Raw genomic sequence first — 72,089 nt, 5'->3', positions numbered from 1 at the left:
GCAGGAGTTGCGAGCGTTCATTGACAAGAACCTGAAGAGAGGCTTCATCAGAGAGTCCAAGGCAGCGGGGGGTAGCCCAGTGTTTTTTGTGGATAAAAAAAACACGGACAAGCCGAGGCTGGTATGTGACTTTCGGGCCCTAAATGCAGTGACAGAGCCGGCGGCTTTTCCTATGCCCAGGATTGATGATATTTTGACCAGGGTGCGAAAAGGAAAGATTTTTACAAAGCTGGACCTAAGGGGGGCGTACAACCTGATACGTATAAGGAAAGGGGATGAATGGAAGACCACCATGTTCACCCCTTTGGGGGCATTTGAATACCTCGTTATGCCTTTTGGATTACAAACAGGCTCCGCGTGTTTTCAAGCCTTTATGAACCATGTACTGGGGCCTTTGCTCTACAAGAATTGCGTGGCCTTCTTAGATGACGTGTTGGTGTATTCGGAGAATGAGGAGCAACATGTGAGAGACGTCAGAGAAGTGTTGAGCAGGCTGCAAGCCAACAGACTGTGGGTGAAACTGGAAAAGTGTCAGTTTCATACCAAGGAGGTGGAATTCCTGGGGTATCGCTTGTCAGACAAGGGGTTGGCCATGGACCCCGGCAAGGTTCAAGCGGTGCTGGAATGGAAAACACCCAAGACCAAGAAGGATGTGCAGAGGTTCCTAGGGTTTGGAAACTTTTATCGTAAGTTCATCCGAAACTTCGCCCACCTGACGGCGCCCATCACGGACTGTCTCAGCAGCAAAAAGAAGTTTGTTTGGACGGGGGAGGCGGAGCGAGCGTTTGAGGAACTGAAAAGGGCCTTCGCCTCTGACGAACAACTTCTACATGTGGATTTACAAAAAAAGCTGAGGGTCGAAACAGACGCTTCTGACAGAGCCATAGGGGCGGTGCTTCTTCTGCAGCCGGGGAAGGAGGGGTCAGAGTGGCGACCGTGTGCCTTCTTTTCGCGAAAGCTGAACAAATCTGAGAGAAACTACACGGTGCACGACCGGGAACTTCTTGCGATTTATGAGGCCTTCCGGAGATGGAGGCACCTACTAATTGGTGCACAACAGAAGGTGCAAGTGTGCACGGACCATAAGAATCTAGAGTATTGGAGAACTGCGCGAGTGCTCAACCAAAGGCAGTTGAGATGGGCCCAGGAGTTCTCCAAATTTAACTTTGAGATTTGTTACGTACCAGGCCCGGAGAACGTTAGGGCGGACGCTCTCTCACGCAAACCTGAATATTTGGAGGGAGAGGGTGCACCCGAAGAGACCCATGTTATTCCCGAGGACCGCTGGGTGTGTGGGGCGGCTTTGGTGGGGCAAAGGGAACTGGTAGAGGGAACGGTGCAGGATGAATACGCCCAGGACAAACTCAGGGGTCTCAGGAGGGAGGGAGACAAACCCGGGGGTTTTGAGGAGAGAAACGGGGCGTTGTACTACAAGGGAGCGTTATACATACCTGAAGGGGAATTGAGGGAAAAGGTACTCAAGCAACTGCACGATAGCCCCACAGCAGGGCATTTTGGGCAACACAAAACCATGTGGCTGGTTACCAGGGAATTCTGGTGGCCCAAGGTCAGGGAAGATGTGCGTGAATATGTGAGAGGGTGTGACCGATGTCAACGAGCCAAGGGGGAGAGGCGGGCACCGGCAGGTTTATTAGAACCACTACCCACGCCGGAAAGACCATGGGAGGCAGTGGCAATAGATTTCATGACTGATCTGCCCAGGTCCAAAGGGAAGACAGCCATTATGGTTGTGGTAGACCTGTTAACCAAGATGGCCCACTTTATAGCCTGCTCACATGCGGTCACAGCAGAAGAAACCGCTAAATTGTTTGTGGAAAATGTGTTTAGGTTGCATGGTGCCCCCTTGAGGGTGGTTTCGGACCGAGGGAAACAATTTACTTCCAGGTTCTGGAGGAAGCTCATGAGCTTATTGCATGTAGAGGTGAATTTTTCCACTGCCCGTCATCCAGAAACCAATGGGCAGGCGGAAAGAGCTAATGGTGTCCTCCAGCAATATTTGAGGTGTTATGTGAATGACAGAGAGAATGATTGGGTGGAGAAGCTGGCGTTGGCAGAATTTGCCTATAACAATGCAGAGAACGTGTCCACGGGGATGAGCCCTTTTTTGGCCAATCACGGGTGTCATCCCCGAGCCTTCCCAGGGGGGGAGGGGGAGAACTGGAGCGTTCCTGCCGCAGAACAGTTCGTTGAAGAAATGGAAGCGATCCATCGCCAGCTCCAACTTAATTTAAACAGGGCGAAGGAGGAATATAAGAGGCAGGCAGACAAAACCAGAAGGGAAGGGGAAAGCATTAGGGTGGGGGACCAGGTGTGGCTGTCCACCCAAGGGTTACCATTTAAAGGAGGTTGTAAGAAGTTAAGACCCAAAAGACTGGGCCCATTTGAAGTCACGCAACAGGTCAACCCAGTGGCTTTCAGACTCCGGTTACCGAACCACATGAAGTTGCACCCAGTGTTCCACAGATCATTGCTGTCACCGTATATAGGGGACAGAGAGGGGAGGGTCAATAAGGGGCCAGCTATGGAGGAAAAAGAACACAGCTACCATGTAGCGGAGATTCTCGATTCCAGGTGGAGGGGAGAGCAAGTAGAGTATTTGGTAATGTGGGAAGGGGAGCCGGAGTCGGAAAACACCTGGGTCAGGGCAGAGGATGTAGATGACGAGGTTTTGATTGAAACTTTTCATCAGAGATTCCCTAGAAAACCCCAGCCAGTGGCGAGGTTCCGGAGGGAATACTTCGCCACCACCGACGACGAAGAAGAGTTGGAGGGGTTCGCTGATTCCGAGGTGGAGGAGGATTCAGCGAGTCGGAACGAAGACCGATGGAGGGAATTGTTCGAGACGTCTGAAGATGAAGAGGATTCTTTTAGGGGTTTCAGCTCCTCACCGCCCAGAGGAGAAAGTAGGGGCGGGGGAGAGGGGGGCCCTGGAGGGGAGGTGGATGTCAGGGAACTGACATCGGAGGAAAGGGAAGTGGTAAGGCTCCCAGAGACTGGGAGAGAGTCAACAGCCAAAGCAGGGACCAGCAGGGGGAGCGCGGGGTCTCTGGAGGAGGATCTCAGTAATGCTGAGAGAGACGCAGCAGCCCAGGCAGGAAGCAGCAGGGGAGAGAAAGGGGTGAGAGACACTTCGAGCGAAAATAGCGGGGAGGTGTCAGAAGCAACTGCAGGGAGACCCATGCTTCGCCGGAAGCTGCCACGTCGTGAGTCCAGGAGACGCGTTTCCGTTAAGGAACTTCTTTGCTGGAAGCGCTTCCGCAGACAGCCACTGTCAGACTCTACTAGTGACTAGAGCAGACATGTCTGAGGAGCTCTGTCACACACAGAGGTTTGTGGGGTCGCACAAACTCTGAAGGGGCACAATTTTAAGCACAAGCAGCTAACCATCCCCTGACAGCTGAGGACAATAAGGGTAGAGTTTTAATTGTTCTGGTTGAAAGAAGGATGTATTTTTCTATGCAGGAAAGGAATATTGCAGGTTATGAGATCATTTCATGTCTTTTGAATTTGGGGACATATTATAGAATAGGTTTCAGATGGAAAAACTGCCAAAGAGTTTCAGACTTGGTGTAAATTGTATTAGTTTCTCGTTTGGATCAGTTTCTCATTTTTCCAATCCTAAATTCAGTTCTCCACATTGCCAGAGCAGCTTGTGGGTTGTTTCTTTAAATAAATTAATTTTTAAAACCTTCATGAAAATTTCTTAGCATTTCAACATGAATTCATTCTAATATACACATTATTGTATGCATGCTTAACTAATATGCACATTTTGCAAGCAATTTCCCCTAATATAATGCATTTCGTATGTCATTTTCACCAATACATGCCATTTTATGCACATTTTTCCCCTTCCCCAACACATGCATTTTTTTACACTGTTTGGCTGGACAACTGCATAGCAAAAACTGAAAATGTCACAAAAACTGCAAATTTCAAGGAAAATTGTGTTTCTGATGACATATCTGTCTGAGAAGTGTGATTTTGGTAGTTTCTCGTGAAAACAAAGCAAACAAAACCAAATTCCTCCCCATCCCTAATTGACATACACTTGACTAAAAAAAAACCCTCTGTCTTGAAAATGCATATTTCAACAAAAAAATTTAGATCAGCACTACTCAGAAAAAAGTCCCACTAATCTTACTCTCCTATTAAAGATATCACTTGTTTATATCTTCCTCGGAATGTGGGATGAAGAGAGAGGGAAGGGGTGGGATTTGCCTGCACAGTGCTGCTATCCTGCACCCCCTTGCCCACATTTGGTGGAAGGTGTGAAATAGCCTGTGTGCATGATAACTGCAGACATGTATTCTCCAACGCTATGAACAGAACCCATTCCTCAGGCTAAGAGTACAAACAGAGCCTTTGCATGTTCAGATTGTACACACTTTTCGATCACACATGTGTGTGTGTGTGAGAGAGAGAGGGAGTGGATACAATCCCACCTCTGTTGGCATGTTTAGAGAAATGTGTGAAAAGAGCTTAAGCGTACACAGGAGTGCAGATGTCCAAAGTGACAATAACCGCTAGGATGTGATGACTTGGAAAAAGCTGCATCTCTCCTAGTGGAAGATATACGCCAAGGAATCAATGGAAAGGAGGTATTCTTTTCAAAATAAAATGCTCATATTAGTTGGTCCCCCTGTGTCAAGGTCACACGTTTGCCCAAGGCTGCACAGGTAAGGCCAGAAGGACTAGATTATCAGATCAAGTTTCATGTCTGCAGGACTAAATGCATTCAATATTTAACTTTCCTTTCTATTCATAGCCTCCTAAATCCTCAGAGGATTTAGAAATCACTCAAGTCTCCTTCTTAAGTCCTTTCTGAATCTCTCTAAGAAACAGAAAAGGCCTTTAAAAAAAAAAAACCCTCTTCAATCTTATGTTTCCGTTTCTACAGAATAATAATAATAAGGAATATCAGCAGAAATGTTTAAGGAGGCAAAGATCTTCTGCTCTCTTTGCCAAGTAACGAGTAACAACCCTTGGCGCAGTAAACCTAAGGAAGCATCCACATAATCGTCTGGGATTTACAAATGTTGTGAATGTGAATGTCCTGTCCTGAAGACACTTTCCATATTGCATCTTCATGTAAAGTCTTGACAGCAAATGAGGGTCAAACTAGATGTTACATTAATTGCATCATTGCATCTAATATGTAGGGTCGCTCTGGCTTTCTTTTCTTTTTAAATAGCTTCAGCTAGGAGGATGTTTAATGACAGGGATTGCAGCAATGTGGAGGGGACAAATTTAACCGCTTCCTCCTCTGCTGCAGCCTTTCAGAAAATCCCTCATTTGTTTTGGTGTCGATGTAGGTAGCACCTTCAAATGAGTGGTTTTCATCAGGATGCAAGCAGAGTAGGAAATGGATTAATTCCAATAACTGCAACCACCCTCCCTCTGAATGCTATGTCCTCCCCCCCCCAAAAAAAAACACCCCTGCTTATTAAATGTAAAGATGCACTTAGCATCATGTCTAATTTGGCTCTGTCAACTATTCTATACATCAGAGCCTCTCAGTAGCACCTCTGAAATTTGTTTTTGTTTTTTGGTCATTTGACACAAGGGATGAGGGACTTTGTGTCCACCAGATGTTGTTGGACTCCAACTCCTATAAGCCCCAGCTAACAGGGCTAACTGTCAGGGATGATGAGAGGCCTAGTTCAGCGACCACAGGCAAGACCAACCCAAGACATTTTGGCACCTGAGGCAAGCCACAAAATGGCACTCACACACCCCACCCAGGAACGAGTGAAGCTCTATATTGGGAACAAGGATGTTCATGTGAGGGGGGCATCAAATCAACCTCATAGTTTTTATTAAAGGATTTTCTGAGTTAACAAGGACATGTACAACATCTCTGTTTTCAATTCATAGAGTCCTTTTGACAGGTCAGTTGAAGTGGGAATGACAGGCTGTCATGGGGGGCTGCTCGGAATCACACCAGGCAAATGCAGACCCCCCAGGGCCCAACCATTTCCTCCCTAAGGGTGGGAAGAGAACAGCAGCACCTGTAGAGTCAGCATTGTGGGGGACTGCCAAGGAGGCAGTAGATCTGTCCCCCAAGGATCGCTCTGTAACCATTGCTGTCACCGCGGCAACAGGCGATGCATCCCTTGGAGGTCGGATCAGCTACCCTGGAGATCCTACCACCTGAAGTGATCACCTCATGGGTGGGCAGGACCTGAAAATGTGTCCTCACTCTTATTTTACATGCATTTGTAATACCACCACTCTAATTGGAACCAGAGAAAGCATAAGTCCTTATATTAGTCATATGTAAAACCAGAATAAGTTTATATGAGCCAATAAGAGATAGCTTTGACATAGACAGTTATTAGCTTGTCCAAACCTAAGCTGTAGCATTGGTCTTGGCTATTCTTTCATCAGGGCTACGGCTTCAGGTTCTTGTCCCAAGGAGCAGGTGCTCTAGCCTAACCTAACTTAAAATATTGGAAAGCTACAGAATGAACTCCATCTCTGGATGAGCTTCCCTGGCTAATTATTAGCGACCATAAACTCTGGTTTTTTTATGTTGGATGAAGGGCCAACACATATACAGGAAACTGAGATCACATCCATGCTACCCAGAATGAGAAAGTACACCACAGCAAAGTGTCTACTGACATATACTCCCAGATTACTCAGATAAGTGAGCCAAGCCACACCCTGAGGGTTTTCATCTACATATAATCTACATATTATCACAAAATTTGACTAGAAGACAGCTAAAAACTAAAGAAAAGGTCCAACTTGCCCTCTTGGACATAACAGCTATGAGTTTTCCTTAATTATGAATATAATAATAATGGATTGTTTTGTGACGGTCCTTTCAGATCTGCATGGAGATGAGGCCTGTATCAAAAAACAAAGCAAAACCCCACACGGATGTTAAAGGTGCACCTACCTGTTCCGTACAGAAACAGAATTTGGCCATGCTGGGCTGTCAATCTGTTACTTTACCGTCCCTTCCATGCGCCCTGCAGACACTTCAGAGAATAAACTATTTGAAACAGAAGGTGAGTCCTTAAATATTAAACATGGAGGGGGAGAAATCATGTGGAGAAAGCTGTCTGCAACTTTGTTGAAGCTATACTGCATGCTACTTTAAAGGAGAGGGTAGGGAGAGTCTTGCTGGGACGCAGCAAGAGTCTTGCCGGGACGCGGGTGGCGCTGTGGGTAAAACCTCAGCGCCTAGGACTTGCCGATCGTATGGTCGGTGGTTCGAATCCCCGCGGCGGGGTGAGCTCCCGTCGTTTGGTCCCAGCTCCTGCCCACCTAGCAGTTCGAAAGCACCCTTAAGTGCAAGTAGATAAATAGGGACCGCTTACTAGCGGGAAGGTAAACGGCGTTTCCGTGTGCTGCGCTGGTGCAAGCTCACCAAAGCAGCTTTGTCACGCTGGCCACGTGACCCGGAAGTGTCTTCGGACAGCGCTGGCCCCCGGCCTCTTAAGCGAGATGGGCGCGCAACCCCAGAGTCGGTCACGACTGGCCCGTACGGGCGGGGGTACCTTTACCTTTACCTTAGGGAGAGTCTCATTGGAAGCAACTTTCCCTGTGCATGGAATATGTTTGAAGAATCTTGAAATCTTGATAGTGTAGGCTAAGCTTGTGATTTTCATTCTCTCTCTCCCTCTCTTTTTTAAAAAAAGAATGCAAGTGTCCAACATTGACATAAGGAGAACTGACCCATAAAGTAATTAGAGGAAGAATTTGCCCTTTCCTCCACCTTTCCATCTCAAAGCCAGAAGAGAATGAAAGGTGAGCTTTGTTTACTTCCTGATCTATCTAATTTCTGTAACAAGGACCATCCCAGACTCCCCAGTTTTGCCGCAGCTGCTAGAAGCCCAACTCAGGAGACTGCCCCAGGCACCGCAGCACCTTCTCAGGACGGCTTGGCCCTAATGGATTAGCTTTTCCCTGCACAGGTGGCGGACTAAACTTTTTACACTTATTACGAGGGCACTGGTGTCAGAAGCAGTGGGAACAGAGGCCAGTTCTCCCTTCTCGCATTTCTTTCCACATGGATGTTTTGGTAGCTGCCTCATTTAGTCTTGCTGCAGTTAGAAACACAGACCTATGCTAGTCCTCAGGAAGGATGTCAGGAGCATTGGAAGCTGCCATTGGTCCATTTTGCTCAGTATAGTATTGTCTACACAGACTGGTAGCAGCTCTCCAGGGGTTCAGGGAGGAAACTCCTAGCTGGGAGATGCTGGGAAGTGAGCATGGGACCTTCTTCATGCAAAGTAGATAATCTACCACTATTTTCTTCTCTATTCGGAGTTTGATACTTCAATAGATCATTCTTCAAGGAGGCAGTGATGACCGTGAAGTTGTTCTTAATTACTCAAAGTCCTCAGAATAAGGCGGAATGTCAGTCAAAATAAATTTACAGTGAGGGCCTATAACTTAGCTGTAGAGTATATGATTTGTTTGCAAGTGGTTTGAGGTTCAACCTTTGGCAATCCTAAAAGGATTCAGTAGTGGGGGGAAGCTTCTGATGTCAAACAAAATAGATGGATAAACAGCCTGGGCTGGTATAAGGCAGTTTCTTCTATTCCTAAATCTCCACACCTCCATGAGTTGATCTTCCAGTTCATGGATAGAACTGAGGAGTCACCCCTACACTGACGTCACCAAATGCTTCCATAGTTAGCTAGGGATGTAACCAGCATCACTTCTTGGCCTGTCCCATGTTTGTCGCATGCAGCACTGTTTCCATTGTGCTGCAGTTTGTCTTCCTTTAAAAATAACATGATTTGTCTAGCTCTCCACTGTGGAGAAAATACATAGCTTATGTAATTTATGCCACTAATTGACTACATTACACTGTCATTTATTCTCTGCCTTGTGTGACATCTTAGGAGGTTTAGGAGTAAACCCTACACAAATCCGGAGTGGAGTCCCTAAGACATCTTGTACACCTTCTTCCAGCAACTCCTGCAGCCAAGCTGGCGCCCAATGCATTGCTCTGCTTTCCTTTGGTCCACATCAGTGAGGCTGAGAGTGGGGTCTTGTCATTTGGGCAGCCCAATATCTCCATGCCTGGAGAGGTCACGTTGGTGCTGCTAATGCAGCAAAAGCAACACAGATGGCAGCAGTTACAAGTTACCAGTCTCTGCAGCCACAACAGGCGCTGTGATTCTCCAGCCGTTTGACTTCACCCACCAGAGGCACACTCCAATGTCTCTCGAGACAGATGGATGCCAGCAACAACATCACTGTGTTTTTCTGCCTCATTCATTTCAATGTGAAGGAAACGCAATGCAAATGGGGGAGTATTGTTTGTGGAATGAAAGCAAGGAAAACTGTGCATACTGATCACATTCAGTGGATCGGGATGAATAAGCGAATATTCACAATTTCTTCTCCTGTTTCCATCTTCACTAGAACTCTCTGACATGCTTGTCATTAGCTGTAGCAGTTGAATACAGTGTCAGGTGTGTCACTTTGGTTCTATTGTTTTTCTATTTCTATAGTGAAATGATTCATGGAATCAGAGGACACTAAGTTCTCAAAGAAGTCATAGTATTGAATACATATTGACCCACGATTTTGTCAGTAATTAACAGATTTTGTACCCGTGCGGTGCTTTCTGGCTTCATCATGCTTACTTGTGCTTTAAACTGAGGCAGAAATATAGGAACAAGTAAGATAAATCCAATTATCCAGATAATGTAGTTTCATATTAAGGCAATCCAAAATAAACACCCCTCCTATTCATATGCATATCAGATTATTCCAGTGTTCACCAAGCCACTCTAATACATAAAGTTTTGCTATTAAAATGAAAACCATGAAGCTTTCTGAATCTCCCTGGCTAAACTTGTCCCATAAACTAATTAAAGCCTTGCTTCCATCTGTACACTTCATGTTGTATGTTCCCTTATGACAGATATTTGCAATATCTTTCCTATTAACATTCAAAAATATTCATCTTCAATAATTAAAGTATAAATTAAAAATAATTCCTCATCTTGCTTAACTATGCAGAGGGTAATAAAGCAGAATGTCCAATTCACAGGCCTTTTTTTCTTATTTATACTTTATTAAAGTTTTTCTTTACATGTAATTTAATGATTGCTGATTTAGCCCTTATTAACGCAGAGCAGTGCATTATGGGCCCCTTATGGTGAGAATGACAAGCTACAGGAAAGTCTAAGCAGGAAAGCTGTCTTTTCCAGGTCAGAGGATGAAATTAAGGAGACCACCACAGGCAGAGCCACCAAGAGGGGGTCACTGCTGCATCAGGCCCAGAGCCAACAGGGGGCTCAGACTCTGAGTTTCCATTTTTAAAAAAGTAAGTCTCCAACATTTTTGGAATGAAAGCTATGAAACAAAATGTGGAGGCAAACTTCAAATCAATTGCTTTCTGAGATATATGACCCTGCTTCCAACTTTCAGAGATTTTAGCCAATGAATGGGCAGAGCTGTGATCAATGAGAAATTTAGAGTTGCATAAGACCAAATGAAGAAATATAAATGACCCATAAATTGGAGGTGAAACTTTCTGGTTCATCGTGAAGCTGGTTTTCTTCTTGGTGTCTGTGTCACTCTTCATTTCCCCCCAGATTCAGACAATGAAGAGGGATTGCCTGGTCCATTTTGAAGCTGTTTTTAGTCTTCCTAATACAGAGGCTATTGTTGCCCAGACAAAATAGTGAAAAAACTTGGAGCCGTATTCAACTACATTGTTGCTCTAGAAGACACTGCAACAATGCTCTCTAGCACAATGGGTCTATTCTCCTCTCCCCACTGCAAACCTCCTGCCCCCTCTCCAAATCTGCTTTGCAGGGTCAGGAGAACCCCCAGAACAGCACACAAGGGGAGGAGAGGGGAGATTTTTTCCTTCAGGAAAGCAGCAAAGCTTGCGCTGACAGAACAATCTCCTTAGTGCTACATCTCTGGAGGAGAACCTGTGGCCCTCCAGATGTGACTGGACTTCAGGTCCCACACATCTCTGATCCCTGACCATGTCAGTGTACCAAGTTTTGTACCAAGTGTACTTTTTGACTCCATAACTGTATAATGGTTAGAGCATGGTGCTGCTAACGCCAAGGTTGCGTGTTCGATCCCCTATGGGACAGCTGCATATTCCTGCATTGCAGGGGGTTGGACTAGATGGCTCTCATGGTCCCTACAAAAAAGCTGCAAATTAGCTTGGTTCTTTAAAAATGTGGATCGAGTAAAATTCTCCTTCAGGCTCAAATGGGATGGCTTTCATTCCCAATGCAGTAAAAAGAGAGCCTTCAAAGAAACAAGAAGTCTGGTGTTATTTCATCAGTGAATCCATAGTTGCAGAAAGTGTGTGTTCTCCTCAGCATGTGGAAACTCTCCCATCATATCAGAGGAAAAAATCCTGAATATTTCCTTCTAACATTTCCTGACTTATAGCATGCAAACAAATAAAGTATTTGCTGGTAATTCTCAAAATGTAGTTCTACATGGTAAAAGAATGCCCAACTTTTTGATCTACAGTAGAGATGCTTGACACATCAGGACTGATGCTGAGTTAGTAATATAGAGATACAGCATTGGAAAATTAGACGCTGAAGCGTATTTCAGAACAATCTAAAATACAGTAATGGGTTTATTTAAATGTAGCCTCTGTCATTTTTGATTTTACATTACATTGTTATTGTAAATTGTTCTGTGAATGGAAATGAATCAAAATATAATTATGGAAAAGAGAAAAGGCAATCTCTGTTCATCTTGCGAAAGATGTCGTGAGTCTGACATAAGTTGTTTAGAACTCACAACAGCTGCACCTAGATCACTCATCTGCCCTGTCTGAGTTACTAATGCAAGGCTGAACTGAGTCAGATTTCTGCAAATAGCAGAAATGAGCTTGATCCAAAAGCCAGTGGAACATCTCCCTTTCTTTTTATTAGCTTTTGGGCAGGGCCTTATTGCGATGCAAATGTACAGATATATATTTTTTACTACATCTCATAGTCTGTTCCGCCAAGTGTGTGGCAATACGCTCCTTCCACGTTTAGCATATTCTATTGTCCATAGCAAATGAAAACAAAACGATACCTTGAGGATTAAAATTATGCACTACACTTTCCTGGAGCGGTGTGATACTTACCGTAACTTGCGCAATCTACTGCGATGTTTTTGAGTTTCATGCTACTTTGCTGATTTTGTACACCAGGGGTGGGAAACCTTTGGGGATTGAGGGGGCAGTACTGATGCTGATGAGAAGCTGTTGGGAAATTCCAGTAGCGGGAAGCGGCAGACCATAAAGTGGGTGAGGCCAGACTGGCACACAATCATATATCCATGACACAAACATGCATATGCATGCAGACACAAAGCCTTTTCATGTGGCAATACAGGCCTATCTTTAATTCTTAATAATGACACTCAATTGTCACCTTCCATTTTCTTCATGGGATTTTTTTTCCTTGGCAAAGCACACTCCTTTATCTCTGGAAAAATAGAAGTACAGTTGTATGTTGGATCCCAAACGCCTTAGTACTTGGACGTTTTGGCTCCTGAACACCGCAAAGTGATTGTTCCAGTTTGCAAACATTCTCTGGAACCTGAACATCCGATGGAGCTTCCGCGGCTTCCGATTGGCTGCAGGAGCTTCCTGCAGCCAATCAGAAGGCCCGCTTTGGTTTCTGAACATTTTGGAAGTTGAACGGACTTCTAGAACAGATTCCCTTCGACTTCCAAGGTACAACTGTAGTTTCTCCTGAGCTTTTTCCTGCAGGAAGGGTATTCCTGACTAAAACAGGTTGCATGCATATACAGGTGTGGCTATAAATGCACCCTAAGTTTTCTTTTTATTCACATGTAACATTTCTGCTTATGTTAATTTTGTTCGTCTAAAGAACTTTCAAAAAAGTAACTGTGCTTGGTATACATTTGCTTGAGTAAACTTGCTGCAGCTGGGAGCCTATTTGAAATTCAAAGCCACATGCATTCATTGACTCAGATTGCCATATTTCCCATGCTATTGTTATCTACTTTGGCACTGCGGTATGTCAATTTCTAGTCAATTTGTTGTCATTGTCACGAGAGCTTGAAGGTTTCAGTGACATCTCCAAAGCTGATTAATTGATCTTCATCAGGTGGAAGCTTAAATGAACACTGTTCTCATTAGAAGTGGATTGCTGTTTCTTTTTCAGTGTCACCCACAAGTAGAAAAGCCTATGGAGAGGGGCTCGCAGGGGTTTTGTTTGTGTGTCAATACCCACTGTCCTCTTCTAGCTCCTAGGCTTCACAGCTGAGGCCACATCTACACCGAACATTTAAAGCGCCCTTGTACCATTTTAACAGCCTTAACACCATTTTTAGGTGAACCCTGTTCCCTGGGAATTGAACTTGATTGTTTAACCACTCTGAGAAGTGTAGCTCTGTAAGAGGAATAGGGGTCTCCTAATAACTCTCAGTGCCCTTAACAAACTACAGTTCCCAGGATTCTTTGCAGGAAGCCATGACTATTTGAAGTGGTATAATGCTGCGTAGTGCAGATGGGGTCTGGAACATTTGTGTGGTGAGGAAAATTGCCCCTGTCTCATTTCTGTTTGTTATGCAGCTCTTAATCGCATCCAATGGTGCTCCAACCCTGTAGATCAGGCATAGGCCAACTCAGCCCTCCAGATGTTTTGGGACTACAACTCCCATGATCCCTAGCTAACAGGACCAGTGGTCAGGGATGATGGGAATTGTAGTCCCAAAACATCTGGAGGGCCGAGTTTGCCTATGCCTGCTGTAGATCTTGAACAGTACAAAAACGAAAAACTAAAAACTGGTGGGATTATGACCCAGGAAGTCTCGATTATAATTTGCTTCATGTGTCTACAATTTATGGAACAACTGCTAAAACTTTAGCCACTGCAATTGGCCTGATTGCTGCCCAAACTCTGGTAGGAAGGGGGATCTTGATGTTAATGTTTACATTCAGCCCATGAGAACCGAAGTCTGAAGCAAATTTCTTCCCTGATCTTGCTATGCTTAATGACTTCCTCTCCCCGATTACTGAGGAAATCATTAGAAGTAGAAAGTGTGCAATTCTTTCATCGTGCCTTTTTAAACACAAGGGAGGTCACCCAGTGGTAAGTTGAGAAAAGATCAGTTGTTCCAAAGTTTTCATAAGACTTATTATCCTACAATTACTTCCATATCGCTGGACTTGACTTCCTACATTCATTCTCCAGCAGGCATATAGCCGGGATGCATGCTCCTCCAGGAAACTTCACAAAGATGTGGAGATTTTCACAAACCTGTCAACTGGAGGAGGAAAGACTTGGTTTGTAAAGAGCAAATCAGTACAGTGGTACCTCACAAGACGAATGCCTCGGAAGACGAAAAACTCGCAAGACGAAAGAGTTTTTCGTTTTTTGAGTTGCTTCACAAGACAAATTTCCCTATGGGCTTGCTTCGCAAGATAAAAACGTCTTGCAAGTTTGTTTCCTTTTTCTTAAAACCGCTTGAAGAGGTGCAGTTGCGACTTGACCGTGCTTCGCAAGACGAAAAATTCGCAAGACGAAAAAACTCGCAGAACGAATTAATTTCGTCTTGCGAGGCACCACTGTACCAGAATTCTAGAAAGCCAGTATGGAATAGAGAATAAAGTGTCAGGCTTGGTGGACTCATATTCAAATCCCTAAGATCATTGGATGGCGTTACATCATTCACCTTATATCAGCCAAACCTACCTCTCAGGTGTGTTGTGCGATAAAAAGTGGGAAAGAGAACCACATGTGCTGCCTTGAACTCCTTGGGTGAAGGGTAGAATATAAATATATAACACCAAGAGGTTTAAAGGCATATTTCATTCAATGATGAGCTTCTCCTTATTCCATTTCCCACCCCCATTTGATTCATGTTCTGTATAATTTGGGACTTGTGCACAGAGTTAATGCATGCAATAATTATAATTCTCCCTTACTGCATTATATTTAAAGGTGTAAGCTTCTCAACCTGCCTCCTTTAGGCAAATTACCCCTGAGAGAGCTTCTACATTACAGATGGAGTGAGTGTGGTCCCATTAATTGAGCCAGGAAAGAGAGCATTTGAATCGCAGACTCCAGAGCATAGCAAAAACCCTTATCTCATTAAAAGAGGAGCTAAAGAGACTTTCCTATAGGGCCGCAATCTTGGCTGTCCCTTTGAACTGCATGCTGAGTCAGAAAGGTGAGTGATGAATAGATTTATCTGCCTCTTGAGGCATTTGGGTGGAGTTCCTTTGAGAACACCTACCTGGCTGTACTCGCCACCCGGGTGGAATCTTCCCCACAGAAGCAGATACTCAAGAAGGCATCTGGGACAGCCATAGAAAATTAACCTGGAAGAAGATAAGCGTTCCATAAGCTATTGATGTAGGTTTAAATGATTCAGATAGGTACTTATCACCAAGTTAATCTTGTAAAATGCCCAGGTTTCTTTTTGTAGGAGAGGTGTCATGTAACACAGAGGTAGGCAACCTCTGTGATCCTCCAGATGTTGTTGGATTCAAACTCCCAGGGGTGGTGGGTTTTGTTGCAGTCCAACTTCTGGGCCACAGATTTGAACCAAAACACTATCTCTTCAGCATCAGGTTATGGTTATTCAGTGAACCACTGCCAGTTGCAGGTGCGCCATCTATGCAGGGCCACATAGGAACTATAGGACAACACACACACACATGCCAGGCCGCTGCAGTGTGGGGCAGAACCCAGCATGCCTAGCCTGTTGATAGGTGAGTGTCTGTTGTGATGACTGTGGGTTGGGGAACCCTTTAGAAATTCTGCTGTTTTCCCCATCGTATAGCTCTTTTTGCATCCTTTGGTGTCCTGCCTGAGACTCAAGACCACCTCTTTCCATATGAACCTACCCAGACCCTGAAATCATTTCTGTGTGTTTTTTTATAAGATATTTATTGAGATTTTCAAAGTGTTACAAAATAAAATAAAAACAGAAGAAAATACAAAATAAAAATAGTTAACAAAGTATAAAAAGGAAAAAAAACAAACCCCTTCCAACCATACACCACAATTAAGAACATTTAAAAACAAATTCATTATTCTCCAATCCTCAACTGGATTTTTAAGATCCAATTCCTTTCTGCTCACAAGTCCCCATTTAATGTCCAGTTGTTCAAAGTCTAAGTACTCACGGGTGCTTATTTTAGAGTCCAAATTGTCCCAGGAAAAAGGTAGCGCTCTCCGGCAACGGCTATGCGGCTCCGCTCCGTGGAAATAGCAGTTGACTCACAGCACCGCACCACTTCCCCCTCTTCACTTCGGAGCCCGTTAGTGGGTTCCTTAGCGAGTTGGGGGGGGCGCTAAGGGTGCCCGCCAAGTCCCATGGTCACAGGCTTCATCCGCCTGTGATTTTTAAAGGGTCCCCACTTCGCCGTAGCGGAGAAGACCCGTTTCCCACGGAGCTAGTCCCTCCAGTTCAGAGGGAGTCCGCCATTGCCGATGGCGCCACCCTGAAATCATTTCTGAGGCCCTTCTTTGAGGCCTCCTCCACATGAGGTCCAGAGGGTAGCAACAAGAGAATGGGGCTTCTCTGCAGTGGCTCCCCATCTGTGGAATGCTCTCCCCAGGGAAGTTCGCCTGGCACCTTCATTATACAGCTTTAGGTGCCAGGCAAAAACGTTCTTTTTTAACCAGGCCTTTGGTTCACCTGATTGACATCCTATACCCTTTTAAAATATGGCTCTTTGGGGGAGAGTGTTATCGGGTTATTGTTTGTATTTTGATTTTATATATTGCGATCTTTTCTGTGAACTGCCCTGAGACCTCTGGGTATCGGGCAGTATATAAATTCAATAAATAATAATAATAATTGAGGAGGAACTCCCAATTCAACTTTAAATTGCTGCTGATTGCCTGTGCTTCATGGAGTTCACTGTTCGATGTGGCAGGAGAAAGTCAGCGCTAACCTCTTGAGGGATCCTTGGCAGGAGTTTGGGTCCTCCTCCACCATCCATTTCTGGGGTACAGCACACACACAAGCAAGAAGACAGCACTCTCTCCCCTTGGCATGCACAGAGGGTGTTAAGGTGCGCATTGGGGCTCTAACTGATGTGGCCTGATCCCAAAGCTTCACAACTTCATAGGACAGGGGGGCTACTGCCAGAGCATGCATCTTCCCCACACTTCTGTTCAGACTGCCTTGCAGAGGACTGGCTTCCATTTAGAGGTAGTCTTAGCACCTCCAAAGTGGGCCCTTTGGTCCAGTAGCTGGAGAGGGTCCAAAGTGGAGCCACACCCCTAGTAAACACAGAATTCTAGTTGCTGGGTGCTGGAAACGTCAGAAACGTCTGTAGGGTATTGTAAGAAAGTGATAAATAATAGACAGGGTTGACTCACTAGCAATGTACCCTACAACAGGTGACACTGGCTATCCTGGAAAACAAATCCACTCCTATAGTCCTGTCAGGAACGATGCACTACAAAAGATGTTCTTGGCAGCAATATTGTCTGTTCCCATTCTTCTCCAAGGCTACATATGAAGTCTTTCCTCTGCTCTTCTCCTCCCTCTTGCCATCTTCCGCTCAGCGTGGCTCCCATGCATCCCTCTTTTTGGTGGTGATACATGCTGTATTCAACGCCGTTGGAGGCTGAGAGTTCTCAGCATGAGCCAGATAAACAGTGTTTTTGTCAAATTTCCTAGACTGACGTACTGTAAAGCCAAATCAATGCGTATTTGAAACGGGAGCTGATCAACTCCGCTGCGGCAAGCTCTGAACAAAGATAGGAAAGTGGAAAGCAGATGAATTAGTACAGCGTGCAAAGGCTTTTAGAGAGATTTCTGTGTGTTTGTGGAAGTGGGGAAAAGATGGGGTTGCTCTGGGCAGGGATGGGATTGCATAGATTTTAATTGAACATACAATGCTCTGTACAATGGTAAAAAGCAAGAATGTTTTGATTGCCATTGAACTACCAAGGAAAAGAGGCTAAGTGCTAAATAAATACACCCAGACACTTTGTGGCAAGGGGGAAAAAATGAAGGCAAAGGTTTCACACTGAATTAACTGGGATTGGTCTATGAAATTACTGAAAAATTGCAGTCAAATGGAAAAGAATTAAATATTTTAATGAGAAATTAATTAGATTGTATTTGTCACGGGCATGGAAAGCAAAGTCACCAATATTTGAAATGAAGCAATTTTATGAAAGGAAAGAGTGGAATGAGCATACGCATAAATAGATTTTTTTAAATTTTATTTTTAATTTTAAATACATCTGATAATTTCTAACTCGAATTTGCTTCTAACAGATTAGAAACTGGTAGGACAGTCATTATATTTGTGATGGCAGCCACAAGGTGAAATCCTGGAAACAGTAGCCATGCATGTAGGCTGGCAAAATCCCCATGGCAAGGAAAGTACTATTTATTCTGTGGTAATCAGAGGGGCTAAAGCACTATCAAATTCTCAGGTGTGTGCCCTCTTTTGGGGGGGACCTCAATAATTTGTTTATTTATTTATTGCATTTATGGTCCACCAGTTCCTCCAAGGAGCTTAATAATAATAATAATAATAATAATAATAATAATAATAATAATAATAATAATAATAATTTTTATGTGTACCCCGCCCTCCCCAGCCAAAGCCAGGCTCAGAGCGGCTAACATCATACAAATAACATAGTACACATAAAAACAGGAATCAATTAATCAAAATACATTTTAAGATTAATTCAGACAAATTAAAATCTGGACAAATGGCAGTTATCAGGTTAAGATTGAGAGAAGTTAATACTTGCCAGGACCAACTGTTTTCACTGATCATATAAGGACCTGTGAACAGGCTGGGAAGCCTCCTTCATGCTTGTTCTTATACAAAGGAAAATAGGTCAGACTGCCCCCTGGCCAAAGGTTTATTCCATCCTCATTTAATCTCCACAAGAGCCCTGGGAGGTAGGTTAGGTGGAGAGGCAATGAATGTCCCAAAGTCACCCAGTGAAAGCTTCAAAGCAGAGTGTGGATTCAAACCCTGGTCTCCCAGGTCCTAGGTCCAACATTCTAACCACTACACCACACTGGCTCTCACATATTTTCTAACATTAAAGAATTGAGAGGAATGAACTACGCATTGCAGAGATTGGGGTGTGGTGGCTCTAGATGAAAGCCCACAGAAAGGGATGGCCGAAGCTGACATCCCTGACCCATTCTTCCCCAGACAGCCTCCCCACTTCAGCCCCACAAAAACCGCTCTCCTGGGAGCTGGGTGGATTCTGCTAACTAGGGAAGACTCCAGCGCAGGAGATCCCCCCCTCAGTTATTCATGCCTCAGCCCACCGCTATTAAGCAGGGTCTCCTGCAGTAGCAGCCAGTGGGGTGGCGAAAGTGAGGTTGCATTGCTAACCTGACTTCCCAATGCCAGGAGTCACCCCCGACACTTCTCCCCTAGGGTGAACATGCTCCCCTCCACCAGGAGACTCTCACTCTGAGACAGACACCTTGGCATTGTCTCTCATACCAGGACTGGAGAGACCTCATGAAAAACCCCACTAAACCATGAAGCCAACTGGGTCATCTTGAACCATTCACTTTAATAAAATTGTAGAGTTGGAAGGGACCCCAGGGGTTTTCTAAGCCAACCCTTTGCAATGCAGGAATCTCAGCTAAAGTATCCATGACAGATGGCCATCCAACCTCTGCTTAAAAGCCTCCAAGGAAGGTTCACCTGCCTTCTGAGGGAGTCTGTTTCACTGTTGAATAGCTCTTACTGTCAGAAGGCTTTTCCTGATGTTTAGTTGGAATCTTCTTTCTTGTAACTTAAAGCCATCAGTTCCAGAGCAGGAGAAAGCAAGCTTGTTCCCTCTTCCATGTGACAGTCCTTGAGATTGTTGAAGATGGCTATCATATCTCCTCTCAGTCTCCTCTTCTTCAGGCTAAATATACCCAGCTCCTGAAAACGCTCCTCATAAGGCTTGGTTTCCAAACCCTTGATCATCTTGGTTGCCCTCCTCTGCACATGTTTCAGCTTGTCAACATCCTTCTTAAATTGTGGTGCGCAGAACTGAAGACAGTATTCCAGGTGTGGTCTGGCCAAGGCAAAATAAAGTGGTTCTTTTAGTTCCCTTGATGTGGACACTCTACTTCTGTTGTTGGTGATTCTTTCATTCAGCCTAACCTACCTCACAGAATTGTTGTGCCCAACAGACATCACAGGATTGTTGTCAGGATAAAATTGAATTCGGTAAGCATGAAGTTCACCTGCACCTCCTTAGAAGAAGGGCAGAATATACTTACAACCAACCTATCTCTCTATATATCTACCTATCAATGTTTCAGCTATGGTTTGCAATCATACCATTATATTACATCACCACTATAATTTGAGGAGATTATTTGGACCATGCTTAAAAGAAGAAGATATTAGAAGCAACAGTGATCCTCATACAGACAAAAGCAGAAGATGAATCATTTGAAAAGGAAGCCATGAATCGGGAGAACTCAGTCAAGTTGTTTTGCTGTTGCTACTCACAAAATGTTGGCCATGGAGACGGAATCTGTCCCACCCCGATGTACTTGTCATACCTCCTTCAACTGTGAATCTTTTTTTAAAAAAAAGAAAGAAAAAGAAAAGGCATAACATTTTACCTATCAGAAAGGAGAAGAGACAACCTATGATTATTTCATGATTTAAAAGGATCACAGTGGGCTTCCACCCAGCGGCGTAGCGTGGGTTGTCAGCACCCGGGGCAAGGCAAGTAATTTGCGCCCCCTAACCCGGGGCAAGGCAAGTAATTTGCGCCCCCTAACCCCTAAACTGCCGTCGCTGCCAGCTTCTTCTTGCTGCTGCCTGGTCTGGTCTGGTGTGGTTCTCTCCCGCGCTCAGCGCTGCGCTGGGCGGCCGCTGCACTGTCCCTCCCCCAGATAGTCCCTCGCTCTCTCTCCGCACCACACGCCTGGCACCCACCCCCTCCATAGTGGGCGGCGACCCGGCGGCTCGGCTCGGATTCGCACAGCCAGCACTGCAGTGAGAGAGAGTGAGTGAGCCAGGTAGGGGCAGAGAGCTGCAAGTGTGAGCGCGCGCCCCCAGATGTTGCGCCTGCTGCGGCCGGCCCCCCCTGCACCCCCCACGCTACGCCACTGCTTCCACCGATCTCTATAAGCAAGGAGATCAAAGTGACAATGAGATTTCAGGTACCACTTGAAGGAAGTTATAAGGTGCTGCTGTTGGCTGTTGTTTCTGTCTCACCCCTGGAGTCCTATTTACAGTTTTGTCTTTCAAAGTGATAGCTTGGTATAAAACCATTGTTTTTTTCCCCAAGGCGTGCTCTTTCTTCCCCAAACAAACGGTTTAGTACCTCGCATTGCGGACATCAATTGCTCTAAGATCATTTTAATCTCATGTGCTGTGAACCTTTGAGTTGGTTTTAACAATTACTAACTAGGCTAATTTGTATGGCAACAATTTAGAAGCAAGGTACAAGAAAAATAGAACACCCAAGCTTTGCCTGTTGATGGGTTAAAAAAAAAAAAGCACCACAGAAGCAATTTTAAAAGTTCACATTTGCCTAATCTATAAAACTAATTTATGACTGTGGAAGTAGGAGAAACAAAGGTTAACAATTAATGGCCTGAGTTATTTAAAAATGACTGAGGTAGGCAGATTTTCCTCCCATTTTGATGACTTTTCACATGCAAATGCTGGCTGCATTGTGCAAGAGTTTACAAAAAAAGTAATCTATGCAGATGTAGCATTCCTTGCCCTGCACTAGAGGGATGGAAATGTGGTTCCTTTGGAAACATTTTTTTAAAAAAATAATAAAAATAAATCCAGTATGATAAATCCTTTAACATAGCATGTCTGCTTAAGATTTTGCAATCTTCAGCAGAATGACCTAATTGACTTCATATTGGGCATTGCAACTTGCTTCTCCATGAATTCCGAATCGCATTAAGAGGGACGTGAAATGAGGATCCTGGTTTGTGAAACTTTTAAACCTGTCATAAAAATATATATACCCACTGTTTCAGCTATCTTTGGGGTTACAGTTGAATATGTTTTTAAGCCTTCAAGTGAGTGCCATGTGCCAGTTTAAAGACCAACACAAACCAGCTCTACCTCTTGATAAAGTTCTGAGTAAAGTTGTGTGTCTGGAGCAAGTGGGGAAATAATCATAGAGAGCATTTTTCGGCATGAAAAAGATTTTTAGTTTTTGTGACATGTGGGTTGTCTTTCAGCAGAAACTTCATCTCTCAGCCCCTACATTTTGTCTCCACCACATACAATGGTTGTGTGGATGCTGTCACTATGTATATGTTATTCACTAGTTGGCATTAGACTTGGTTGTATCTGGATGGAGTCCGAAGTTTCCTGTTCTTGCGGGAAGGAAACAATGAAGTTCTTGTCTTCTACCCTGACTGGTGTGTCCTCTGAGTCTTCTGTGTCAATGGAAACAGAAGGAAGTGGTACATTTCTTCTCCCATTTTTCACCCTGTATTAGCCTGCTAGCTGATACAGTGGCACCTTGGTTCTCAGACACCTTGGAACTCAAACAACTTGGAATCCAAACATTGCAAACCTGGAAGTAAGTGTTCCGGTTTGCAAACCTTTTTCGGAAGCTGAACGTGCTCCGTTTTGAGTGTTGCATTTCCATTTTGAATGTTATGCTTCCTGTTTAAGTGCCACACTTCTGTTTTGAGTGCCACACTTACATTTTGAGTGTGACACTGAGGTCTGTCTGTTTTTGCTATTTATTTTGCATTTTTGTTTTTGCGGCACTTTTTTGTTTTGTTTTTGTGACTGTGTGGAACCCAGTTCAGCTACTGATTGATTGATTGATTGATTGGCTGCAGTACATTGTTTATTGATTTCATTTTTATAGATCGGTGGTCTCGTTAGATAGTAAAATTCATGTTATATTGCCGTTTTAGGGGTTATTTTTAAAAGTCTGGAACGTATTCGTCCATTTTCCATTACTGTCAATGGGAAAGCGTGCCTTGGTTTTGGAACGCTTTGGTTTAGGAACGGACTTCCGGAATGGATTAAGTTTGAGATCCAAGGTACCACTGTACTGATCACTAGTGTACGTATAACAACATAGTTTTACTATAATCTGCATTTGTGTTTTGCACTGAAAAACCAAGAGTCTTGTGGAATAAGCTTTCACGGGCCTTCTTTATGCATGAGGCCTTCCAAATAACAAAACATTACTTGCTTTTAATGGATATTTTAAAAGGAGTACAATATTGATTATCACTGTATCTCAGAAATAGTGTGGGATGGTGGGAGTGAGGGGCGGGGAGCGGAATGAAGAATGCTGTATTTCCCACAGACTCCTGTATGATCTTATACAAGTGATAACAGAGAAGAGTGCGCACGTTGGTTCTGTGAAGATCACTGAATCAAGCTAGAGTTAATTAATCTTATCAATCATCTCAGAATAATCAAATTAACAAAAAAAGTAGTCTGATTCCAGACACAGCAGCTGCATTTCATCATATGAACAAATGGTTTTTCCTTCATATTTTAAATGACTGAAATTTGAAAAATAGATTTGTTAACATCATAAAGGGCAGCAAATGTTATTAAAAAAAGTGGTTGGTTAACTTGTCACTGTTCTGTCCCGAAACCTGGCATAATACATACAGTGTGGTATTGATATAAATTGTGTCTTTTTTAGAGAAGGCCAGCATAACGATTCCCTGGGAAAGATTCATTACTGAAAACCCTAAAGTAATTTTCATTTTTCTCCTCCCTCCACAAGATTTGATCTTGTGTACAGCTAAGCATGTCTATATATGCTGTATTACTGCGAGATCTGTATTACTCAGAGATCATAAAAAATGTGCCATTTTTCATAATACAGAATGGAGACTTTATAAACCCCAAGTATGAAAGACTTTAAATTGTATTGAAGCTACTGGAAACATTCAATGTGAAGTCAGTCTTCTGGTCTGATTAAAGGGCTAGACATCTGGCCTGTAGCTGACATGAGATGGAATCTTCTAACCCATTTGTGGCAGTCTGGAAAAAGTCCAAACAGCTTCCTTGAGACAGCTCCAAAGCTAGTGGTGTAAGGCTTATACCAGAAGCTTTTGGGATATGTGTGAGTCTACACACACACAATATCTTAATTCCCCAGATGCATTCATCATTTTCATCTGTTGAAGTCAGTCACAGTGAATTATTTTCCAAGGGCACTCCAGTCACAGAAATTTGGGGAAGGGCTTTAAAACCTGTGAATCTATGCAAGTCAATGGAGAGATCTCTATTCTATCCCCAAATATCCATGCTAGAAGCAACAATGTGTTTGTGTGGGCGGATATTTAAAAGAATATTATTTGTGGTGTGGGAGCTTGTTTATTTTAAGCAAAAGCAATATTTTTTTTTATAGGTCAACAGGGCAATCTCATGCGGTGAGTTCCATTGGACTTTCACTCTGGTAAACATGCATAGGATTTAGAGATGTGTCAATTTCTCATTTTTGCTATTCTTAAGTTCAGTTCTCCACATCAGTTAACAAATTGTTAAAGAAAGAAAAAAGAATCCTCATCAGAATTTTAGCACTAATTTATTTTAATATGCACATTTTTGTATGCAGTTTTGACAAATATACACATTTTCGCAAATAAATTTCACCTTACATAATGCAAATTTGCATGTTATTTTCACTAATATGTGCATTTTTATGCACACTTTACCTTAGTATATGCATTTTGTACACATTGCTTGGCTGAAAAACCACACTGCAAAATTTGGAGAAGTGCAAATTTTGAAGGATGGCGCCATTTCAGTTTGTGTATTGTTTCAGGAAGTGCAAATCAGATAGGTTTTCCTCTAAATGCAAACCAAATTCATTTCTTTCTGCCATCCCTAAAAGAATGGCAGACTTAATGCTTTCTTTCTTACTTTCCTTGGATTCTATGTAAAATATTTATTAACTTGACTATATCATTAATATTACTTTTCTACTCCTCTATTTTAATTTGAACATAAATGATATGTATAAAAATCAATTGGACAACGGTAGAAATCAATGCATATAATAGTGTGTAGTGTTAAAATTAATTGACTCAACTTACCCAAAGTGAATTTGGATGCCAAAGCATTTTGCCTAATGTTTTCCTACAATGTAATTTTCTGGATTTGCAGCAAATGATCACATAACCAAAAGATTATAAAACGACGAGGCATAACAGACAAGTGACAAAACTTTGGCACAAAGCCTTTCCCCACTGCAATCTAATTTAAAGCCTAAAATAAAATCAAGATTATATGTAAAGTGATTAAAAGCAAACGTTAAGTAATACAGTGGGATGTCTCGCTATTTCAAAAGCACATGCCATAAAATTAGAAAGGAACACTAATGCATTCATAAACACTAACCCCTTAATCCAGAGTGGGACATGCTTGCGCATAAATTAAATGCCACAGTTATCAGGATCTAGTCGAAGCAGGAAATGTGTGCTATTCAACTTTAATGGCAGCTTCAGACTGAAGAAGCTAGTATTCAGCCTGTTCTTAGTGTTTCCCTTCTGGAAAGTGTTGCACTGCTGTAAGAATGTTCTATACATATTTGTCAGGTCAGGTGTGGCTTCCCCACAACGGCACTGTCAGTGCACCGAACCTAAATAGCAACACCCTAGTGGTCCTGGGCCCTAAGGAAGTTAGATTAGCTTCAACCAGAGCCAGGGCCTTTTCAACACTGGCTCCAGCCTAGTGGAATGCTCTGCCTCATGAGACCAGGGCCCTGCAGGATCTGATTTCTTTCCGCAGGGCCTGTAAGACAGAGTTGGTCCACCTGGCCTTTGGCTTGGAGTCAATTTGATTCCCTCCCCCTCTTTCTTTTTTCTTTTTCCTTTCTCCTCCTGTGATGAGGCTGCATTTTAATATTTTAATGTTTCAATATTTTAATGTTGTATTTTAATCTTGTTTTTAAGTTGTATTCATTCAACTTGTTTTTATTATTGCTTGTTAGCCGCCCTGAGTCCGGCTTTGGCTGGGGAGGGCGGAGTATAAATAAAAAATATTATTGTTATTATTATTATTATTAATCCCCAGCTTTCATGAACATCTCTGCTATCCATGGGAGAGCTGTTGGGCGGTCGGTCTATGTTGCTGACTTGCTGCATGTAGCACAAAACTGCAGTATGAGCCATACGAAACAAAACCTAGCGGGAGCCTTAGACCTGTGCCTAAATATAGTCCTCCAGGCCAATCTCAGAACTCTCTCCAGTCCACACAAATCCCACCCCTGGCTACAACCCTCACCAGGCCTGGTACAAACCCTCCTCAAGTCACATTCCTATCTGGAATTCAATAAGATGGGAAACCTCCAAGGACAATACCTGGCCGATGGGCCTTTCCCGTTCTTGGTCCTGAGAGCCAAGATTAAATTCACCTATTTTTCTCCATCTGTGGATGTGTTCAAACTTCATGCTCTGGCGGACTCTTCCAAAAGTTATCTCATTGCACCATTTGCGTTTTGGAAGTGTCTTGCCTAATATGAAGAACTTAAAACAAGGATAAAAATAAGGGGCAATTTTCAATGTATTTTTTTTAAGCATACCAATAAATAAAATTTATGTAATTACAGCCTACTGTAGTGAGAAGGGTTTGTTTGCTCTAATCTCAATAATGCAATAAAAAATGTGCTTTCCCTAAATGGGTCCCAGCTGCAAACAATCACAAAGAAGAAAGAAAGAAAATCAACACTTACGATCTAGTAAAGAAAGAAATATTCCAATGTTTTATCTGGAATGAAAATGAAAACAGCTAACAGATATCAATTGCCAAAATGAACAAATAAAATAAAATTTGGTCTTCTCATGTGGTTACTACATATCTTAACTAAAACTCCAGAATCCAAATATTAACATATCTAGTCGATGGAGACCAATGTTGTCAAAGGAACAATGTCGTTCTGTTGGTTATCCTGGGGTGCATTTGCAGTTTTAAAGTAATGGCTTTAGATTACCACATAAATTACATTCAATCACCGTCAAGTCACATCCAGTCTGTAGTTTTTTATTCTACCATTACGCAAAACTGGGGGAATGGGAAGTGTCACAGCAGGGCAGGTCTTGCTCATCAGAGCAAACCAGTCAAGCACATAGCATAATTTTTACCTTACACAATCCTGTCCCTCTCCAGTGTGTTGACCAACTTTAAATTAGTATAGACGAGAACATCCTATCCCCACACAATTTTAGGGTAAGGGCCTCAATAGCAGAAATAGCACACTCCATCCTTGTCTTAAGTGCCAGGTCAAGTAGTTCCCTAAAGCTTTCCAGGACTGCAAAATCAGTAAAATCTGTTATCTAGGTGTTCCATGCAGTGCTAAAATAGATAAAGGCAATCTTAAGGGCAGCAATGGACAGTATAGTGACCTCCTTCCAGCTAAGTCGCTGCAGCAGATGAGGATAAAGAGAGGAAGCGATGCAGCAGTGGCAAGGTCAGTGCAGGGCAAACATACTGGCAGGAATGCCGCATTGGCTCTGCTGGCACGTATGCACCATGCCAGCATGTCCTTTCCACTCTCCATCCCAGTTTGCTGCAAAGACTCAACCAGATGGTGGTCAAGTGAGTGGGACAGCCTCACTACAACATGTGCTGCTGTTTAATATGGGGCATCATCCCAACTCCGCAAATGGCAGACAAAATTACACTTGTTTATCTTCTCTCTCACACACACAAAAGAATAAACCCCAAATAGCTACACCTACCCTCATCAGTAGGAGGGTAGGGAATCCCCAACACAGAACTATACCACATCGCCAGCCAAGTGTGCCACATAATCCCATACATTCTAGAAGATGATACAAAACAATGGGTACAGCTGGAGAGAGGCATAATTGAAAATATATCCACCACAGCATACCCATTCCTCCCAAACAAACTAAGGGAAATCCCCACAACACTATGCACTATACAGAAGCCGGCAAACTGTCCCCAACCCAATGCCCACTAATCCCGCTGGCTCACCACTCATTCTTCCACCACGCAGCACAAAACTTCCAGATAAAAACCTGGCAAGGCAAAGGCTTAAACCACCTAGCAGCCTTCTACCAAAATAACAAATCCACATTGACACAAGAATTACAAGGCAAACTAGGGGACACCCAAATGCCCTGGCTAACACACCACCAGTCACATGCCTTCTCGAACAATCCAGTAGTAAAAGCAGCAGCAACCTAGGCCCTTGACAACCTTTGAAAACCTCCCCCTAACAACAAAGGGATGGTATCCACAATATACAAAATAATGCTCCAAAATCCCACAAACCCCTCAACGTAATCAAAAAAACAATGGGATGACGACAAAGGCTATGAAATTAACCTCACCCAATGGAGTAGAATGTGGTCTAAACATCTCTTTAAATCCATCTCAGCTAAAAGAAAAGAACTCATCCTGAAACTCACTTACAGATGGTACCTAACACCACGGAAACTAGCGCTGATACGCCTAGGAGCCTCACCAAAATGCTGGAGAGGCTGCACCTCCACAGGCACATACCTCCACATGTGGTGGGAATGCCCCCAAAGCCAACTCTTCTGGACATCAGTCATATAAGAAATATGCAAAATAACTAAGCAGGAATTAGAAGTCATCCCAGAACTGGCTCTGCAGAACATCTTCCAAGATAATGATGCCCACTCACATTATAAAGAGCTGGTGAGGCAGAGAAGGAAGGGCCCAGAAGAAGTAGGCAGCAGTGAGGGGCTAGATTTGTGAAAACAGAGGAGGGTTATGGCCCTTGAGATTCATAGAATCATAGAATCTTAGAGTTGGAAGGGGCCCAAGGGTCATCTCATCCAACCCCCTGCAATTTGGGAATTTCAGCTAAAGCATCCATGACAGATGGCTGTTTCTCCAAAATAGAGACCCCTATATCCACACCAAACTTTTAGTTTCAATTTGCTGCTTCTGCTTACCACTGCTTGCTCCTTTCCACTTGCAAAGTCTGTCATAACCTTTATCGTAGTTGTGTGTCAGGATTAGGTCACAGTTGTTGAAAGTGGGAAGTTGAAACTGAAGGCCACTCAGTCAAGAAGTCCACAGTGCACGTGAGACCTGTCTAGTTTGCTAGCCACCAACCCATATTTACATCTTTGCATGTGCTGCTAAAGTTCTGAATAGGATGCTGGGATGTGAAGTGACTTGAAGGAACTTGCACCTGAGTGAACTCTTCAGGGAGGTCGGGTTCATGCTAATTTGAGCTTTTTCAGTAAGTGGTGACCTTGCCCCACCAAACTGGGAAGAACAGGGTTGGACATTCCTCAAAGAGAATGTTCCAACTTGTTTGGATGAAATCAGCCTCCTGATCTTTTCTTTCTTTAAAAAAATTAATAAATAGGAAGAAAGAGAAAAGGAATCCTCAACCAGCTGGAATCTTAATTAAATATCAGTGTATCAAAACAGGAACAATGCAATTTTGTCTGATAGAATTCTGAATTTAGAAGCAGGGTGTGTGTTAAAGGCAGTTATTATTATCAATCATCGCTTCTTTAGAGTGCGGCAGCTGAAAGTTTTATGCCACATAAACTTGTTGGCTCTTGCTGAGCAATACAGCAAGATCTAAGCAACGTCACTCCGTGAATATAAAAATGTTCCAGTAATTTTCTTTTTCTTTTTCAAGCGAGGACATTTAGCGATGCAACATTGCTTCCCGGCTTCATTTTATAAACGTCTGCTGGTTAAATCTCAGAAGGCCTTGCATGCAGATAATTAACCATTCATATCTAATTGACTTAAATATTAACGTTTTCTGGATGGAGGAAACATGTGAAAAGGTTAAATGGCTTGTTGAAGGTCAAAGAAGGATGGAATGGTAGCAAAGAAAAAAGAAAAGAAAAGAAAAAAGCTGATGACAGCTCAGTAATCTCTACCCCTACTCTACTGAAGAGCTGCACTCCGATGCTTTAGGTTTGCAAAATAAGGGACTTGGTGGGAGAAGGTAATTTCATACCATTTTTAGTGTCCTGTACAACCTCACTGCCTAAATCAGGACTAGGCTCATGCACCAAGTGCGGCCCCAGAAGCATTTCCACCTGGCCCTCAGAACTCTCAGGCCACACACCACCTTACTTCATACCCTAAGTGCTTTTGAATCATGACAATGCCTCTTCCTAGTTTGGATGAAGGCTAGCACAGGATGTGTGAGCATCTGTAGAAACCTGCCTACTGCACAAAGGTAACATGAAATTAACATCCATTGCTCCACCCACTGCGGCTTCTGGTCCCCCACCCCAAGATATGGACCTTGCTCTGAGAAAGATGCCACAGCCCTGCACTAAAATGCTAAATTCAGTAGACACACTTTGTAGGGGGCAAATAAGATTAATAATAATAATAATAATAATAAATTTTATTTATATCCCGCCCTCCCCAGCCAAAGCCGGGCTCAGAGCGGCTAACAACAATCAAATAATCAGTACTGTGAAGGTTCAGACGGCACAAATGGAATGTGATCTTCAACCTGAAGCACATTTCCAGAGGGGGAGAAACACCTCAAGAATCTGTATACACACATTAGGGGGAATGGGTACTATACCAGTAAGGATGGAGGGGAGTAGGAATTCAATGAAGTTTTCCATTTACAGGTGAACCTACCTAATTTACATGTCTCTGAATTTTGCATCACAGTTCTCTAGCCAAGCAATAGTGTATGCTATGATTAAATGTGCATTGAAATGCATATATATTAGGGGAAATAACATACCAAACTGAATCATATTAGGGAATATGGCTTTGCAAAAATGTGTACAGTTTGCATAGCAAAATGTGTATATTAGAAGAAATTTGCACTGAAATGCTGGTGAGGACTTTAAAAAAAAAGAAAGAATTGCAAACTGATGTGGAAATGTGGAGATCTGTACTTAAGAGGGGGAGAATGAGCAACCGAAATTGGCAGATTTATCCATCCCTATTTATGAGACCTATTAAACAGATGATGACACTGGAGTGTGATTAAATTACATCCAGTACTCCTATTACTAACACTGTCATAGGTGCCAACTCCCTGGGGCCCTGGGTTCCCGAGCACCCATAAAATTCCCCATGAAGGGGCCAGGCACCCACAAATTTCAGCGCCAGGGCCAAGTACGCTGCATGGCACCCACAGCCCTGGGCACCCACAGTTGTGGGACCAAGTTAAAAGTAAACTAAAGAGCAGAATGATGAGCTTCCACAGAGATGATCACATATTATTTTGTACTTCTTAAGTGGATCATTGATCAACAGCACAGAACTTCCTTTTATATGCAGTGTTGCTTTCCAACTGGTGGTTTTTCATAGTGGCTTGGTTCTCCTAGATAGGCAGCCACAGCCACTTTGTTCCTTAGCCAATTGTGCAGAGAGCCACAATTATCACCATTAATGTTCATCTGGTAAGGGCTGTCGGTTTTTTAAAAGAGTTTCCAGAGGCTTAGAGGCTTTTTCAAGGGCCATTCCCGATATGAACAATTTCACATAAAGGTGTGGTGCCTTGGAACGTAACCCCCATGTAAATGGGGAGTTGCCTGTATATGTCACTGTACAACAGCATGCAACAGCTCCCTTCCTCCTCTCCAATAGAAAGCTGGATATTATTGTATCCATATCTAGGATGGTCTAAAGGAGCAGTTGGTTCCCTCCCTTCAGGGTGTACCCTGATATATGTACCCTGTTCATGATAAAACAGCAATAAACCGATCAAACATACAATAGTTACTAATATGTTGTTGTTGTTTAGTCATTTAGTCATGTCCGACTCTTCATGACCCCATGGACCAGAGCACGCCAGGCACTCTTGTCTTCCTCCTGCAGTTTAGTCAAACTCATGCTGGTTACTAATATGTAATCTCACTGTATACAAATTCTACAAGTGACAATAAAGTATTTCAGTTTCCCATATCAATACACTGCAGCAGATAATTAGCTTTTATGTAGCTAGGATGACATGCTCACTGGAAGAAGGTCACTGACTCAAGTTTGACCACAGCCATGCTCCTGATTCCCTGGAATGAAACCGTTATTTTGCCAGCTGCTTCTGAACCTATCTGATCTTGCATCGCATTCAAGGCCTTTGATTGAAAAGATGCTATCACCTTTAATGTTGCACTCTCTGCAAGAGTACTGAGTCAGGCTCCGTTCCCGAGGTTTTTGATTTGTTTTTGTTTTTTAAGAAAGCCGGTTCAATTTAGCCTTTTAAAATTAAACCACATTTTGGATTAAACCAACACATGCATTAGTGAGTGCTTCATGAGATTCTGTTTATAAATGTCTTGGTGATATGATCTAAATTAGATTGTTTCTGTTGGAGGAGCCCTTTATGCAGAAGCAGTTGCCATGTCCTACATGGACAGCATCATTCTGTTGAGCCCAGGAAGCTCTGAATCCCTTTCGAACTATTATTATTTTGAATTTTTGAAGTCTATTATTTGATCACACGTTAAAGGAATTCAGAATATTTATTCTGAAATCAAAATAGAAACTGAGAGTATTTTATATCAGCTTGCCAAAGCAAATAACTTATCCTAAAAACCAAGGGTTTTCATTTTCATTTTACTAAAATTACATTGGTACAATGCATCTCAAGGCCCCACGTTCTAGACAATTATTTGGTGATGGGAAGAATGAAAATGGCTTCAAGTCTGGAAAGGCCATAGCTCAGTAGTAGAACATCTGCCCCAAATCTGCTCCTGGGTTTTATCCCTGGCAACTCCAGGTGGGGATGGGGTGCCAATCATTATAGATAGATCAAAGGTTTAACTCGATATAAGGCAACTTCTGAAGTTCTAATCACATGGTAGAATTATCACATCTGCTGATATGTGACAAAACAGAGAGGCAACTCCAATAACACAGGGTTGTTTTATATGTGAACAAGAATGCCTTTCTAGAAGACTGTGGCCAGGGTTCAGGACTCACCTTGACATGCCCAGCTGTGTGGTCTTACCCGTGTAAACTCAGTTGAAAGAGTCTTACTACATTAGTAAAGCAACAGTGACTTGAATGCACTATAGACATGCAACACCAGATGGCATCAGAGAGCAGGAAATTTCAAAACGTGGTTTTCCACAGAGATTTTTTCTTTTGTTATAACATTCTATTTTTTTTACTTATTTATAGCATTCCCCCCCCCTGTGTTTAGATCCACCCTTAATCTCAGTAAATGTGTAGAGAATGGCACCCTAAGGCACTTTTGTATACTTAGGTGGTACTCTCAATCCTTCCCTTCCAGCTACACTGCTTAGCCCAATATTCTGTGCCACCTTATCCTCAAAAGAGTGTTTGATTGGACACATACCATACTTTTCAGTGTATAAGACTAGGTTGGTTGTTGTTTTTTTTTACTAAAATAGAATGTTAACAAGGGGGGTAGTCTTATACACAGGGACAATCTCCCCCCATTTTCTTAATTTTGAGCCCCCAAAGTAGGGGGCATCTTATACACGGGGGCGTGTTATACACGGAAAATTACGGTATATGTGACACAGTAGTTGGAATGAGAAGCCTGAAGCAACACAGTTTGTAAGCAGAAGGACATATACAGAACTTTGGAATATGGATCCTAGCCTAGTTGGACCAGCTGGATGGCATTTCCCTGGGAGGACTTCCATTGTGGTTGAATCACATATCCAATGGCTAACCAACGATCTTGATTCTTGTGAAATGCCTTGCATTATATTTCTGAGTGTGTGCAAGATGCTTTTGCGCTTTCGAAAGGACAGTGTGCTATGATTGATTATGTGCCTGTTACAGAGAAGCAGGTTAGCATTGCCCTCCCCTCAAAAAACCCCGCTCACTTTTGTGCATCAATGGCTTAAACTCACCGTGTTAGGATGCAGAGAGATAGAAGCAGGCATGTCTCGTGATTCCCTAGGGATAGCTTAGCAAGCTCTTCATTGACAGATGCCAAGAAGGCAATGTAACAGTAGCAAAGGCACTTTGACTTGATGCTATGGTTTTTTGTTTTTTGAAAAGTTTGCATTTACTGATTAACCTGGCCTCCATGCCTCAACTGGAAGAGCTGTGTTAACAACACAGTCACAGGAAGCCTAGTTACAGTTCACAAATGCACACACACTAGGGATGAGGGGGTTAATTTAAATTTAGTTCACATTTAAAGGAACTGACCTCATTTACTCTTTCCTAAACAGTATGCAAACTGAAGCACAGTCATCCTTCGAAATTCACTTTTCTCCGAATTTTGCAATGCACATCTCCAGCCAAGTAATGTGAACAAAATGCATATACTACAGTGAACTGTGCACATAGATATTTGTGTGTGTGTGCATAAGTGAAAATAACATGGAAAAATGAATTCTATTAGGGGAAATTGCTTCGCAAACATGTGTATACGAAGTAACATTGCATACAAGCTTGTGTACATGAGAAGAAATTTGCATTAAAATACTGGCGAATTTTCACGAACAATTATTATTATTTTATTTTATTTTGATTACAAAGAAAGAGAAACAGAAGAAAAGAAATCTATCAGCTCACACTGTGTATGCAATTCACCACCAATACATCCATCCACATTTAAACATTTGAATCGACATAAGCCAACAAAATATCCAGATAGGTATCCAAACGAAATTGATTTTTATAAGAAGCGTGGTCAAATGCAACAAGGACTTTTTGTAAAAGATCACAAAGCACCGTGGAAATGCAGATAACTGAACTGGGCATAAATTAGAAACTGGGAAAACTTGAAGTTAACATATTCATCCAATACACACGCAGACAAACATTTTAAGAACGAAAGCAAAATGACAACTGGTGGATATGGCCTGATGTTGCAAGCTGAGAATGAAGGCAAGTTCCAGAATGTGGGGGGGGGGACCCAAAACAAAACACAACAGAAATCCCATCAGCACCACAGTTAGCTTACCGCCATATGCCCGGACCAAAGAAAAAAGAAAGAGAGAAACGCCAGCAGCAGTGGTGAGCCTAGGGAGAACTAGTGTCATTAGCCCCTAACCCAGCAGCAGAAGAAACTCATTTAGCCCCACGCTGGACCTTCATTAAGACAGACCTGAACCAGACTGTTGCTGTGATTTTGGCACTGCTATCGCACGCCTCACTGTTGGGGACGCAGCCATATCTCACCTCAGCAGGGATGCCTGGATCGGACGTTCTTTTCATTGACAGATGCCAAGATGCGGGCACAGTTAACAGTAGCAACGGCAGCTTGACTTTACACTGCCGTTTTTATGTTGGCATATAGTAGCGCTAACTGCTAAGCCTTTATGGGAAGATGGGGGGTTTTGTGTGTGTGTGTGTGTTTAAATACTTTGGCTTCTGCAAACCACTGTGCAAAGAAAAACACAAGGCATCTGTAAAAGCTATCATTTAAAGCTACAACAAATAACGAACAACCCCAAAAGCTGCTGTTGACAATCATTAATTCAAACCTCAGGACTTTAATAAAAAATCAATGAAGCAAGAGATATCAATATATTCTAAGCGCAAACCCAAGAGTTCAGCCTCCCCCTACTCCCACCCCATAAATGGGGGAAAGGACACACACACACAAAAAAAGGTATGAAGAGAACAAGCCATCACAAAGAAGACGCACAATTTTTCCCCAAGAAAAAAATTAATTAGAACATTTAAGTGAGTTATATAGAGAAATGCACATCTTTAAAAATTGGATTTTGGATTGATGTTTGCTTAAAATCTGTAATGGCTCCGTCAAGAAGACAGAATGAAAAATAAGAGCAAATAATCAAGATGGCAAGGTGTTGCTGCTGTTGTTGTTTTTTAAAAAAGAGGGGGGAACCTTTGCTTTTGCAAAGAGAGTATTCATGAGTACTGTTCAAATTCTTCCCACTGTATACTTCATTACAAAGCATCTGCTGTGAAAAGACTGTGGCTCCCCACCCCCACCCCACCGCTCTCTCTGATTCATACCTAGCAGCTGTCAATCCTGCCTTCCTAACCTCCAGGCTTAACTATTCTAATGTGCAGCGCTGATTTTGAAGACTGTTGAGAAGCTGCACTTATTGCAAACTAAAGCAGAGGTGAGCTACTGGGCATACAAAGCAGCGTATTATGACTGCTCCGGAATCTGTCTGCACTGGCTTTCCCCCCAACCTTCCAGGTATACGTAGTTCAAGCTACTGTTCCAGTTTGCAGCCAGAAAAAGATTTGGGCCCCGCCTGCCTTTAGGGATTGTTTGTTGCTATTGTGTTGTTGGTATTGTGGCAATGGTAAGAATGCATTCAAGCACCCAGGGCCTTCAGTGATATGGGGAATCAGATTCTAAGGAAGGCAGGCCTCTACCTAAGCCAGGGGTCAGCAAACTTTTTCAGCAGGGGGCTGGTCCACTGTCCCTCAGACCTTGTGGGGGGCTGGACTATATTTCCAAAAAAGAATATGAATGAATTCCTATGTCCCACAAATAACCCAGATGCATTTTAAATAAAAGGACACATTCTACTCATGTAAAAACATACTGATTCCCAGACCGTCCGCAGGCCGGATTTAGAAGGCGATTGGGCCGGATCCAGCCCCCGGGCCTTACTTTGCCTACCCATGCCCTAAACATATCAGGATCCAGCACTTCTCCCACTATAACTGTGGGTTGTATCTCGTGCTGGTCTTACACAGAACAGAACCATTGAAATTAATGGACACGACTAGGCGTGCCTTACTCCCGGATTTCCCTGGACATTACCAGGATCTCAAATTGAAATATGGCAGCCCTAGACATGACTCACTTGGGTCCATTAATTTCAGTGAGTTGACTCCGAGTATGACTAATATTATATACAACCCTATATTCTCACCTGATAATGTAAGGAATGTGTGTTCCTTTCCCCCCAACAACCCTTTTTCCTAATTAAAATTCAGGCTGAGCCAAAATGGCCCCTTGCCATCAGTGAGTCAGGTGGCAGATAAAATGAGGGTAAAATGAAGGTGAAGGTGAATTCTCTCTGTAATCATTTCCTCCCCAGATGCATCTGGGAATACACTGCTGACATAGCACTGGTCCCAGACAATTTTTGGCAAATGAAAATGGTGACTGCCATTTTCACCATATAGCCCTGTCTCCGGGGGAAATGGCAGCCATTGGGAATGTTTCTCCTTGCCAGTATTATGAAGCTGACCCCCGCAGCAAAAGGAAAGAGGAAGAGAGAGGAACAGTTTTACTTCCCTTTCCGTGCCATTAACTTCCACTCCTGGAACTTCAGCCTCAAAGTTCTCTGCTGATCATCATTGTTGCACTTCACAGTAATTAAGGCCAGTATTCACTCATATGTGCGTTAGCAATCCTACACTTGCCGGTGCAAAGTCCTATTGTGTTCAATAGGGATCCCTTCCAGGAAAGTGGGTATAGGATTGCAGCCGGGGACTCCTGTGGCGATCACACAGGGTCCCTGGACGTTTCACCATCTATTGATCCCTGTGCCACCACTTTATTTCTCTCTGCCACCACCCAGGCCCTACCTGGTACAATGCTGAATCCAGTCGTGGTTAAATTGGAACATAAACTTTTGTTTATTTATTGCATTTTAACAAGTGTGTGGTTTCATAAATGGTATCGGTCAATTACAATCATGGGGTGCCTATCCAGACCTATAACTTCCGCTACCTGCTCTCACTCACTAAACCACCTTTCAGATATTTACTTGTCTTCCTAGCCCCTAACTATTCCTGACTCAGCTTATTTCGCTACACTAACTCAACCTACCCACAAACTCTACCCCAATTCACTCCCACTCCAACCAACCCCCAACGAACTCCTCCCTTTGCCCCTCCCAGAGCTGGTTTTATAGTCCCTCTGACTCCACCCCCCTGGGTCCTGATTGGGTAACCTGTTTAACTATTTCACCTCCAGCACTCTCATATGTTAACGTCACAATGCCATCGGGGGTGGTCCAAGTTGCCCCCAATTTTCAAGACAGGCCTCCTCAATATTCTGTAGCCTGCAGTGTGCCCCGCCAGGCCTTCCTACAGCTGCGATGGGCCCAACCAGGCTCTCTTTGGTCCCATGTGGAGAGTCTGGGATCCTTTTGGCTGGAGATACTGGAGATCTTCTGCATGTCAAGTAGGCAGTCTACAACTGAGATCTCCCTCTCCCCTTTCTTTTCCTTCCTTCCACACTATTGCCTAGTACCATCAGGCATTTGACATAACGTCTCCACACTCAGAGTCCGCTCTCCCCTCTTTATTTCAGGGCCTGCATTTTGCATGGGTTGATGGGACACCATGACACAGTGCTGGTTCCAAAGTATCTCCTGAAGGCGCTTGATGCTTTGCCGAAACTAAGCAAGTGAAGCAGGCGTGGTCAGTGCCTTCAGACTCCTGGGAATCAATGTACCTTGCCATGGCTTCCATGATGGAAGAAAGGGGCAGGGAGGGTTAAATATAAAACATTTTTAAAAAACTCACAGCACACATATTGTAGTATGTTACCAGAAAAGATAGGAGGCAGAGGTGCAGGGTGACTATTTTAGGAAGGATCCATATATACAGTGGTACCTCGGGTTAAGTACTTAATTCATTCTGGAGGTCCGTTCTTAACCTGAAACTGTTCTTAACCTGAGGTACCACTTTAGCTAATGGGGCCTCCCGCTGCCACCGTGTGATTTCTGTTCTCATCCTGAAGCAAAGTTCTTAACCCGAGGTACTATTTCTGGGTTAGCAGAGTCTGCAACCTGAAGCTTCTGTAACCTGAAGCGACTGTAACTCGAGATACCACTGTAGAACCATAGAATTTTAGAATTGGAAGGGACCCCAAGGGTCATCTAGTCCAACCCCCTGCAATGCAGAGATCTCAGCTAAAGCATCCATGACAGATGGCCACTCAACCTCTGCTTAAAAAGCTCCTCAGGGAGACCATTCCACTGTCAAACAGCTCCTACTGTCGGAAAGTTCTTCATGAGGTTTTGTTGGAATCTCCTTTCTTGTAACTTGAAACCATTGGTTCCAGTCCTACCCCACCCCCATCCCAGGGCAGGAGAAACCAAGCTTGCTCCATCTTCCATGTGACAGCCCTTGAGATATGTGAAGATGTCTAACATATCTCATCTCAGTCTGCTCATTTCCATCTCCTGTCACATCTAGTTCCAGTCTCAAATGTCCCATTGGAAAAATAATGCTTTTTTATAAATAAATAAACAAACAAATGCACATCAGCAGTGCAGAGTCTGATTCCTTTTATTCTCCTCCTCCTCCTCCAAAAATAAGAGATATGCAATGATAAGAAGTGAAACCAAGATATGGAGAAGTTCCTTGAGTTGCAAGGAGCAATGTCCCAACCTTTTGTCGGTTTAGAGACCAGAGCTCACAATCTGGCAGTATATTCTCTCTTGAAGGAGGCTTCGAAACCATGCGAGAGTATTCTTACAAGATGTTTGTGTGCAAGCGGAGCCAGTGTACCAGGTGAGCTGTGTTGAAGCGCCACCTACTGAAGCATTTCTACATTGCCCTCGTCCCCCGCAATGACAAGCTCTTCTGGAATTAGTTATCTCACCAACTCAATCTGGTTAAACTGGAATGGACATTGCAAATGAATTGTTGTGTCGAGAAGCAGAGATTTCTGTCTACGAGCCCCTCACTCCCATTGCAGATGATGTTGCATTGGCTAGCCTTCTTGTGAATGTATATATATATATATATATATATATATATATATATATATATATATATATAATATCTCATATAGGGGGATCTGGAGGATGAAGCAGCAATGATAGTGTAATTTACAGAAGAGACATCACCGCATTATGGGGTGGAAGGAGGGGGTGGGTGGGAGGATAAACTAGCCCTTAATTCTAATTGCTTCCATTTGCCCTCTGTCTTGATTTAGAATAAAATAGCTTTAAGTGAATGTGTCCTGACCACAGGAAGGAAAAACGTTAAACATTTTAATTATACAGGGAGTAAAAACAAAGCCAAAGCAAAACAATGAAAAACAAAATGTAAAGAAAGAAAAAGCTAATTGATGGAACATTAACATAAGCATTTAATGTAACCAATCTGGTTTGCAGAACAAGGAGAAGAGGAACGCAGAGCAATCAGAGCACACGGCCGTCTAAGAGGGTAGGAAACCATTAACCAAGCCATTTAAAGAAAATACCATTTTTTGGTGTGTGCATTTTGCTCACCCCAGAATATCCACCAGGCTTACAAAGGAATAAAGGGAGGAAGAGAGAGAGAGAGAAATTTATTATCAAGCTGATAAATACCACTTTTCATTTTCCCTCTTCAAACCAAGTCACATGAGAATTGAGTAATGTTGTATGCCATAAATGCAATTTTTTGAGCAATCTGTAATTGCCCTGGGCCTTCGCCTGACATAAAAGAGCCACATTTATGCAACGTGACCTCCATATGGGCATTCCCAATTTTGCACAGAAGTGCTCAGCCTGAGAAATCCTAAAGCCCTGTCTGTATGGGTAGCACAACTGACTTCTGCAAAGGCCCGGTCCGAATGGATATCGACACGCCAATACGAATATGCACCAACCACATTCTGAGAATGCCAATATGGTAAGGTCTGACTAGAGATTTCCATATTTAAAGCCACACAGAACACTCAGAGTTGCCATTGGATTCATCTTGCTTTGTTTGAAGTATCATTTTGTCTTATATCTCTTCATTACATGCCTCAACATGAACATGGTTCCCAGGTTTATGAACTCAGTGGATCTGGGAGCTCCAGTGCAAAGGGATTGGTATATTTTTTTTCCAGCTGGAGAACCTATTGTTGTTCACATGCCACACGTGTAAGATTAGCACACCAGAAAGCTGTGAAACATGAGCAAACTGAGATCCATTCAGGGAACTTGCTGCAGTTGGTAGTGTTGAGATGGACCCAGTTCAGAACATCCATTGCCAACCTGTTGCCCCCTACCAGATGTTTTGGACCACAAAGCCCATCATCCCCAATCAGCACAGCTCTACTAGCTTGGGCAGATGTGCATGATAGTCCAAAACATCTGAAGGGTCCCAGTTTGGCGACCCCTGGCCCAGAACCACCAGTGCAAAAATCAAATGAATATATTCTGAGTCAGACTGAGTCTCATCCCAAATCAGAATACGCCTTATTCTGAGGTCACACCATACATTTAAAGTGCTATGCACCACTTTAAACAGTATTGGCTCCTCCCCCCAAACATTCTGGGAACGTCTTTTGGTTGAGTTGTTAAGGAGGACTGTATTCTCCTCCCAGAATTACATTTCCCAGAGTTCCCTATGAAGAGGGAACATCCAGGGGTGTCCATGCAGAGACATTCGGGAGTTTCTATGCACGGCATCTTTACATTTTGATCCATTTTAAACAAAGGAAAAAATCTATATCTTTTTCGTTTTCTGCCAGAATTTGATAGCTGCAATGGTTCTCTTGCAAGGCCAGCCTCTACCATTTTAGGGGATGTACAATAAAAATCACAGGGTGGAAAAAAGGACTGGACTGGAAGAATGGCAGACGAAGGTGATGGACTATATGGGACTGGCAGAAATGACTGGCAGAATCTGAGACCAGGGAAGAGAGACGGCGGAAGAAGTTTGGAAGAAATTCAAGGACTATCTTGGGAAATATTATAAAATTAGTGAATGTTAGAATGATGTTGGTTAGAATTTAAGTGGTTATCAGCTGTAATGATTAAGATAATTGGGGGGGAGAAAGAAAGGTGGGAAATTAAGTGAAAATTAATGGTAAGGATTTGCTGAATGAATAATTTGAATTGGAATACAAAAAGGGAAGGTATGAGGAGGTCTGAGAAGTAAGTTAAAAGAAAATAAGTGAATGGAATTATATGTGTTTTTATTTTTGTATTTTTGTTTTTTCTGTATAACCTGTGAAAAGTTAATAAATATATTATTTTTAAAAAAGAAAAAAGGACTGGACTGGAAGAAAAGTCACCCTCCAAGCAATGACTCTGTTACCCAAGGGTCAGTGGCGGGTGGGATTATCCCCTCATGGGTTTCTGGGAATACTGCCTATACTCTTTGAGAAAAAGAGACAGTGCCAGTTTAGATCTGGCTACAATTAATCCAGAATGCAGCAGCTAGACTGGTGACTGGGAACGGCTGCTGAGACCATAAACACCGGTCCCAAAAGACTTACATTGGCTCCAAGTACGTTTCCGAGCACAATTCAAAGTGTTGGTGCTGACCTTTAAAGCCCTAAACGGCCTCGGCCCAGTATACCTGAATGAGTGTCTCCACCCCCATCATTCTGCCTGGACACTGAGGTCCAGTGCCGAGGGCCTTCTGCGAGAAGCAAAGCTACATGGGAACCAGGCAGAGGGCCTTCTCAGTAGCAGCGCCCACCCTGTAGAACGCCCTCCCACCAGATGTCAAAGAGATAAACAACTACCTGACATTTAGAAGACATCTGAAGGCAGCCCTGTTTAGGGAAGTTTTTAATGTGTGACATTTTAATGTATTTTTAATCTTTGTTTGAAGCTGCCCAGAGTGGCTGGGGAAACCCATCCAGATGGGTGGGGTACAAATAATAAATTATTATTATTATAGATTAGGTTAGTGGTTCTTCTGCACAGAGCGTTGAGCCAAGGGGGTGCAAAACCATCACTATCAAACCTATATTTATACAGGTACCTACTCAAAGTTAGTGGGTGTCAAATCTTGTCCCCTGAAAGAGATCACACCGTTGACCTGCATAGGGAAAGAGATAATGACAAACTAGCCAGGAAAAACTGGGACAGGGGAAATGTCACATACAGTAAACACTCTAATACCCTGAGGGTCATTGGTGAGAGTTAGCCTTCTGACCCTGCCATGGAAATTTGGAGATACAATGGAGGTCTCTGTCCACTGACTTGGATAAGGAAATCATAGAGAGGATGGGGGAGGGGAGCCCTGTTGCTCAATGGGAAGTCCTTGAACGTTCCTGGTGTGCATCCTGCCCACTGTATTTTTTTGCACACGTAATCCAAATGCAAGATTGTAAGCATCAGTTATCATGCCAGATGTCAAGGTCCAAACCTGTTTAAATGGGTGTGGCTGTAATGCAGTCAGTACACTTGTTTCCTAAAGCCAACAGCTCTGAAACTGGAATCTTCTGTGCTGTAGCTACAGTTTTGCCCCTCTGCTCAGAGGCTCTTTGGGTGTATCTATTGGGCGGTGGTGGAGTGAGTGGACCTTCGCTGACCTACATTACCTCTTTGAGTAAGAGCTGGTCCTCACCAGAAGTGACTTCACCAGGTGGGGTGGATGCTACGCTAGCTTCTCAGCAGGTGGGTTGCTGCTGTTGACCAGGAGAGAGGGCAGGGAAGGGTGAGGTGGTAGGGAGGTCAATGCAATACAGATGCGAACAGAGAGAGGGGTGTCAGTGGCAGAGAAAGGGGCTGCGGTGGAGGCAGCCCGTCCCAAGTGTCATCCCGGGGTGTGTGTGACAAAATCCCCCCCTGGGCGTATTGCCACCACACTGATAGGGACACCCATAGGGATGGGACGTGCAGCGCCCATAGGGACAGGGCACACTGTGGGGCCTCAGCTGCCTTATAGCTGGGGAGGGAGGCAGCGGGCAGACAGTGGGTGGGATGGGCATATGGTGTCCATAGGGATGAGCCATCCCTATGGGTGGGCAGCCCCGCCCCTGGGCGCACCGCCCCAGGTGCCCAAGAGGTTTCCTCTGCCACTGAGGGGGGGGGTGTGCATTCAGATGTGGGGATTATTCTGTTAGTTCTCCTGCTTACGATGCTAGCTTCTGTCCTGGTTTCTGTTGTGGCTTCTTGAACCACAGGCCGCCACCTCACGGTCACCTCAGTCACCTCAGTGGGTCTGGTGTGACACAACAGCGGCTGTCATCAGGCACACCACCACCCTTTCTGTGCAAATGTGTTCCTGATCCCCCGCCCATGAAAATGGCAGGGAAGAACTGTATGCTAGAATACCACCCCAAATTTTGTCATATATGGCAGGATCCATGAAAACAGCAGAAACCTTACTTTGCAAAAAGTGCCATTATTTTCTGAGTCAACAGAGTGGCAAGCAGATTTTTTTGTTGTTGTTGTTGTTTGTCTGGAAGCAATTAACACAGAAAGGAGCACTAAACTTCTACGAGATTCTGCTAAATTTCCAGAAGTGGCTTTTATCAGAAATTATCAGGTGTGGAAACATCAAGAAATGGAATCAGGTGCTATCTAAATGGGGGGGGGGCATGAATGTTGCTTTAATATGAACCTTTCTTTTTCTATTGGATGATAGGTTTGGGGAATGGATTAAAAATGTGGCATTGGACCCAAAATCACTAATGGGTTCTCTCAAATAAAAAGTAAATATTTCAGTGCCTTTAAACCATTGCTTTTATTAACATTTCCTTCTTTCCAATTTCCTAATAAAAATAGTTTAATTTGTATACTCTTCAGGATGTAACGAGGACCTGCCACAAACGGTTCTAATTTAATGTTTTTCTGGAGTTCATTTATGGAAAGCTGGAAGTATTTTGAGTGGCTTGTCAGAGCAAATAAAGGTACATCTTAAATGAAATTTGGCAGTTAACATCACCCCAGCTTGCCTGAATGGCATGATTTACAGTAACTGGATAAAGGCTCCAAAAGATCTTCTCTCTCTCTCTCTCTCTCTCTCTCTCTCTCTCTCTCTCTCTCCTCTCGTGTGTGTGTGTTTGCTGTCATTTAGCTTTACTGTAGACTCATTAAATGAAACTCATTTATCAAAACCCAACCTTGATTATGCTGTATCTTAGAAATGGAGCTCAATAAAGTCAACAGTGATCAGAGAGGTTAAAAATACTGTCCTTGAGATACCTCAAAATCAAGGGGACCTACAGGTTTTTAGTCCCTTATGAGCATTTCTAAATCATTCATTTCTAAGTCATCTTACCCTTTTTTGGAGGGGGGGGGAATGATAAATTGATTCAGAAGTACCAACGCACAGAGAAAATTCCTAATTATGAGTAAAACATTAATTCATCAAAAAAAGCATGCACCACAGGTCATGAAATCAGCTCTACAAGCAAGACCTCTAATGTATCCACCAGGAACACCAGGTTTCTCATTTAGGTGAATGGAGGAAGGGAACAAGTTGGCATGGACAGTCAGATCAGATCCTTCCATTTATATTCAGGCAAAGTTGTGCATATGGGTGAAGTGTATGAGCCATGCAAGTATCTTAATGCAGAATAAGAGAACCTTGATTATGCTGGGATGGGGAACCAGTCCATGCTGAACCCGCTGAAAGCACAGGCTCAGGGAAGTTATAACACCCACTCCCTCATTATTATTACTACTATTATTAATAATAATAGTAGACACCATTGTTATCAGGAGGAAGGAAGGAAGGAATCATAATTTTGGAGGGAAACATTCAGATAGGGTGAAGCCAGGTCTTTTGGGTGGGGGGCAGCTCATTTTTGCTGTCCATGGCCACCATTTTCCATTGGCACCCACTGCACTTTTATCAATATATGATTGCTGGCACCTCACTTAAAAAAAAATCAAAAAATTTATTTCCAAGCAAGCAAGATGAATTATCAGAATTCAAGAGCACGTTCCAGGCTTTCATAAAAACACCCCTCACAGATCCTACCTCGAGTGCTTTTGCCTGGCTGAAGTGTATCCTTTAACACGGACCATTTGTCCTACATACACATAAAAAAAAACACGATGTGAAAATGCTTTTTTAAAAAAAACGTTTTGAAAAATACATTGAATTTGTCATAGCTCACTGTTGCCATCTAGCGTCACATTTGTATATTGCCCTTTACAACACACTCAAAACTTTTTATTTGCAGCTGTATAGCTGAGACCCTAGTTGCCTAGATGGAGCTTAGAGAGGGACATATGAATGTGTGTAGAAACAAGCCTAATCTACAGTGGTAGAACAGCCCCACCCACCACTGGCATGTGGCTCTTGGAAATATGGCCCTCAAGCTGAGTAAGGTTCTTCAGCCCTGCAATACACGAAAAACACAGCAGAGACCAACATGCTAGCCAATGATGCAGGAATATTTTATTGAAGTGGTATTTCACTGGCTCATACCTTTTGCCTTTAAGTGCATCTCATTTATCTTGGCTCAGAGGTTTTATTTGACATCTAAATCAGAACTAGAAAGCTGTCAGGTTATCTCATAATCCTTTTATTCCTTGCTGTTATGACTTAAGGTAGTTGCTTTAACAAATATGCTCTTTACTAGTGGGACCGACAACATTTTGTGCCCACGGAGCACACTCAGCCCTCCGAGGGATGCCTGTTGTTTTTTGTTTGTTTATTTGTTGTTGTTGTTGAGCAATCCAGCTTAGGGCTATTAAAGTCCCCCCCCCTTGTAAACCCTGCCACCTCCAACTCCCCATGTTCCTCTTCTGCGTGGGTGGTGTCATTGTGGCTACATAAGGAACAGCATTCAGAAAATTGTAATCATTATTATTATGCAGGAGGATCTTCAGAAGAACAGGTTTCATTTAAAACCAATGCCAGAAAAGAAAGTTAGTTCAATCCTATAGAAGTCTGTCCAGAATTGGGTTCAGTGGGCTTTACTACCATGTAAGTAGGTGTAGGATAGCAGCCTTCGTTCAGAGACAGTGAAATGTATTCAGTGCTACTTCTTCTCAGAAGAGACTCACTGACATAAATGAAGCTAAGTTAGCCATAGCCATTAACATCAATGGGCCATAGCCATTAACATTAATGGGTCTAACTTTGAGTAGGGCTAACACTGGGTACAGCCCAGTGTGTGACAGCCACACTGGTTATTTCCATAACAATGCGTCAGTTTCACTCTTCATCTCACCACCTGGTAGCAACGTGTCAATTTCACCCTTCCTCACCTCAACAGGTGGAGGCCTTACAGACAGATATGAAGGATCTTCAAACCCCAGCAGCTCCTGAAATCAGTCCGTCCCCTGTCCCCCCTCTTTATGGCTGCAAAGTAGAAAACTGCTTTGTGATTAATGGTTCATGTACCTGAAGACCAAGCAAAAACGAATGAACGAAACTACAGTGGTACCTCGGGTTGAGAACTTAATTTGTTCTGGAGATCCGTTCTTAATCTGAAACTGTTCTTAACCTGAGGTACCACTTTAGCTAATGGGGCCTCCCACTGCCGCCGACATGATTTCTGTTCTCATCCTGAAGCAAAGTTCTCAACGTGAGGTACTATTTCTGGGTTAGTGGAGTCTGTAACCTGAAGTGTCTGCAACCTCAAGTGTCTGTAACCCGAGGTACCACTGTACAGATCCTGAATACTTCTATATGTGAGTAGGTCGGCTACACATTTTCTGAGAACTAGCAACTATTGTGAATGTATCTGCAGCGCTGCCTTAATGCAAACACTGCTCTGGAGATTCCCCCTCCCTTTCCATATATTTCCTATTTCCTTATTAAGAATAAGTAGGAAATATGGTAGCTCCTCCAACCCAAAGTTTTGTTTTCTTCAATGAGCATATAGATGGCAGAGAGCAGAGATGGGGAACCTGTGGCCCTCCAGGTATTCTCCTAATACGCCTTGTTGGAATTCTGCCTGGGTCAGAGGAATGTGCCACAGCGTAGGCACCGGCAGATATTCCTGTCGACCTCCCCGCGTCTCCACTCTGCTGATAAGCAGGCGAGGTCTCGGCGATTCATCTCAGATATGTGAGAGGAACACACCGTTCATCCTCTCTCCCCTTTGGTGTCCCCCAGGAGGGGAAAGAAGCAGACAGAAAACTATTTACATCTTTTATTTCTGTCTCTCATATCAGTACAGAGAAACATGTCTGCACTCGACAACAGCAAGAAGAAACTCCACCCTTGTACTTCCAGTACAGGTCATATGACACACACTCTGAGCTAACATCCGGTGCTCAGTACAGAATGGACTGCCCCTTTGTTTCCATGGCAACAGTCACAAACATCCTGTCTGGCTTTCCAGCCACAAGCAGCTGACTGAGCTGCTGGAGCCTTTGCTTGCTGCAGCATTGCTGCTTTATGGTAACATACTCCCCCTAAAGTATCAATGCGTGCTGCGAGCAAAGCGTCATCCAGAGAAGAAAACAAACAGTTGTTATACTTATAACATTCCCCTGTTGTTTCTGTTCCACCCTTGGAACTACCCGCCACTGGTTTTACCAATGTACCTCTCTGGTTGTGTGACTTCGTATTTCCTTGGTTAACAACTCTCTGTTGTGCCTTTGTCTCTGACTCAGACACAGCTTCAATCTGTCCTTGATCGTTTACAACAGCAACATATGCAAGGTTAGCAAACTCCTTTGAATATCTCTTGGGTGGTACACCCTTCGTTGCTCTCTCAGACCTACGTAAGAGCTGCTGCTCTTCTCTGCTTTCTGGTTCAGCCTCTGAACTCTCTGGAGAACCAGTACTAAGCTTAATCAGTGGTTTATCCTCCTCTTCTGAGGGTCTAGTCATCATTTGAGATTTCCTCTCAATGACTGTGACAACTGAGCTGTCTGAGCTATCAGTGTCATCATCATCAGTACCACTGAACTCAATAAGGTCAGACTCATCATCATCATCATCATCAGAATCATCTGTGGAAAAAGTATGAACAATCACTCTTTCCTGTTCGGGAGCACTCTCTAGAAACTTTGTGAGAATCACTTTACCAGATTCAGACAAAAATACTCTGTAGAGACCTTTTTCATAACCCACAAAGATGCCTTTGGCATTCTTTACCCCACTTGGAGCTTCTGTTCTCACATGAGACCCGAAAACCTTAAAATAGGCAACAGGAGGTTTTCTCTTAAACAGCTTCTCAAAAGGAGAACATCCCAACTCTGTTGAGACTTTTCTCAACCACACATGAAGATAGGACGCTAAAGATTCGGCCCAATAATCATGTGGTAAATGTGAACTTAGCAATTGCGCATGCATCCCCTTTTGCAATTCTTTGTTCACCCTAACACAGACACATTTCTTCCATGCTTCTTCGGAAGTAGCAAGTTTGTGTCTTATCCCTTTCTCATCCAGGAACCTCTGGAAATCCTGTAAAAGAAAAACTGGCTTGTCATCTGTGAAAAGACAATCAATGTTAGCATCATGCATACTTTTAACCTTGTCACAAAACTCCTGAAACTTTTCTAAAGTTTCCTGCGGTTTCTTCATCATATAAACCCAAGAATAATTAGTGTAACAATCAACACACACAAGGCAATATTTTGCTCCGCCTCTAGATGGTTCTAAAGGACCAATCACATCAGCATACACCCGCTGAAAAGCTCTGTGGACTTTCTTAGACACCTCCTTAGTGTTCACACTGGTCACACCTGCAAGAGAAATTTCGTTAGAATCAGAAGTATTACATTTCATGTAATCACTTTGATCAAAAGTCAACAAATATAGTCCATCTTTCTCTTTGGCAGTAAGAAACAGTTCTCCATCTTTGTAGATCTTGCATCTTTTAGCATCATAGTACAGTTTCAGTCCCTTCTTTGCAATCTGCGACACACTCAGCAAATTAAATCTCAGTTCTGGAACCAGGTAAACATCGCTTATAGTCAAGTTCAGACTCTCAAGATACACAGTTCCAATTCCGGTCGCTTCCAGTTCTTGACCGTTGGCTTGTTTGACAGTGAAGCTTTGCTTCTTCAACGTCGAAAACAGTTCTCTGTGTGGGCAGAGATGCTTCGTGGCGCCGGTATCGATTATGAATGCATTCCCAACATCTGGCGTGGTTCCTTTCGCCATCATAGCCTTTGCAGGTTTCACCTGGCACTTGGTACGGCTTTTGCTTGACGCCTCAGGCTTTGTTGAGCTGTTCTTGGCTCCTTTTGACTGTCGCGGCTTCTTACAGTTTCGCTGTAGATGCCCAGTCTGTCCACAATTATAGCATCGGACGGCACTCAATGCTACAGCATCACCAGCAGTGGGAAGATTTGAACTCTGTTCTTGCCTCCCTCTGTCCTTCACTTCCAGTGCAGCAAGTCTGTCGTGTTCGTTCAGGACGACGGCAGACACCCTCTCCGCGGTTAGCTGCGCGGCAGGTAGGGAACCAAGCTGACTGGCAACAACCTTGTAGGTGCGGTTCAGGCTGTTTATCATCATGAAGCAAAACACTTCCTCCTGTAGACGGAAATTGCGTTCCACCATCTGTTGACGCAGATACTTCATCTCTGTCAGGTGCGCTTGAACATCTCCATCAGGCGCTAATCTCAGATTGGTCAACTTCTCAAAATACAGCAACGCTGAAGAACCAGCATCTCTCTGATGCGTTGTACGCAGCGCGTTCCAAACCTCTTGCGCAAATTCCAAATGCTGTATATGCACAAGCTGCGAGTCTGACACACACAGAATTATAGCAGTCCTAGCCTTCACATTCTGTGACTCACAAGCACGCGTTGGTGCTGCTGGGATGGGATTTTCAATCACCTCAAACAGTCTCTGATTCTGCAGCAGGGCCTTCATCTTTACAGACCAAGATGAATAATTGTCATTGGTCAGGAGGGGTGGAGAAGGCAAGCCTCCCCCCTTCTTGGCATCCATTTTGAGTCCTTGCATTGACTCTCAAAACACAAGCCTCTAAAATCCAATAGCTGGCTTGTTTACTCTCTTGACACCTGGCAACTCTGACACTGGCTGCGTTGGAAAGTCCCTTCCAGCAGTTCGTGAGGACCTAGTCAAAACAAAACTTTGTTTTCGCCTCTCTGAAGCATAGTCTGACTATCCAGCCCTCTCGAGTAACTTTCCATTTCTCCTCTCTGAGGCACAGCCTTCTGAAGGACGTTGCCTAGCAACAGCGCATTCCTTTCCTCGGACAGGAAACCACAAGAATGCCTGGTATGCAGTCCTCTTCTAAGGTGGAGCTGCTTTCCCACACTCGCTCCTCCGTGAAGCAGAGATTGAATCATTCTGCATTCACTCTTTTAAGCCCTTAAAAGTCTCATACCTTGAGCATCGGCTTGGCTGTCAGCTTCTTCTGGTCAGCTTCTGGCTGCAGAGAATCAGCCTCTCTCATCAGGCTTCCATGGAGCAGAGGAGGACAATTCACCAACCTCTCATCCAGATGTCCGATGGACAGCAACCATCCGAAGGCTGCCACTGTTGGAATTCTGCCTGGGTCAGAGGAATGTGCCACAGCGTAGGCACCGGCAGATATTCCTGTCGACCTCCCCGCGTCTCCACTCTGCTGATAAGCAGGCGAGGTCTCGGCGATTCATCTCAGATATGTGAGAGGAACACACCGTTCATCCTCTCTCCCCTTTGGTGTCCCCCAGGAGGGGAAAGAAGCAGACAGAAAACTATTTACATCTTTTATTTCTGTCTCTCATATCAGTACAGAGAAACATGTCTGCACTCGACAACAGCAAGAAGAAACTCCACCCTTGTACTTCCAGTACAGGTCATATGACACACACTCTGAGCTAACATCCGGTGCTCAGTACAGAATGGACTGCCCCTTTGTTTCCATGGCAACAGTCACAAACATCCTGTCTGGCTTTCCAGCCACAAGCAGCTGACTGAGCTGCTGGAGCCTTTGCTTGCTGCAGCATTGCTGCTTTATGGTAACACGCCTCCCATCATCCCTGATCTTTGGCCATGTTGGCTGGGGCTGATGGAAGCCCAACAACTTCTAGAAGTCCATAGCTTCCCCATTCCTGACACAAATGTTAGGCATTATTATGACATCATGAGTTAAGGGCTAATTGGTATGTTTGAATTGTGTACATTGAACAAAACCAATATGTTCTTTTTTTTGGTGAGTCAGCATAACATACTGTAATTTTTGCTCTATAAGACTCACTTTTTCCCTCCTAAAAAGTAAGGGGAAATGTGTGTGTGTCTTATGGAGCGAATGCAGGCTGCACAGCTATCCCAGAAGCCAGAACAGCAAGAGGGATTGCTGCTTTCACTGTTCAGCAATCCCTCTTGCTGTTCTGGCTTCTGAGATTCAGATTTTTTTTTTCTTGTTTTCCTCCTCCAAAAACTAGGTGCGTCTTGTGGTCTGGTGCGTCTTATAGAGCGAGAAATACGGTAGTTATGTGTCTCAATTCAAATCTATGCTGAACCATGAAACTCGCTACTCAGCTCAATGACTTTGGATGACTCTCTCAGGCTGCAAGTCTATATAAATTTATCTTGGACTAAACCTTGCTGAACTTACTGTATGTCTAAGTAGAAAGGGTAAGATTGTACAGAAAGGTACAGTCCTATACAAATTTACCTGAGAATAAGCCCCACTGAACTCAGTGAGACATGCATCTGAGTAAACAGATACATGTAAGGTTGAAATCCAGCACCAGCATACTTGGACGTCTCAAGCATCTCAAGAGCTTCTAGGCACAGATTTCACTGTCATTCTCAGTCACCTGAAACTATTGTTTTGGGGATAAAATGGGACAGCTACATGCACACAGTCTTTGGAGAATAAAAATGTAACAATAAAATAATAATGAGCCTGGCAGATTCAAATTACCGTTTGTGGACATGTCCACCATTTGCCGCCATCTTTTATTTTCAGGTTGTTAGCCATCAATTTTGGGGGGAAATAACTTGACTCACCTTGGGGGAATGAAAATCTTGACATATGAACTTAGAAATCACGAGAGTGGGATTAATTTTATTTGCTTGCTTCAAAACATCTCCGCCGAGCATGGAAACAATTCAGCCCGAAAACCATAGGGGTGAGATGATAAAATGTTCTGAGAGATAAATGTGCTTCAAATAGACAATAATGGCTAACACACTGAACATGTTGCAGCACACATATCTTCGGACGAAAACACTTTTTCACTTTAACACTTAACCCAAGTGCATTCTTTTATTTTAAAAAATGAAAGACAAATCTGATTGGCTGTTCTTCAGAAACCAAGATGATTTCTAATGCAGACAGATCGGCATGCTGCCTGGAACACTGGAACTACGAGGCCACCCTGTAGATTCCAGGCAGTGGGTCTCCCAAGCAGCCTGTGAAGAGTTTGTTCTCGTGTCGACTTAAAGAACTTATTTCCGTCACACTCTCTCCCCATTTCCATGCGCTTTTCTTACTTCCACTTTCTTGTAATGATATTCACCTCCTGCGCACACACTGGAAACAATCCCTAGATCACCATATCATTTTAGTCTACAGATTAGCTTTTCCCCTCTCTGAGCACCGCGTGTCAGGAGGTGTTAATAATGGCGCAAAAGCAATAGCAGTATTTCCATAGGCTGACCTTCTCTTCTGGAGCCCCATTTTCTGTAAGTTCTATTTCAGTTTAATGGCTAGGAGAACAGTCGGCGATGAAGCCATTCCGACGCATAAATTATTCACAAAAAGAGAGGAGGTAAAGCATGGCGGGGGGGGGGGATTTCAGTCCCCATGGTTTCTAAAGTCATTGTCTCATTCAAGAGTCAAAGCGGGGCATTCAACTAAGTTTGACTCAGAGTAAACCAAGCGCATTGAAATTAAGTAACCTAACTTAGGGCTCATGAACACTTCCTCTTGGCCCGCTGCTTTCTCCTAGGGAAAACTGCTCTTTAGCACTCAATCAGAGCAAACAGCAGTTCGGGGTTTTTTCTGGATTGACGTTTCACTTTGATTTAGTGCTAAAGAGTGGGTTTTCCCTGGGAAAGGAGCAGGACAAGGGGAAAAACACTTGGACCCATGTTTTCTAGGCAAGAGACAAGTGTAGGAGAGCCCTTAGTCGTATTTGTTAATTTCAGTGGGTCTGTTCTGAGTAAACCTCAGCTGAATACCATTCAGTATGGTACTGCAACTACTACTACTGCTACTACTACTACTACTAATAATAATAATAATAATAATAAAGCACTTCATATGGACCAGTTTGATTTCTTTGTAATTTGCTTTTGTTTGCGTGGCTATTGGGCTAAAAATATTACTGCAGACATTAAAACAAAATAAGAAAGTTTTGTCAGTCTTCAGCTACTGGAATTTTCTGTATTCACCTAAGCAGCCTTATCAATTGAAGCACGTGCAATGACTTCTGCTTGCACAATGAGGCTTCCTGTCTCCTTCCTCTGGCTTGGGGAAGGGTTGGGTGAACTACCAGAAGAATGTACAGCTGGAGGCAAGGGAGAATTATTCCCTTGTCTACATGTTTCCTTCTTTTTCCTATAGGGGGATGAAATTCTTCCTGCCCTGTGCCATTCCTGCCTACATTGCAGGGAATTGCATGTTGGCCATAGGGGTTACATTATAGAAGGTGATTCTCAATTTCATGTGGTGTCCAATGACCATCCTCTGTCCAAGTCCTATCTGAAGATAAAGAAGGGAGAGCAGCAGGGATCTTGAAGCTGCCCATTGACAGCTCCTGGACTCCAGACTGAGCAAGCACACAGATCCTTGCATCACTGTCTACCCTGCTATGGCGAGGTGTGTGGTATTTCTATTTAATTATAGTAATTATTTCTAAATTTGCATGTATAAAATCAAGATTAGGAAATGCAAATTTTATTTCAATCTGTGCCCCACACTTTTCCTATTTTGGATGATGCATAGCTCTGTGAGGAGTAAACTACAGTTTCCATGATTATTTTCGAGAAGTGATGCCCTTTAAATGTATGGTTTACTCATACCAAAGACTCAGAAATAAGTAGCACAGTGTATAAAGAAAAGGCGGACTGTAGCAATTGAGTTTTCAAGGCATGGTTATAGGCCTGTGCTGAACTCAACCTTTCATGGTTCCATAAGAAAGGAATTCTGCAACCACAGTGCCACCACCGAGTAGGCCCCATCCCATGTGCTTGCCAACCTAACTGACCGCAGTTTGACAGCAATGCCTCGGCCCAGTATACCTGAAGGAGCATCTCCACCCACATCGTTCTGCCAAGGTCCAGCGCCGAGAGCCTTCTGGCGGGTCCCTCACTGCAAGAAGCAAAGCTACAGGGAACCTCTCAGTAGTGGCACCTGCCCTGTAGAACACTCTCTTATCAGATGTCAAAGAGATAAACAACTACCTGATATTTAGAAGACATCTGAAGGCAGCCCTGTTCAGGGAAGTTTTTAATGTGTGACATTTTAATGTATTTCTAATCTTTGTTGGAAGCCGCCCAAAGTGGCTGGGGAAACCCAGCCAGATGGACGGGGTACAAATAATTTGCTGTTGTTGTTGTTGCTGTTGTTGTTATTGTTGTTGTTGTTGTTGTTGAACCCTACTTGTCTAAAGTGAAATAAATTGCTCTTTACACTCTGTGTTCTCACAGAGAAATAGGTTTCTGTTTGGGGGGGGGGTTGAACCTCAGCCTGAAAACTGCTTTCCTGAAACCATCCTAGGAATATTTCCCCCCCCCAATTCATCCATTTAACGAAGGATTCAACTAACTGCCTCCAGCACCTTTGTTCTGGAGACTTCCTTTGGCTCCATGAATTTGCCTGAAGTCTTGAGGGGATGCCAACCTTCTCCTGATCTCCATTGTCTTCCTGGTGTGCTATTTTCCTTGCATTATGGGACATTTCTTCCAAACATTGCATTTTAAACAATGAATGCCAGCCAAAATAGGCAAAATCTCTGAAAATCTCACTGTTCACGCTCAGATTAACTAACATTACCCTTTACACCACAAAGTCACCTGTTCTTTATTTTATGAGGAATTGCATGTGCTGCAATATCAGGAAGACATGTTTTAATGATTAATATCATTGCACTGGTAGAATGCAGGGCAAAGAGCCCTCCAACTATGTGGCTGTATATTGGAGGCGCCCCATGGCACCTTGGCAGAAAGCACATTCCAGATTCTCCAGCATTTCTGCTAAAGAAACCACGGCAACAAGGCTGGAAGAGATCTCTGCCTGAGACCACGGACCAAGGGTCTGTCTCAGTATGGGCAACATCTTCATATTTAATATATAGGGTGCCTATTCTCCCCCTCCCCCCATCTTGTGTACTTCACAAAGCATAAATAAAAGAGATCAAGAGTGATGGGTGTATTCACTATGGACAACAATGCACCTCACATTCTACTTTCAACTAACATCTGTCTTTAGCCAAAGGCGTTTGATATAAACAGAAATGATAATGAATGATATTCAAGCTGACAACTCAATCTTTGATATTGGCACGACTATTTTAGATTTCTTTGAAGGCCCACAAGACTCAGAATTGGTTATGCTGCCTGCTCCAACTGCAAGATCTAAACAACCTGTCAAAACCTACCTCCTTCTCCTTCTCCTCCTTCTCAGGATGAAAAGGTCTTTGGTTCCCCTGGTCACATACACAAGTCATCTATTATTTGTTCATCTTCTGCCCAAGCCTGTTCTAGAACAGAGTATGAAGAGCTGTTCACAGCAAAAAAAAAAAAAAAAGGTTTTGTACTGAATGAATAAAAACTTTTTAAGGCAGGTATGAAACTTAATCTACCTGGCACATGTTCCACATCTAAATACCTAATACCTTTCAAATAACAAATGGTGGGAAAGTCTGGTCTTGGTTTTTTGCAGAATGGGTCTGAGAAATTTTCCAGCCTATGGAATTCTCTTACGGGGGAACCTTCTGGGAGATATTTGTTAGTGGTGGGTAGGTCCAGAGGCAAATGTGGGCAGGACAAAGGTTGTGACACTTATCATTGTATAGTAGGCTACATTCCAGTCACACAAAGGCCAAAGGTGACCGGAATGTAGTCATACACTAAAGGTGGCCGGTCCCATTTTACCACCTGAGATGAAACAGAAATGTACCACCCCCTGCCCCCACCACATTTGCCACTGCTGGAATGCAGCCCCTCTCAGTGAACTCAGCAAGAAGGAAGCATTCTGCAAGGCCTTGCTGCTCATTTTCTCTGCCCTAGGGGCAGGGAAGACGAGTGGCAACATTGTGTGTGGGAAAGCCCCCCTCTCGCTGTAACTCAGCAAGAGTGGAGAGTGTTCCAGTGGTGGTAGAGGTGGTGGGGTGGGCAGGGCACCATCTCTTGCACTTCTGGAACCTGAGGCAGCTGCTTCTCCCTGCCTAATGGGTGGGCCAGCTTACACACACACACACACACACACACACACACACACATCTCTTCATCGTTCATCTAAGCAAGCAAGATGCATAATTCGCAGACGCATTCCAGCCAGCCAGTATGGTGTAGTGGTTAAGAGCGGTAGACTCATAATCTGGGGAACCGGGTTTGATTCCCCGCTCCTCCACATGCAGCTGCTGGGTGACCTTGGGCTAGTCACACTTCTTTGAAGTCTCTCAGCCCCACTCACCTCACAGAGTGTTTGTTGTGGGGGAGGAAGGGAAAGGAGAATGTTAGCCGCTTTGAGACTCCTTAAAGGGAGTGAAAGGCGGGATATCAAATCCAAACTCTTCTTCTTCTTCTTCATAAGGACTTATGGAGGGCAAAGAGCAGGACCAAAGATCGTGGTTTGACCCAGGGAGAGTCTTGAGGGCCAGATAATTAGACCTGAAGGACTACATTCAGTCTTTTGACCTAAGATTCATAATGCTATCATGGTGAATAGGAAATCAACCATTTATATATTGAGCCAATCCGAAACCAAGGTTGGCTGAGTGGGAGTACAGAAAACTTCCCAGTCTACAATATAATGCCTAGTACCTTCTTTCCCAGTAGTGTTTCTGTTTCAGCTAAATTTTAAACCATAAAAGACCACGAGCCGTTTTATTGGTTTGTTTCTTTATAAGGCATTTCTAAGCCACCTAGTATTTGGAAAGTCTCTTGAGTGGTAGGCAAAACCACAACATTAAAACCATGCAGTGTCATTAAAGACAGAGATACAACATAAAAGTCAGTGAAGCAGTTATTATAAAAACAGGATCCAATCTTATGGGTCAGGGAAAGCATGGGTAGAAAGATATGTGTCTACAAGACTTCAGAATTAACTTATGGTTCACATGGAGCAAGACCATGGGTTGGGTTCTACATAGGCCTACCACTAACAGAAAGTTTGGTCCATTCGTGCAGGGAACTGCAATACATTGCAGTTGGCTCCCTACATTGGCTCCCAGTACGTTTCCGAGCACAATTCAAAGTGTTGGTGTTGACCTTTAAAGCCCTAAACGGCCTCGGCCCAGTATACCTGAAGGAGCGTCTCCACCCCCATTGTTCTGCCCGGACGCTAAGGTCCAGCGCTGAGGGCCTTCTGGCGGTTCCCTCATTGTGAGAAGCAAAGCTACAGAGAACCAGGCAGAGGGCCTTCTCACCCTGTGGAACGCCTTCCCATCAGATGTCAAAGAGATAAACAACTACCTGACATTCAGAAGACATCTGAATGTCAGATGTCTTCTGACATCAGGGAAGTTTTTAATGTGTGACATCTTAGTGTATTTTTGGTCTTTGTGGAAGCCGCCCAGAGTGGCTGGGGAAACCCAGCCAGATGGGCGGGGTACAAATAAATTATTATTATTATTATTATTATTATTATTATTATTATTATTATACAGTGGAAGCTTCTGCTTGAAGGTATGAAGGAGGCCATTTTTGTCCATTCCTCCTTCGGTCCATTTGCACCACCTCTCCTGTGCTGCTCCAGAAGGTGCCACAACCACCCAGAACAAATTTCCAGAGGGCTGCATCAGGAAGAAGGGATTGTTCAAAACCAACTCAGCTCCCCCTGCCTGCCTCCACTTCCTCCAGTGGGAGACCACAGGAACTCGATCCAAGCCACGATGAGCAGATCTTAAAGAACGGAGCTAGCTTCAAGGCACAGATTGGGCAGAGGAGGCGGAGGTGCATACCTAAGCTATGCAGGGACTCAGCCATTCGAGAAAGCATTCATTTGCTGTATCCTAGTCTACATTTATTCAAAATCCACACTCACTCACCCAGACAGATTTCCAGAACGCTGCAGCTTGCGGAGGTATATTTCCAAACTGTGCAACCTCTAAGTCAAATCGGACAGGCCATATTTTGAATGAAGTGATGGGTTCCCTTTCGGCTTTTTGCCTGCATTTCTGTGCATAACCGAATGCAAGTTATAATTTGTGAAGAGTCCCAGAATAGTAAATGCAGTTCATGTCTGGGCACTTACTGGCTCCTGCACTTTGAAATGTAATTGAACAGGAACAAGTACAAGTGCAATTGAATATGTAGGCTAGAGGCACTAAGCTGCAGCCTCAAAGAGGTCATGCCGAAATGAATTTTTAAAAAGGGACCATAAAATTGCATCTAAGATAGATGGGATGCAAAAGCAATATTTAAATGAAATTGTTATGGATATAAGTCACTTGCCAAGTATTCTAGCCCATTCCCAACATAAAATATGTTTTTGCTTCATATATAAAACATTGTTATTATTCACATCTTATGTCATGTTAACGTATTATAACTTAAATGTTTAATGTATATATTAAAATCCGGTGTCATCATTAACATAGTTGATGAATCTCCTTGAAGGAAAAGAGACTGGGCAAGACATGCTGAGAGACAGATAATTTTTACAATTAGAATTAAAAATATGTGACTTTGAGTGTGAGAAGACAAAGATGCGTTTTTCAAAAGTTCCGCGTTTCCTCTTTTATTCTCTCCCCCCCCCACACACACTTTCTTTCCCTGAAACCTGAGTGCCATTTGTTTCCTCTTAAACGACATTTCAAATATTTTACCATAAACATAAATCACATCTCTTTTTGAGAAGGCAAATGACAAACTAAATTTCAGGGCTGACTCCTGTATTCCTATGTGCTGCCCAGGACCAAAGAGATGAGCAGTTGCTTTATAGATTGTATCTGAAGGATAAACAAAGAGAGGCACTTGGAAATAGAAGACACGGCAGTTGAAACTGACATGCTCCCTCATCATTGATGAATGTCATTCGCAGCCATGTATCCCTTCTCTCTGTGCATGAGCCGCATATCTCATTTCACCAGTTTCATGGTGAAACAGCTTGCGAGTTCAGTAACACTCACCCTCGTTTGCAAATAAAATAGTGTTACATTTTAACCTTCATCTCTGCTTCTTGCTCAATTGAGTGCTTGTTTCCCAACAACTGTAGGGGCAGCCTTTCCAACCCCTGTGCTGCCCTGGCAATGAGTCAATCTTGACTTATCTCGGTTTCTCATCTTTTCAATCTACAGTTTAGTTCTCCACATTCCCGGTTTGCATTTAAAAAATAAAAAAAGTCCTCGTGACAATTAACCAGCATTAATAAACACATTTTTTGTATGCAATGTTCACTTAATATGTTACTTTTTGTATGTTATTTTCACCAGTATATTAAGATATTCAATTCTATCCACATTTCCTCCTTAATATATGCATTAGTGGAGTGGAATATTGTAGTTTTGAAGGATAGCTGAATTTTGGGTTGTGTGGGAAGTTTGTAATTAAATATTTTTTCCATGTTGTAAGCTGCTTTAAGCATGGTTTGAGCATATGGAAAGGCAGGATACAAATGTATGTATGTATGTATGTATGTATGTATGTATGTATGTAAAAAGTATATTTAAAAACCTTATCAACTCTTTGCTAAAAGTCTGGAAATATTGAAAGGAAAAACTGATGCTTGGCATTTCTCCACTGATCCCCATTAAGGGTTATCTAGATTTCCACCCAAAAGACAAATAGTGTGGATTGGTTAACTTTAAAAAAACAGGACTTCAAGAATCTGATGAGAATTCCCAACCCATACAAAGAGACACATGGAGAAAGCAAGTTAAAAATACAAATTCTGTATAGTGTGGCTTTATTTATCATATAAATGTATGGTGTGCCTATATTTATTATATAAATGTATTATATAAATGTACAGCTAAGTACATTCATTAGACAAGATCATGTTGAGAGGCCAGGGAGGGGGACTTAACTGAATTTGCAAGGCCAGGTCTGGAAAGAAGGCATCATTTTCTCATCCTGGATTGAAATACAACTATCCCGACACCCAGAGCAGCTCCTGCAGTTCCAGCTGACTTGCCTCGCTCCAGCTGCTCTGCTCTGCTCTCCTATAGTTATTCTGAGCATCCTGGACTGGGTTTAACAGATGGCTTGAGGTCCATGGGATGAGCCGCTGAAATGGCCAGCTAGGACTGCCAGCCAAAAACTTTTAAAATTACCAATCGTCACAAAAATGTGCATCGGGAAGAGAGAGAAAACATTCCTACGGACGACAGTGCCAGCATATAAAGTAAGAAATAAATTAAAGGATTACCAAAAGCTACTATGAATGAGAAGCTGCCAGGCATGCTTGTAATGTTGGATGATCACAATAAAACTTATTTTCATATGCACTAATGCAATCATATCCGTTGGCGACTTTTTGGTACATGATACAAGGCTGTCTAACGTTGGTTTAGCCGGCTTGTTTATAAAGTTCAACTGGAATGTGCTTTTCTTATTTCCCTGGTAGCATTTTCCAGTCATAGCATTTGCATTTTAACAATCAACCGGATTTCCTTGATATCACAAGGAGCAGCTGAAAGCAACCTGCTAAAGCAGAAAGTTGCAAATGTTAGCCAGACTGAAAATTTTAAAATTGGCTTTTTGAACCATCCATTGTGCAGGTAGAGGTGAAACAAAACCCTTCCAAAGATTATGTGAGAAGAAGACATTTCTCTGAAATTTTTGGAAGGGAGGTGCTACATACTTCACTTAATCTTATAAGATAGCCAAAGTTTTTTTAAATTAAAAAAAAGCCCTGTGATGCTCACAGGGAAATATTCTAGCCCATAGTTCAAATACTTAGACCCCCATTTTTTTCAATTGGTATTTGGTTGCAAAGTCCTAATTGACTTTTCACATTGACTGACTTTTTCAAAAAAAATATCAGTCTTTGAAGTGTTAAGATTGTCATTTTTTATATTAAAAGTATAGTATTGTTTCATCTAATCGTTGAAAGTATGGATCTGTCACAGGTGGTGGGGCAAGTAAATTTAAAATATTACTGCATTATGGATTAAAAACATTGCATCACAATCTTATATCCTATATCATCTCCTAAACATCTGATGGGAGGGCGTTCCACAGAGCTGGCGCCACCACTGATAAGGCCCTCTGTTTGGTTCCCTGTAACATCACTTCTCACAGTGCGGGAACCGCCAGAATTTCCTCGGTGCTGGATCCCATCTTTATCATATCAGTATATTTGAAAGAACCAGAATAAAAGGAAGGAATTGATGATAGTAAGGCTGATGCTTCCACAGAATGAGAAAGCAAGCACACATCACATTCTGTTTGAAAATGGTTAAGTATTGATATATGGTAAGTTCTCTGAAACCAATGAAGAAAGACATAGGTGGGGAAACTTGGGTTGTGAAGGCCTCATATAATGCTTTCTCTTTTACCATGTGAAAGAGGAGGCTGTTACGTGAGTCACTTTTAGTCGCAGATCTGCCACAGCACCTCTTGTTTACCTTAGTACAGAGCTCCTTGAATCATTAAACATCAAATATAATGTAAGTAAATTGGATGCATCCCTCTCACCAATTGTGACTATCAGCCGAGCTGAAATATTTCCATTATGAGCTGTTGTGGACAGTAAACCTCTATCAATTTCATTCCATCCTGGAATGAAAATATGCCTTTGTACCTCGCAGCACAGGCTGATATTTCCCATTGTGGCATGAGATGTCAGGTTCCGCCAATCATGTCAGTTGATGTGATGGGATGGGATTTAATGTGAAGGGTCTGATGCTCTGCTGAATGTGTTGTGTCACTGTTGTGTCAGTGCACTGTGTTCCTTACAAAGTACCGCAGAAGAAACCAGGATTCTTGGGACAAGAACAATTGTATATTTTTGACATGGGAAAAGTGCAGCCGGAATCTTGACGTGTGTAAGATGTTAAAATATATTATTCTTGCAGAAAGAATATTGTTGGCAAATTTGAGAACATTTGAGAACATGTAGTTGGGTACCCCCTCCACTCGCAAAGCTTAGCAACACCAGGAAGCATCTCTCTCTTAGCAAAACGAACATGTGATGAATGATCACCATGAGGATGCTGAAAAGCATGGAAAACCCATTGTTGAGTTTTTCCCCTCTCCCACAACTTTTAAGCACTGCATATATCCTCTCTTCTATTCACATCAATGGCTATCACTGGCAGAGTTGGGCAAATGCAAGCAACTGAAGTTATGGAGATAATTTATTGTGGGATTTCCATTTTCATGGCCCTATGTTGAACATCTAGTTCTGCTCTGAGAGTCACTTTTGTAAACAAGAACAACAACTGTTATTGCTTTTCAGAAGAAAGATCAGATAGACAACAAACCTTTAACAAAGCAATGTAACATTCACTCTCCCCTTCAGGAACAGCTTGTCGTCATATCCAGTTACGTGAGTCTACAGACCAGGAGTGGGGACCTTTCTCAGCCCAAGGGTGCATTCTTCATGAGCAGCTTTCCAGGGGCCAAATGTCAGTGATCACTGGGGGCAGAGGTAAAAGTGGGTGGAGCAGCAGATGTAACTCTTACCCTTGTGCTGTAGGAAACATTCCAGCCATGTAATAGTCTAGACCAGGCTTCCTCAACCTTGGCCCTCCAGATGTTTTGAGACTACAATTCCCATCATCCCTGACCACTGGCTCTGCTAGCTAGGGATCATGGGAGTTGTAGGCCAAAAACATCTGGAGGGCCGAGCTTGAGGAAGCCTGGTCTAGAGGTTTCTCTCCATCTAGGGAAGCAAGAGACATCACAATTCAGAGACAAAATTCAGCTACGAAAAGCACTTAAGAATAGCCTGGGGAAGGGGCGTCGCATTGGGAGATTCTTGAGACCCAGATAGAGAGGCCTGGAGAAGCTCATTTTGTCCCAGGTCTGCTGCAAACCCATCACATAGTTACACAAAACATTGTTGCAGTTGGTTCCATTGGTCCAGCAAACAAGCTTGTCCAGATATGGACACAAGTGCCTGGAGGTCTTCTGTTGTTGCTCTGTGTGTCTCAGCCACCCTGGGTCTGGAAGGGAGATCTGGTCACATCAGATATCGTACCCCTATCTTCAGTGGAGAAAAGGAGGGTGCAAGAGAGGGGTACACTCTGACACCAGCAGATAAAGGGGGAGATTGCTTCTCTTATGATGTCCTTCATCAATGACTCTAAATACTTCTCTGGGGTGTAACTGAAACTTCTCAAGGTAGCATTGGGCTTCCAGGTGTAAGGATGTTTGGGAGGACCTGAGACGACACAGCTTTTTTAAACAAGTAAAAAAGTTTATTAAGATGGGAAAATAGGGAGGATTAAGGAAAATATATCTAGCCAATTCCCCAGTGATGCAAAATAAAGTTGATTAAAACACCACCCACTTCCCCTGAGTTCTCCTTACCAGACTGTTACTCTCAAGTAGCAGCCTTTTATTCTTTCTTTGACTCTCTGCCAGCTTTTCCTTATCATGCTGAGATCCACCTTGATCTGCTTGCCTTCAGGCTCACTACCGTTTTTATATCATTTGTCTATCTGCCTGCTGCCAACCGCGTGCCCTGCCCCTCTGGTTAGAGGCTCTGTGAAGTTTGGAGCTTTTTCATTTTCCTGCCCTCAGACAAGAGATCTGCCATTTTTCACGTCCACAATGGTGTTGTACTGCCCTTCCATCTGAGCCCCAGGGCAGATCAGGCATCACGAGATAACCCTATACTCTCCAGACAAGCAGACAAGAAAGATTTGCATTGCCATATCATTCCATAAAACAAGGTCCGTCCAAGCAGTCCATGAAAGCAAAACCTAATTCCTTCACATCCTGTCTAAAACAGAACCTGATCTGAACAAAACTGTCATTGTCTCTCTGTCTATTCCTTGCTTTAACTTGAGGTGTAAGTTCTTCTAGCAGAGGGTGTTGCCAGATTTTGGCATCACGTTGATCCATTGTCAGGTTATCAATATCCTTCCAATATGTGCTGATAAGTAGTCTCACAGCTTCCCAAATGAAAATGTATTCTTATTGTTGTTTTTAGCATCATTTTGAAACAAAGGTAGTGGAGCAAAACATGAAGCACATAGTACTCTTTCTTGCATGATTGTGTTGATTTCATTGACTACTGCCATCAAAAAATGTTGCCTATCTTGGGATCTGCAACACATAAGACAGTAAGAAATAAAATTATCATGGCACGGGTGTCATGGAGCTGATGTCATGGAGCTGCACATTAGGCAGAAACATTTCTGAAACAGGTCTCAGCTTGGCTAGTGTCTGAATGGGAAAACAACTGGAAGCTCAAATACGGCAAATTCCTTGAATGAAGGGTGGGAGAAGAAATAAATGACAGTGTCATCATAGTGCGCATTATTCACTTAGAACACAAATGCAAAACACCAAATGCTTGTGGGCATGGATTTTCTAGAGTATGATGTATTAAGGAATGCCTTTCTCCAAATTCACATTGATGCATGAATAGTGCAAAAATTGTGTATCGTGGGGGTGAAGAGAACCAGCAAAATCCTACTTTTGCATGCAGCATGGAATGACTGTGTGTGTGCGTGTGTGCGTGTGTGTGTGCGCACGCGTGTGTGTGGACAGGAAGGATGGGATTCATCCATCACTAGATGTAATACCAAACCAGTGGGACCCTTGAATGAGGAAGGCCCGTCATGAGGAAGATTATATTTTTAAAGGGCTCGTTTCCAAATGCAAACCAGCTGCTCTTTTAACTTGGCATGATCAAGCATACAGGATTGTTTGAAGGCAGCAGATTGCGAACCAGCCTGTACATGCATTTAGTCCATGGCAACTTCTGCAGTCATGGTGGTTGTTGCTATTTACGCATGGAAAACAGTCTTGCTTAGTGAGTCTCCTTGATTTATGAGATGGAAGTAGATGCAAAGGCAGAGTATTGCTGGTGTTTTTATGTTAATCTCCTTAGGTTGTGTGGGAGTAAATTAGCAGTTCTCCCAGGCCACATATTTGTGGGAGCCGCAATTGTAAATCCAAGTATGCCTTCACTGCTGCAATCCTATGCACACTCGGGGGGTAAAACTCATTTCAAGAGGAGCATGCAGCCTTCTCCGAGTCAGTACATGGGATTTCAAAATCCATGCTGCTCTTCCTGAAACACCCATGTGCAAAACTCCACATTTCCATACATAAGAGTCATTAATTCAGAACTGTGCTTGTAGTAATAATTGCAGGCTTGCAATTTAGCATTTTAGGTGGGGCAAGGTTTCATAATTAAGAATAATGAAGTGAAATTAAGAAAACTGCCTGTTAGCCAGATTGTCAAGAACAGCTTCCTGGCAAAGAAAATCTATCAGGTTATAACACAGCCTTCTAAGGGAAATATCTGAAGCAACAGGGATGTGCAAAGACTGCTATAAGAGAAGGGAAACAGCCCATTTATTCCAGTATTCTGTTACTGGCCAATTGTTTATGACTTATAAATAGCTCACATCATTTGATATCTGCAACATCAAGTGAAGGGAACTACAGATCTTTCCAGCTGAGAGTTTGACACAACCATCCATAATGCTCCGGGCCTGAGAAGCCAGGTGATGTGAAGGGGCCAATCGGACTGGGACAAGTACCCTCAGAACTGCTTACTTCCCTCCTGAGGCAGACTGCTTGGCCTGTCCTGTGTGCTGCCATCTAATGGCCTCTCCAGCCCTGTCTGGAGCATACATGCTAAGGTACACTTGTCTGGAAAGCCTTATACAGAGTTAGAAAATGGCAACAAAAGCTATCAAGGGATTGGAATAATTGCCCTGTGAAGAAAGGCTACAACCTTCTGAGGCTTTCTAGTTTAGAAAAAATGGCAAGTAACAGGGGACATGATAGAGATGCATGAGATTATGTGTGGGTAGGCCTATCCTGCTATATCACAAAGATGACCCCCCCCAGTAAAGACATCTTAGAAGTCAGCAGAGTTGTTTGAATGGCCATTAAAACCAGCAACTTCCATTTGATAGTCATGTTAGAGAGAATTCTGAAAGGAAAAGTAGTATAACATCCACTTCTTTTAGAAATAAAAAAAGTCTTATTTAAGTATCAATTCTGCTCTGGAGAATAATTAAGGCACTTCTTGTAAATGGCATTCTAGCAGCAACAACAAAAAAGGACTGGATCTGGCAGATCCTCTGTGAGTTATGGAAGCTCTCTTAGCTGGTGTTAAATAATGGTAACCTCTCTTTCCAGGGGAATTTTTAGATGTTGTTAAGCATCTGCTACAGTTCATTGAGATGGACAGTCTCTACTGAAGAGAGCCAGAGCCCGTTGTAATTTAATTCTGCATTTGAAAACTCAGTGGGCTGATTCACACTTTGCATGACATATGTGTTTCCTTTTTTATTTATTGTGTGTGCAGGTGTCCATCTGCAATATTTGAAGGGGAGATGTGTACTACATATCTGCAAATAAATCATGTTATGCTGAGCTGGTCCCATGAGGTAATGTGCTATCCGGTGATGTAACACTCCGCTGTGAATAAATAATACAATTCTGTTTTGAACTTCCACAAGGTTCAAAAGAGTCCAAAGTCTCTTTGGAGCTTTCATTCTTTCATGCTTTCCTCCCACCCTGCATCTCTTCATAGCTTTTATTCTTCCCAAATTCCCAAATTCCCTTTCCTCTTTCCTCCCTTCCCTACTACAGTGGTACCTCGGGTTACATATGCTTCAGGTTACAGACTCCGCTAACCCAAAAATAGTACCTCGGGTTAAGAACTTTGCTTCAAGATGAGAACAGAAATCGTGCTCCGGCGGTGTGGCGGCAGCAGGAGGTCCCATTAGCTAAAGTGGTGCTTCAGGTTAAGAACAGTTTCAAGTTAAGAACGGACCTTCGGAATAAATTAAGTACTTAACCCAAGGTACCACTGTATCTCTCATCACTCATCCTTTGCTGAGGTGCCTTCTCGGCTTCCATGCTCTGCCCTCAGTGCAAAGAAAGGATGGATCATAGCCTTGGCTAGCCAAGATTACGGAAATAACTTCTGTTGCTTTTAGGAAGCAACATACAATTCAGAACACATTGTACTCACCAGTCTTACTGGCTCTTTAGTTGCCCTTGAAATTCTTCACATTTTGCCTAAGGAAGGGGTTTTGCAGGGATGGGGTCCGCATGGCCCTACTCCAGTAAACATGGTTTTTTGGGTGGGAGGGATAACTCAGTAGGAGAGGATATACATGGAATGCAAAAGATCTGTTTAATTCCCAGCTGGGGAACTTCCCTTTCTAAAACCCTGGATGCCTTTCAGTGTCAACAGTACTAACTAGATAGAGCATCTAAGGAATGTGCAAAAGTTTCCCTCCTCCAGGAACTTCACTAATCTTCAAAAGCAGCTGGCCATGGTGGGGCTGAGACATCACACTTGCGCCCTGCAGGTGGGTTGTGGCTGCTTACTGGAAGACGAAGGGTGAGGCAGGGTGGTGCAAATGCATCAACAGCCTGTCAGTCCTGCCAGTATGTTTGTACCATGCTTACCCTTCTTGATAAACAAGAGTGATGCACCTACCAGGTGATGCACCTATCTTAGCCATCCTCCCTGCCAACAAGGCACTTCTGCTCACGTTCAAGAAGTGCTTTTGGTTTAACTCCAAATTCTTTCCATGCTTCAACTGAAGAGGAATTCTCACATTAATTTCAAATGGTACTGTAGGGGAATTTTGGGTAGTGGCTTTGGTCAAAAATTATACAATCTTGTAGGCTAGCTGACTGAAGAGGCATCTGTATAGACTGTTTAGTAACAATGTATGGTTTTATTTTATTCATTGGAATCATGACAATCCCACCTTTCACTTATTCCACATCCTCATTCCCGACCCAAGTTATATATCTTGCACTTGCAGAGATAAATATGAAAGTGTCCTGGCAAAATATATAAACTGATAGAAGTGGGTGAAAAGAAAACAAGAATCATTCCACCTGACACACCCAATATTATAATTTCCACTAGCACCCATCTATTTAATTTTATTTTATTTTATTTGAGGTGGTCTGTTCCCGAATACAGACATTAGAGAACAAATGTCGCTTGTTCAACCAAAGACGTTTGGCTTCTGTCACGTTCATGAAAGTGATATAGAAATTACATTAATTATCTGCAGCTCAAACTAAAATTATCTCTATTTCTCTGGTTCTTTATATATTTTCTGATGGGGCCTTTGCTGCCAAGCCTTCATGAGAACCCTTTTTTCCCCTTAAAGCCACAGAAATAAATTCTAAGAATGAAGAGTAACTGTTGGCTTTTTTTTTTGTTTTGCTTTTTTGCTTTTCGATGATGAAAATGAAACCTAAGCATCTTTCGAAACATTTCTTATTGGATCAATATTATATTAAGGACATACTCGCTGGAAACAGAGTTGTGCTCTTTTCTTCTTCTTCAAAAAAAAAGAAAAACCCTGCTAATGATGAAAACAAATGAGCAAGATTTATCTTTTTGACAAGTCATGTGGGTGTGAATCCTTAATTAGCATATAACAGGTTTAGACTCTCATTTCCCCCATAGGGCGTGGGAATGACTTAAAGTAGAAAATCCCAGTTCCATAATCAGCAAGGAAAGCCAAGAATGTTATTTTAAAATGAATCTATAATGGTGGAGATAGCAATCTCCCTGCTCGTCAAGGTTGGGTTTTTGTTTTGTTTTTTTGGTTTTGTTTTGTTTTTTAAAAGCAAGTCATTCCATCTCCCCAAAACTCAGTGACCGCGCTTTGATGACAAGCCAGATGGCAGTAGTTCCTCACGCCCAGTGCCAAGGCGCCTGATTGGAGCTGCAATTTACCTTCCGTGGTGAAACACAGGGCTGGAGCATACCACAGCTGCGAATTTGGCTGCCTCTAGTAGGTATATGTGTGTGCACAGTTGGTTCCTTCCCAATTTGGATTCAGCAGGTAAGAGGCTGCGTCGGTACCCAGCAATTATAAAATTGGCATGCCCTGGATTGTTTACTCACAGTAATATTCCTACTGGACTTTATTAAAACACCATCTGTCGTGGAACACTGCAGACAAAGAATCAAAACCAGAAACATGTCTTGAACGGGAGATGGGAAGCAATGCATACTTGTGGCAACCCTGGCGCAAGCTCAGGTTAATGGTTTTTGAAAGAAAACCATTCCTAGCCAGCCACCCCAATTCTCCCTGAAATGCAGCTTTGGAAGGAGGAGAAGTGGCCGGGGTTGGGGAGGAGAAAGAGAGCTTACATTTTTCTTAATGGATTTCCCTGCTCTTGTGGTACCAGCTAGAAAAAGAAAACTATGGTCAGGCATCAAGCTGTTTTGTCTTGCGTTGTGAGTCATTCTGGAAAAGGAGGTAAATGAGAGGCTGTGGATGGGCAGAATCCAGCTACAAAATTAAACAGGGAATGATTTAAGGCAAAGCCACCTGATGAAATGGCGTTCAGCACCACAGCAGAGTTCTGAATATTTAATATATAAGGTGACGAAAGACAGTTCCAATAAATATTAATAATTATTATAAATGCCATTAGGGCTGGTAAAAGGGGACTAGATTTATATAGATAGACAGACAGACAGACAGACAGACAGACAGACAGACACTTCTCTTGCCCCACATTTCTGCTGCTGGTTATTTTTAAAGCCAGTAGCCAGTTATCAGAAGTGGTCAAGCATTCTTTATTTTGTTACTTTTTATTTTTGGTACACTGCAACTACAATTTAAAAAAATGGATCAGGTAGCACTCTAATAAAATGCAAAATGAATAATTAAATATGCAGAAGCAAGGAATAGTGAGACTTGGGCTCGGGCACATTTTTTTCAGTTTGCCAAAAAGGTAGCTGTCAGCTTAGGAATCACACGTGAGGAGTGCGCATGCCCACATGTAAACAAGACCCAAATCACGCTGTTTAAGATTAAAGCTGAGATAAAGGGAGTGCAGTGCGAGCCAAGAGCAGCTCCTGGGAGAAAAATCTAAGTGCACTAAAATGCCTGGGTTGCTTACGAACCGGTGCACTGAGATCTCTCTGAGCCGAATGAGAAAGATAGTCTATTTGGGAGACCCATGGGGGAAATGAACACCAATATACAGAGTCACTAGTCTCTAATTTGCTCTTTAAATCCAGACACTGTGCTCAGACTCTTCGTGTACAAGGGCACTCCAATGTCTGCAACCCATGGGATATTTGCTTTCTCCAGGTGCAAAAACCGGCCAATTTTGAGGCTGGAGGAACAAATAGACATTTTACTTTCGTACAGTAAGCACGTTTCTACACACTCGCACATCCACGCTTCATGCGAGAAGCATGATCAGAGTCCAAGGACATGTTCTAGACAGGCAAAAACACTCAAGAAGGGTAAGAAGTAAGGGTTGGGTTTCGCTGTGGCCTGGGGAAAGTGGATGTGACTGTGAAGGGGGGCGTGATGGGAAGAGACCAAAGCACCAGGTAGAGAGGTTAAGTATTTGGCCCCTAGCCTCTAGCTGTCAACTTTCCCCTTTTTTAAGGGAAATTCCCTTATTCTGAATAGGATTCCTCACAAGAAAAGGGGAAAGTTGACAGCTAGGCCCCTGCACAACAAGATTCCCAGCCCCTGCACTATAAGATAACATTTATACTTGTTGTGGTTCGAGGACCCGATCCCCGCATAGGGGAATGAAACACAAGGACACATGATATAAGGTTAATGGGCAAGAAAAGGCCACAACTTTATTGATTACAGCAAGTGAAAAGGTATTGGCTTAGGCATTGGATTACGTCAGTTGACTCCACCCACTCGGAGAGGGGTGAGTCTAAAACAAGGGGGTTTATTCACCAGTAGGTGGAGCCTGTTGATGCTAATCCAACTATAAGCTCTCCCCTGAAGTCACCGAGGGTCATGCCATGGCCTCCCGCCACGCAGGCATCGGACAGAATACACGACCGCCGGATTCCTTTAACAGAATACCCAAAAATTGAAGGCGTAGGCGATGGCCACACCTAGCCCTTCGACACCACAACACATTATTCCAATGCCTAACCTACCCACCAATACCATGAAAGTTGTGACGATTGCTACGAGGTAGGAGAAAAAACCAAAAAGCCTAATGCCAAATGGAAAAATTCCTACCAGGCCCCCCAGACAACCACGGTGACCAACCTAAGGTCCATAGCAAGGCCAAAATAAAACTGAGACCCTGAGCTCTAAGGGAGTGGAGGGTGGGTGACTTGCGACGGGACCACGAAAAGTGAGGCCGGGAGGCTGGCGCCACAGCAATTTAGGCTGCCTTGAAGGCACCTGGTTGGGTGCCTGGCTGTGGGCGCCAGCCAGGTGAGTGGGAGGCAGGGGGCTAACGCCCCCTGCTTGAGGCGGAGTCCGGCTCCCGGCCACAACCACTCCCCTCTCTTGCAGGAAGGAGAGTATTTATTGCACCATTCATGGCACCTCTGCAACAGTCTGAGGCCCTTGCTTTCCTCGTCAAAAACTGCTATCTTTCTTTCCTGTCAAAAATTGCTATCTTCCTGGTACCATCGGCCTCCTCCCAGCAGGAGACATGGAGGCAGCCATTGCATAAT

General features: G+C 43.2%; 2 long non-coding RNA genes across 2 annotated transcripts in view; one reads left to right on the top strand and one right to left on the bottom strand.

Moving 5' to 3' along the window:
• Positions 1-15,304: 15,304 nt before the first annotated feature.
• On the bottom strand, positions 15,305-58,874 carry LOC309538977. The gene is made up of 4 exons (XR_014222570.1): positions 58,555-58,874; positions 55,942-56,063; positions 20,462-20,531; positions 15,305-15,322 (listed from the first exon to the last, which is right to left on the bottom strand). It is a non-coding gene; the product is annotated as an uncharacterized lncRNA (long non-coding RNA).
• A 10,308-nt stretch (positions 58,875-69,182) lies between these two features.
• The window catches only part of LOC309538938, a 5,154-nt gene continuing 2,247 nt past the window's right edge, over positions 69,183-72,089 (top strand). Inside the window, exon 1 of the long non-coding RNA XR_014222527.1 lies at positions 69,183-69,471. This is a non-coding gene — a long non-coding RNA (uncharacterized lncRNA). The remainder of the gene's footprint in view (positions 69,472-72,089) is intronic.

The sequence above is a fragment of the Podarcis vaucheri genome (genome assembly GCF_965113315.1).
Source record: "Podarcis vaucheri genome assembly, chromosome: 8".
Classification (NCBI taxonomy): domain Eukaryota; kingdom Metazoa; phylum Chordata; class Lepidosauria; order Squamata; family Lacertidae; genus Podarcis; species Podarcis vaucheri.
The sequence above is the reverse complement of the archived record's forward strand: the minus strand, read 5'-3'. Positions and strand labels throughout refer to the sequence as shown.